This window comes from Numenius arquata, chromosome 10 (assembly GCF_964106895.1).
Source record: "Numenius arquata chromosome 10, bNumArq3.hap1.1, whole genome shotgun sequence".
In the NCBI taxonomy this organism is placed as follows: domain Eukaryota; kingdom Metazoa; phylum Chordata; class Aves; order Charadriiformes; family Scolopacidae; genus Numenius; species Numenius arquata.
This window is the reverse complement of record NC_133585.1, coordinates 1933108-2004729: the sequence shown is the minus strand read 5'-3', so window position 1 is coordinate 2004729 and position 71622 is coordinate 1933108. Positions and strand designations below refer to the sequence as shown.

The 71622-nt window shown below is 46.9% G+C and overlaps 1 protein-coding gene across 1 annotated transcript; it reads right to left on the bottom strand.

Moving 5' to 3' along the window:
• Nucleotides 1-32593: 32593 nt before the first annotated feature.
• Nucleotides 32594-50823, bottom strand: CXCL12 (C-X-C motif chemokine ligand 12). The gene is made up of 5 exons (XM_074155017.1): nt 50763-50823; nt 45525-45642; nt 42061-42147; nt 38263-38360; nt 32594-36455 (listed from the first exon to the last, which is right to left on the bottom strand). Exons 1-5 carry the CDS (start codon nt 50821-50823, stop codon nt 36424-36426), a joined length of 396 nt encoding a protein of 131 aa, XP_074011118.1. The 3' UTR covers nt 32594-36423.
• Between the last annotated feature and the right edge of the window lie 20799 nt (nt 50824-71622).

The following is a 71622-nucleotide window of genomic DNA, read 5'->3' as shown; positions in this document are numbered from 1 at the left end:
TTGGAATGGGCTGCCCAGGGCAGTGGTGGAGTCACCATCCCTGGAGGTATGTAAAAGCCGGGTTGACATAGTGCTTAGAGACATAGTGATGTTTTTTTATCAGAGTTAGGTTGATGGTTGGACTCAATGATCTTAAAGGTCCCTTCCAACCTGGACAATACTATGATTCTATGATTCTATGACACTGCAGTGATTTTGACATGACAACTCCATCACCACCACCACAGGTGCCACCACCATACTCCAGCCAGCTGTAGGTGGTCTGTCAACTGATCCCACAGTTGCTGCCATGACTTAAAGTCCAAGGTCCCCAAAATTACAGGATTCCACAAGGAACTCAGCTTGCAACTGGTTTTTTCTGAGAAATTTTATACATTGTAAAGGAAACGCTTAGAAATACGCATTTAAAAGGTATCAGAAGAGAAGATGCTGACAGACACTGTTGTTTGCGTTGCTGTTTTATAGGATGCTGTGAGATACTGAAGGTCTGTCGCAGTTTCTGAGTGCCCGCAGACAGCAGGACAACATGTGCCAGAGATCATTGTGCAGTGCCTAAGGGTGGAAAACAGCTAGAAATCTTTCCTTTACAAGCCTGGGCTGCAAAAATATGTTCTGTGATTTCTATCCTCTGCATTGCCTACAAATACTGATGAAAGGTATTGGCCCCCACAGCCAGACTCCTCCTCATTCCCAGGACTTCTCTGTAGAGTCATTAATAGAGGCAAGGAACGGGCTATTATTAATAACACACTTCATCAGTTTTCTGCAGTTTCCTTTATTACCTAGCTACCTGTAACTACAGATATGTCTCTTACATTACCTGCAAAAAAAAGTTATTAGGAAAATCATGACGTCAAACTGACAGAAGTGAGGAAGCGTCAAATCTCATCTGATGGGTGGACTTATTCATTAGGATAAAACCTTTCACTTCCAACTACTTCAACCACTGTTTCTCTGCCTCCCCTTCACACACATATATTCATTCTGATTTAAAATAGATCCCCTTTGAATCTCTGTGAGGTCTCACCTGCCTGAGGTGAGCTGATGGGTCCGTGGTTTTCTGCAGCATGGGGAGAGGTCCTCCTCCCCGCTCCCTGCAGCCCAGAGAGACTCAGCTATCCCTCTACGTTCCACATCCTTTTGAAAACGGTTTCTCCACCTGAATTTTTTCACTTTCCAGTTATTCAAATCCCTGACCCTGGAGGGGGGGAGGAAAATAAGATAGGGGAAGGCGGGCAAAGTTGGCCAGATTTCCACGGGGAAGAAAAACTCAACCTGGCTCAGATACCCAGCTGTGGGGAGAGGATCCCAGCTGTGCTGGTGATGATGCAGAGATCAAGCGAGTCTCCCTGTTTTTCTCCTGCAAATGTAGCTGGAAGCCTCCAGGAATGGGCTTGAAAAGCATTTCCACAGTCCAAATGCATCTCGGTATCTGGGCTGGGTTTAGTACCTTGATAAAGTCTTGCAAAGTCACTGACGTGCCCTTGGGAAACACTGTCTTTAGATGTATGGTTAAAGCACACCTGAATTTGCTGTTTGGAGCTTTGTAGAGCATGTGACGCCTTATTGTACAAATTCGAATCTGTCTGCTTTTCCAATAGACCCTTCTCATGGTTACACTCGTGCAAACCTGGAGTAGCTCCTCCAATGTCACTTAAATTACTCTCAGTTTATACAGTGGGATCAAAATCTATTCCACAAGGTTTTGCACTAGATCCAGTTACAAATGATGGAAACGCCGAATGAAAAAAAAATCCATTAAACATGAGGAGAATTTTACAAACAGAGGCCTTTTTAATGGGAAATAAGTGGAGTTCTAGATTATTTATTAGGAATGTTTTTAGATGTAGTCGAAGTTTTACTGCACTGGCAGTAAAGGGATTCCAACACAACATATAAAAGCCCTGTGAACTCAAGAAAAAACTGTAACATATTAACGATAAATTAGACTGTTTAATGTGAGAAAGCTTAATAATGTTGGAATCCTGCCCTGTATACCTTTAAAAAATCACACTGGATGACAAAGCTCTGCCTACCTGCTGTGTGCATGTGGACAAGGGGGAAGGAAGGGAAAACGTGCATGGGAACCACAGGGATACTCGACACGTGGGAATAACAAGGTTATACAGAGGTGAAGCCTAATTCAAGGAGGAGAGATCGATGGAAAGCTTTAAAAATCAGGGTTATTTTTCATGACCCACCACAGACCTGCGGACAGCATTACACTGCCCAAATGACACAGAAATCACATTCCCACCTTAAAAGCCAATGACTAAAAATCTTTATTTATTCCTCCCACCACCACGTGGCTCCACCTTTTCAGCCCCTTCTCATTCTCTAACAATAACCAACTTTTCCTTGCCAGTGTTGACGTCTAAATGCTCCCATGCTGCTTTCCCCCTGCAAAGATATTAAACCTAATATTGCAGAAATAAAGCCAGACAGGACCGTGGCTCTCTCCCTGGTTCGGTGCAGACAGCCCTTCAGCCATCAACGAAGAAAAGCGAGATGGCAGAAAAGGAGCCAAGTGTCTGCTGTCCCCAAGCTGTGTCAAAATCAAAGCTGATAAGAATTATGGTCAGTGCATGCTCTACATGAGATGTTAAAAATGTGCAGTTTCGGAAAGTTTAAGATTTACAAGTTTTCACAAAATAAAGCCAGAAATATCCAAAGACTTGTCATGAATCCAGGGAAAATTAAAAAAAATAAATAAATAAAATAAAAAAATCATGTTTAAATGCCTTTGAACACAGACAGAAGGATCCCTTAAAGCTTTCTTATTTTTTTCTTTAAGTATAATGAGTTTGGAGAGGAAATATTTTGTTTTCCTGCTAAGTTCCAGGAATCCCATTTTAATGACATTTTTCCATTCAGCCAAATATACGTCGTTGATAGTATGGCCCCTGTAATCTGCTCAAGCCATCTAGCTATCTGACATGATGGATGGGAAGCAGGAATATTGTATTTACTTTCCCATTGAAGGGTAAGGACCAAATCTTGCTCCCATCCACCGCACCCCAAATCCAGTCTACCCCCTTGTTATTTCCCTCTTGCTGGACTTGGGAGTGGAATTTGGCCCTTAGGGTTAACTCATGCCAGAGGCAAATCATTTGCTTTGCTAATAAACCAACGAGCTTCCCTTCTCCACAGCTACACAAACAGCAATGACTTCATTACACTTTCAGATAGCTGCTTTTTTCCAGAGAAAGAAAATATAATTAAGCGTTGTGATTGCAATCGTGCCCCGGAATAGCTCAGTGCTTTTCATAAAATTACCTGTATCTGAAACACTTTAAATCAGATTATTCCATTACTGGGTGCTGTGTAGATAAGAGGCCTCTGCCTCAGATCAGGGTTAAATCAGAAAGTTTCCTAACAAAGGCTACTTTATATCTGAAAGCCATATGTATACATATATATACATATGTGTGTATATATATATGGCTTCTGAGAGATATATATAAAACATATATATATATAAAAGACTGCTTTTGGGTATCATTCATCAAAACAATTTTGGCCGAAAGATTTTTTTCTGGAAACTTACATTTTTCTGTTCTTTCACCTTTGCTATATATATTACTTTTCCACCCAAAGAAAAGTATACATGCAAACAAAAAAAAAAAAAAGTGGAGCAGTTTCAAATCTCTTGATGCAATATATCTTTATTTTGTTGGGCAAGATATATCCCAGTATACTCAGCTAAATCCAAGGTAGAGCTGTTCTCAAATACGTTATTAAGACGTAGCATTTGGCAGTAAAAATCACTTTTAGATCCACAAGACAGTCTTTCTGAATTTCACTGAAGTCTAAGATTGCTTACCACGCATGGTATTAAAATCCGAATAATATTTATAGCTAACTATTACTGAGAGCTCCATGCTCCAAATCCCTTTTGGGAAGCATCTTAGTTTAAGTGTCTCATCGTTATGAATTCCTGAGCCATCGAAAACCTTCACACTGCCCTTGCCAGAGCCGACTGCTTTTCTGTGCTCTCTGAAATAAATCCGTCTTTCGTCAAGCCAGTTTTCAGAGGACGGGTCATATTCTTTAATGAGATAATTGTTACCTTAGAGAAGGCAGTTCCTTCTACACGGAAAAAATTTAGGTGCTGATTTTAACATCTTGTTTAGGTGAGAAACTCCGAAATGAGACACGTTTCAAAAGTCCTGAAACTTTCCTAATTTAATGATACTTGTTCAGAGAAAGATTAATTTTTCTTTTTGAAAATAAATTTTCAGAACACCTTTTTTCTTTTAAAACATATAAAAACATTTTAAGTCTTAAAAAATCAAAAGCAAAATGAAATGTTCTGAATCCTTTTCCACATAACACCTAAGCAATCCCCAATTTGTCTTGTTTCAATTTAGAATAGAAATGTTTCTGACATCTCAGGCTGAATTTCCCATAAGACACAAAAGCCAGATCCTAACTCATTCACAGACTTCGATCGAACAGTCTATGGCTTCTAATGAATGAAATCTGGCTTTTGGCACTGATTCACCACCAATACTCGAGTGACACAGTGTAATACTAGAAGTTACTTCCTTAACCTATTTTTTTCCTCCGCTAGCACTAGGTATTTTCCTCAAAGAAAACCTCTTTTAATGGAATGCACGTTTGTCTAATCTCATCTGTGTTTAAACGAGCAAAATGCATCTCATTTTCTTACTGACTGAAGACTGGTTTTCTGTGACTTGATCTGTTTTTTGGTAGAGCAATTAAAAAACCACCATAGATTCTTCATGAAAAAAACCTGTGGTTTGACTGCTTACCATGATTGTAGGGTGGGATCCATCCATTCAGACTGCTTAAAAAAAAAGATGCCCAGAAATGGGCTCACTATTTTGCCAGACTTTGCTGCTCTGGAGGGATCCTTGCCCAACACAACCCTGTGCCAACAGCACCCGGGTCCCTTCCCACAGCAAAGCTCCCCGGGGCACAGCTGGATGGGGATCTCTGGGAGCCCAGATGTACTCCACAGCTGGAGAGGAGGCTCTGGGAACCCAGATGTGCTCCGTGGCTCTGAACATGGCCTCTGTGTGGCAGTTGACCTCTAAGTACCTCCTTGTCTCAGAGGGCTGAAGGCTTGGGTTGTCATCTGAAGATGATACGCCAACCAACAAGAAGTGTTCAAGTTATGGAAGCCTTCCCTTGCTCTGGGCATTTAGCAGCGCTCAAGGCGTTGATTGTTATTTCTGGCAGTAGGGGAAAAAAACTCTAGTGCTGTTTTGAGTTACATTTTTTTGCTGCGATTTGCCCATTTGCAAAAAACAAGCCAAACTCCTTTGGCTGAACAAGGCAGGATGGAGTCTCTCCGCTCCAAGCAGCCCTGTGCATAGGTGGCCCTGCCTTTTTGGCTCTTCTCCAGGCCACGGCCCGAAGCTTAGGTATCAAGATATATCTTTACTTTGTTCACTCTCAACTTCTTTCATTCATTCGGTTCTCATGTATGTTGTACCCACACAATGAAAAGAGCCAGGAGTTCCTTGAAGGACAGGGAACTATTGGAAAGAGTCTGGTGGAGGCTAGGAAGATGATCAAGGGACTGGAGCACCTCTCTGATGAGGAAAGGCTGAGGGACCTGGGTCTGTTTAGCCTTGAGAAGAGAAGACTGAGAGGGGACCTCACCAATGCTTATAAATATCTAAAGGGTGGGTGTCAAGAGGATGGGGCCAGGCTCTTCTTAGTGGTGTCCAGTGACAGGACAAGAGGAAATGGGCACAAACTGGAACACAGGAAATTCCATCTCAACATGAGGAAAAACTTCTTTCCTTTGAGGGTGGCAGAGCCCTGGAAGAGGCTGCCCAGAGAGGTGGTGGAGTCTCCGTCTTTGGAGACATTCAAACCCTGCCTGGACACGTTCCTGTGCGACCTGCTCTGGGTGACCCTGCTCTGGCAGGGGGTTGGACTAGATGATCTCCAGAGGTCCCTTCCAACCCCATACCATTCTGTGATTCTGTGATCTAACTGGCTTGGTGTGAGCAACACACTTCAAGCAGCTCGGCGATACCGGGCAGACACACAAAATAATTTCTTTCCCCCTGATATTTACAGCATTTGCCCGTACAAGAAAGGTGGCAATCACTGGTATAGATGCAGGAATCCTGTCTCCAGAGCAGGACCATATGTTTCCTCAATACAGCTTCTGTTGCTTGATGTACCCTGCTCACGGGGCTGCTGGTGAAGTCACCAGGATGTGTAAGTTACGCTGATGGTGATACTGGTGTTCAGGTGGCATCGTGAAGCCAAACCTGGGCAGCAAATACGCCTCCACTTGATAAGGACTGCCCACAGAGCTCAGCCCATGGATCGGGGTGATGCCTTCACTCCACTTGTGTGTGGATTCAAGTCCTCCCTGCTGATTGCTCATCTGGTAGCATCGTACTGCACAAGCTGGCCTCCATCCAGCAAAGTACTTAACCACATGCCTAGCTTTAAGCAGACAAGTGACTATTGCTTGCATTACAATTTCAGGCTAAGCACATGCCTTAGTGTTTTGCTGAATTAAAGTCACGGGCAATACTTAGGAGACTCATATTTGCTCTCTGCTTTACCCACTGTCACCCCAGCCCCGGGTGCTGGCACATGTTCATCTTTTCTGGAGGCCTGAAGCTTACAGAAAGACCATGAAAGGGCTGTATTTGCCCAGTGGACTCATGAAGGATGGGGTTATTTATTCCCTGGAAATGATCTCTCAGAGGTGCAAACAGAAAGGTCAGGTATGGTTATGAATTTTTCAAGCGAGGTCTATTGCCCTTGCAATAGTTTATGTCTCCTGATTGGCCCCACTCTCAAGATGAGCAGCGTTTTCCAGGTTGGAATAATAAAACGATTCTTTGTAAAGAAATTCCTCTGCTTAATGACCTGCTTGCAGCTTCCACACCTACAGCAATAGGCATGTCCTGCTATCATCAACAGAAGGATCCTGGTGACCTTCTTTTTATGGTGGGGCTGAGAGAGCGGGACAGAATTGTAATTGCAATTCCATGTTCCTGACAGCTTCCAGATTTCACATTGCAAAATATTTTTTTTAGCCATAATTCGTTTTATCTTCACGTCATCCTTGGGAAAGCAGAGCTCTGTTTGGCTCTGTGCTTGGGTTAGTATCACTCTTCTCCGAGCAGACCCACCCACACAAAGTCCGCTGCAAATTGCACCCTCATGAGCAGGGCTTGGCTGAGAGAAACTAAATAGCAAAGTCTTCTGGACACCAGGAAGGGCCTGATGCAAGGCAGTAACAAAATTTGACTCTCCATCTACCTCCAGGCATACTCCGCTCCCACCAAGAGGCATTTCAAGACTCTCCCTGGGGATATGAGAGCAATTGAACACCCATTCGCTTCCTGGGAGCGTTTCCCAACAAAGACTGGCCAAGGTAAGGGAGCCCACCAGCCACGCTCCTTCCCTAGAAGGGCAGTGGAAAGGATCACGTCTTGACCGCGGCTGACTGAGAGCCAAGTCCCAAATGAAGCCGGCTAAGAGATGGAAACTGTTAGACCTACACAGCATGAGCTCTCACAGACCAAGTCCAGCTGCTGTAGCCCCCTTAGCATGTCACTATCAGCAGTGTAAATATCACCGGCCTCCTGAGCATTAGGGTTTTGCCTTCCTGCCTTTTCCCCAGCAGCCCAATAGCTCTGTTCTCAAGCTGCCTGGTGGACTCTCCATCACCTCTGTCTGCCCTGTAAATCCTCTTCTACCTGGAAAGGGTGAAGAGTCTTCTACAAAGGACATTTGGTGCTTGGGCCCTTCCTTTGCTGAGGAAGGCAGGAAAGCCAAAAGAGAAAATAATTGCACTCAGCTACCTCCCGATATGAAAGCATTCGCCAGACCATCAACTCCTTTCTCTCCAGCATCTAATATCCTTGACACAGACATCTCTTTCAGTGATGCTTCTTGGACTGCACCAAAATTCCAGCCTTTCACACGCCAAGCATTAGGAAAACTGGATTTATTTTAGGAGCCGTCATTCATCAGGTGGCTTCCTTAAAGGAAAGACTCTTTCTCCATAGACCAGCTTCCCAAGTATTTGTCCATATAGAGGGATGTTATGCGTACAGAGTGCACTATAAGGAAATCAGGACTATTTTCAGATGTGCCTAAACTGATTACAGCCCTAAGCGTGTAGCAGCTCTGCTGCCTCGAGGTTTGAGTGTGATACCTGCAGGGTTACTTGGGACCAGCAAGAAGAGGGGCTTGATGTTAGGGCAGGCACCACACACAGTCTTAAAGCCCAGGAGGCACAAACCTATCCTGGACTTTGTAGAAAAAACCCCAAATCCATTTCCACACTCCAGGTGCCACTGGAATGTAAATATACAGTAACCATCATACAGTGAAATGCGGGTCATGGAGATGTGAATGGGATCTCCTGAGAAAATCCCAGCTTCCCAAGGAAAGAAAAAGAGATTTGTCTAATCCATATGACCCCTTGGAATGAAAGCAGCTCTGCCTTAACTCAGGAAATGTCATTCTGGTTCGATTCCAGGACAATATGAGCAAAAGCATTATGGAGCTGCCTCTACATATCTATGCAGTGCAATGTGTGAGACAAGACATATAGAGATAGAGATAGAGATAGAGATAGAGATAGAGATAGAGATAGAGATAGAGATAGAGATAGAGATGATAGAGATAGAGAGCTGATGTATATGGGCATCTCTGCATGTCTGCTGCTACATATGTCTGTCTGTATGTAAATGGATGGAGAGATTTCACAGCAGGTCTGTCTGGAATAAATCTTTCTCTTCCAGGAACCGTTTGGATCTTATCCACTGTGTAAATGAAGACAAAAGCGATTTCTTCTCAGCATTCAGATAGAAGAGGTGTTCAGTCCTTAGGGGGAAAAACATCCCATGACTTTTAATAGAATTCAAAGGGTGACTTAGAGATGACAGTGGGCACGCAAAAATGAATGATATCGTCCCAGGCCAGGGTTGAGGAACAACGTCCGGGAGCCAGTGAGGATGCACACACAGCCTTGCAGGGCTGTTGTACCTCTCCTGGAGATGGAGAGGTCTCCAGAGCATCCACACCAGTGCCAGAGATGGCTGTGAAAAGTGTGATTTAAGTCCTGATGCTCGTTCCATTTGTTTACCATCAGCACAAAAATTAAATGAGGTGCAGCAGCAAGGCATCATAAAAAATACCAGTGCCGAGTCTTAATTTTCCTTCCAAGCAGGCATCTGGATTAGCGTGTGTCTCTGCAAAGCCATGCTGCTCGTGCGTGGGGACTGGGTAATCCCAGTACAACTGGCCACTGACCAGGAATGGTGAGGGAGTGAGTAGAAAACATCTGCTCCCCTGTCGTATCCTGCGCTATCTGCATTCCATCTGGCTTGGCTGGACATAACTTTTACTGTAAATGTCTTGTGAATTGGCCCCTTCGGGAGTCAGCTTGGTTTTAAAAGTATATGACAACTGATGGAGGGAAAATGGATTAATAAATCTGTTGTGGTGATTGCATTCCGTATTACTAGCACTTCTTGAACCCTTTGGAGGGAAAACATTTCTTTGCTGAGTTACCTTACTGAATGAAATCATTTCATCTGTTTGGGGATTTAAGATTTATTTATCTCAAATAATGTAAAAGGTCGTTCTTCATTGGGCCTATAAACTGGATCATTCTTTTGGCAGCAGCTGCTGCCGAGCTATTAATGTCACTGGTAACATGAGAAAAGAAAGAAATAGAAATGTCCTCAAAAAAAGATAGGAGAACTATGGACGTGGATGTAAATTAATGTGTGTGAGGATGTAATCTTATCTCCTGCAATGCAGGATTTATACTCCAGTGTTCTCAGTGACCAGGGGTAACAAATCTGACCTGAACCAGGCAGTTCTGCTGCCCAAGCCTCAGATGATGCCTGGTGCCACCACGCCAGCCTGAGCAGCACCTCGTTTTTTCTCTTTGGAATTAAGACCAAAAATACAGGGAGGCTCTAATAAGTACTTTTTTTCTAGATAGGTAAAAAGATAAAATAAAAGAGAATGCTAAATCCATCCTAAATATCATATTTAATCCAAACCAGCAATGCCTCATTTGACAAATTTCAAAACAAAACATTTTAAAGTAGAAGTTAAACCTTTTGGGGAAAGTGAACAAGGAATGTTGCACATTTTCAAATTTTCAAAATTTTCCATGCCATTTTTTAATTGGAAACTTTCCCTCATCTGAAGAAAACTCCTGAAATAATTTTGTTCCCTCAGTAATCTTAAATTTTATTGAATTTATTAGGCTCACCACCCATGAGACTCCAGCATCCATTCAGTCGTTTCTTCATCTGTCTCGCGAGTGTCACTGTCTCTCGCACACGCTTCACGGTGCAATTCAAGAGAGCTCCTTCAGTGGCTGACAAGAGGTGATTATCTCTGCTCTTCAGAAGTCACACTTCCTCGGCTCCCTATCTCGCCAGCTGGGCTAGAAGCCAGGCTGGCTCTCTGGCCAGCCCCTTGGGGCATCAACCCCCTGGTGCAAGGAACAGCCCCAGCTGCCCACGCTCTCACACATAAGAAGTTTTTTTCTGAATCAACTTTGCTTCTCTCCGCGTTATCAGGAAAGGGGAATGTTAGTGATTATGTCTGGCGAAAACTAGTGCTGGGGGAATAGCCAGGAGTCGGCAGCCTGGCTTTGCTGCAGATAAGCGCGAGGAGTTGTACTGATTCACCAGTGTTTACCCAAGTTATTCCAACTTCTACAGTGAGCAAAAAGGAGCTGCAAATCTCTTGAGCCCCCGACTTCCTCCAGAGGTTTGTGGTTGGTCTGGAAATGCCGCAAGAGAAACCCAGTCTTGGCTAAAACCAAAATTCCGTATAAAAATATTCTTCATTTTGCTACAAAACTCAGACTCCGCAGTTTCGTAGGAGCAGGGATGCTGGTTGGAGGACCCCGGCGTGCTAACATTGGCCTTGTTTGTATGAATAAGGAAAACAGCAATAGATACTGAGAAGATGCAGAAGAGGGAAGGCAGAAAACTTTGAAAACTGAGCATTTTGAACCTTAGCTGACTTATAGGAGAAAATTCAGAAGGGAAGAACCTCAGGCTTGCCAAATTGCCTGAGACATCTGGGCCAATATCGTGACTCCAGTTATATTCAAAACCAGGTGCTCCTAAGGAACAGAGAAACTGCCCGCTGGGGAAGTTGCTTACTAATTTACTTTATTAGCAGTTGTCTTCCAATATGTTTTATAACTTTCCCCAAACTCTTGTTTTTGAAACTGCATTAATATCATTGTGAATATTCCCATGGCTTTGAGGAATGTCCCATTTCACTCTGAACCTCTCTCATCTCCAGGCACCAAAAGCCTCGTATTTATTGGAACGTGTGGAGAAGCCGTTCCTCTAGTTACATTCATAAGATATGACTCAACTGCACGGAGTAGCTGTGCACATCCAGGGTGTTCCTGCGTTAGGAGACTCAGCAGCAGAAGCTCTGTGATGATCTGGTTTCTATACAGCCCTGATAGTCCTGTCTACTTCCATAATGTCTCTAGTTTTTTTATCACCACTGTAAAGCAAGTCCCAGTATCTTCTTCCCCAACATATTTTCCTGGGCTGTAATCTCTCTTCCTGCTGCTAATCACACTTCTGATTCCAGGGCTTCCTGTTGGGATAGGGTCCCCGCTGGATACAAGCAGCAGCTTTACGCTCTTGACTGGATTATTCTCCTATCAACGGCGCTGAAAGGAGCAATCCAACGGGCTGTGCAAGTCCAGCAGCCCTTTCTTGGCACTGCATTGGTACTATCTGCCTGACAGCTTCCCTTTCGCCATAAGAAATAATACACTTTGGCCCTAAAGCTTTCCTGCTGGAGCTATGGGAGAGTGGAGTGTGAAGCCAGCATAGCAAAACCCTCAGCACAGATAAAATTATAAACTAAAATTGTGCTTTCCCCTTTGGTAGCCTTGCTCCATTCATAAATGACTTGAAGGGCTTGGAGGAGACCTTAGAGATTACTACTTTTTTTGTAGCAAAGGTAACTCGTTTTAAGGCCAGCTCTGTGTCCCCCCAGCAGCTTGGGTCAGGAATATGGTTTTTCCCCCTGTGGATGAGACATGCAACCATCGATGTGAGTGAGATTAGATCAAAGTAAAGATGCCTTACTTTATCATAGAACCATAGAATTGCCCAGGTTGGAAGGGACCTTTCAGATCATCGAGTCCAACCATCAACCCAACACTGACAAAAACCGTCCCTAAACCGTATCTCCAGCCCAGCGTATTCCCCCCCACATCTGACTACTGGGACGAATGTCCCAGCAAGAAGGTGCACTTCAACAAGGAAAAGCATGTCCAGCAGTTGTGCGAGATGTGCACCGCTTCCATGTTCCCTTAAAGCAACCCAGTTGTGTGTAGACAAATCCTGTGCTAATAAAGGCTTGTTTCCGTCTTTGGGAAGGGAATGATGGGCAGAGGGACTGCTTGCATGATGCTTGCTCTTTAAACTAGATTTTGACTTCAGACAAAGATGAATGTGAGTTTCTTTCTCCCCTGAATCCTCCCTCTTCTGTATTTCTTTCTTTTTTATTTTACTGCTTTAGGGCATTTTATTTTTGAAAACTGAAATAAAAACCTGAAACTTTTTATTTAAAACACTTTTTAAAAAGCACATTTGTTTTTTCTTTCCCTTTTCATGAGTCTTCTTGAAAATCAGAAGAGGGGAAGAAGACTGCAAAATTTTTTTACAAAACTAACTGATATTTTTATGAAACATACTTTTTTCCCTCCAGATCCCACAGAATATTTCAAAGAGTACAGGCAGAGCAGAGATGGGGGAGCTCTGAAATCTTTTCTAATCATTCAGGAAAGGAATGAGCAGGTCCCAGATCGCATCCCTGCACGAGTTATCCCTGACCTGAACACTCACCCATCAAACACAGGGAGCACAGGGATGGGGAGCGCAGACCCTGCCAAACCTGAGTGGTCTCGCTTGCAAATCACCGCAAAACTTAACCCTGGCCTTCTGGGGTCACCTACCAGAAATACAGGAACAAGGAAAATAAAATCATTTGAAGGGGAAGAAGGAATAGACTTAAATCCAAACAGAGTTTTGCAGTAAGGAAGTCAACGGAGTCAAGGTGCCGGAGGAGAGAAGGGGGTGGCAGAAAATGTGTGTCACCCAGCCATTGTGTCTGGCTCTGCCGGCTGGAGGGGAAAGGCTGCCCTTGGGCACCGTGGGGACCGCGACTGCTTTAAAGTCCCGGTTAAAGGTAACCGTGTCACCACCTGCTTGATTTCCCTGGGGTGTAAAATGATACGCAACCACCGCAGATTATTTCCATCTGCTGGGGCTGTGGGGAGCGGGAGGCCTTTATGTTCTATTTACAAGCCTGTGAACTGGGGGGGAACCAAGAGGCCAGAGAAGTTCCCCATGAATGGAGACGTTGCGTTGAGTTACAGCTTGTTCCCAGACAGCTCCGTGTCCATTCTCACAAAGACTGAAGTGTTGTGTCTTTTTTTTTTTTTTGCCCAGAAAGCTTTTCCTATCAGAAAATGTGGTTTCAAGTGAAAGCAATATTTGTGGGGAGGCAAGAGGGACCTGGCCATCATGACAGATGTTTTTCAATATTCCAGGGAGGTGAAATGAAGCAAAAAGAAAACTTGCCTCTACTTAAGCTTTGGAGCAAAATAAAGTTATTTTGTTTCAAAACATTCATTCGAGATGGAAAAAGCTGCTCTCATCAACTTTGCTGTTGTTTTTTTAATCTTTGTGGAGAATGCCTCAAAAAATGCTGTTTGCATACTCCTAATTTAATTCTCCTGAAATTCTTTGCCTTTAAAATGGTTTAGCAATTTGGTCTTCTGGTTTTGTTCAAACAGGAAGCAAATTGTAAAGCAATTACATTTCCTGCAGCAGAGCCAGTCTTCCTCTCGGCCACTGCCGGCAGGAGGACGTGGAGGTGGGTGGCCCAGACCAAGCCAGTGGCTCAAAGAAGACCATCCAGGTCAAGCTCTGCTGAGCATCTCCTCTGCCCTGGTCTCCATTCTTAGCCCTCAGACAGACAAGCTAAGAAATTTATTCTTAGATTCTTAATTTATTCTTAGTTTCATTTAGAGGGTTCAAGACAGCCCACTTCCAAAGTCCTCATGGCCCGTAGCTCTGCCTCTTTTCCACAATAGGAACCAAACTCAACTTCAAGTCCATATCCAGTCCCGAGCTTCATTTCAGAGCTGTTTGGAATTGGAAGTTTGGGTTAGACCCTGAATCTAATTTGTAACGTCCGCCTGCTTCATCAGAAATGCCTGCACGTCCCTGCAGCCCCGAGGCAGTCCACTCCCTTCTGGTGCCAACTCGGAAATCAAACTCAGACCCAGCCCCTGTCAGGGCTTCGTGGATGATGAATGGGCTCGCTATGTGAAACGTGAAAAAGAGAAGGATCTGGGCTCATGGAGACTGACAGGCAGAGCGGAGCGAGCACCCGGAGGATGTGGGAAGGGCCCTTGGTAACAGGAAGAGCTCTGTCACCTTCATGGCCAGATGGAGAAAGAAAAACTGCTGGAGCAGGTGATGGAGAGGGGAGCAGCTAGTGGCCACCATGGGGAAGCTGGGGCTTCTTTGCAAGGGAGCCCAGCCCCTCTTCGGTGGGACAAGGACCCATTCCCCATGAGAGAGCCGCACCTGGGAGCAGAGGTGGAGCTCACCCAGCTGAGAGGGATTCACCCACAGGCACAAAGTAACTCCCACCTTTGCTTCTGCCCTTTTCCAAACATGTGATGAAGCCTCAGAGCTCATCACAGAGCTTAGCAGAGCAGGACCCCGGTCTTTTTCTGGGCTCTGTGGACTGGTGACATTAATGCCTGGCTATGCTGCCAGCTGTGATGCTGATGACAAGCGCCACCAGTGGCACTGGTGACACCCTGCCTTTTGCTAGCTATGCACCGGTCTGGATGGCCTGTGTCCCTTACAAATCCCCCTGCTTGGGAAACTCTGCCCTTGGGCTATGCACAGCCCATCCATCTGCATCCACACCTCCATCTGCATCTCCATTGCTTACCTGCCTCGGGGAGGAGTGTTGCTGCCTCTGGCCCTTCAATACAAAGACTTGGAAAGATGGAGCGAAGGAAAGGAGGAGAAAGCAGCTTCTGGAAAGGTATTTGTTTTGCTGGCTGGTTGGCTTGAGTGGTTTGGACGTCTGTCCTGTGCTGCAGGAGCATCTGTGGAGGCAGATGCGAGGATGCGGTGCTCTGAGGTCTTGCTTTGTGTGGTTGGTCAGGGGGGAACCACTCTCCTCCAAATCTGTGTTACCGCTGGGAGAAAAACCCAAACCATTTGTGTCTCCCAGCTTCCATGGCCCATCACCACCTGGATTATCCAGATGAGGTGTATCCTTAAACAGAGAATCCTTAAAATTGGTCTGCACCCTGTTGTATCTCCTTCTCTTACCACAAACCCTTTAAGCACCAGTGGGAAAGCCATTCCAGGAGCAGTTCCCAGCACGTTATTTTGCTGTGGCTCCAAGGGGTATCAGCCAAACACCAGAAACTGTAGCTTGTTTTCACCTGCTCCTTCTGCAAGTGGAATAAAAGGAGAAAAGGATTGCTCTGACAGAAGCAGGCAACGAAAACGGACGCGGAGCTGGAAGCGCTAACTCCTCTGTCAAGTTAATTGTCAGCCTCTCGCAGCTCAGTGCAGCCCGGTTTTGAAAGCTTTTATAGAAATCCAATTAGGTGTTGGCTGTGGAATTTTTATTGATAAATAACTTACCAGAGCAATGCAAACTGGGGAGAAGGGAAGGTGATGGAGGGGGGGTTATTCCTACAGAAAAGGCGGGGGGGGGGGGGGGGGGGGAGGCGGAGGGGAGGGGAAGCTTAAAGTCATGATTGATTTTTAGGCTTTCAGAACTACTCCCAGGTGAATTGCACTAGTAAACCCTGCCCTGGCAACAAGCCATGAGGAATAAAAGCAGACCCCAGAAAAAGAGAGATGCACAGATGCAAGCTTTACGCAGCGCTTTCAGAGGGAACCTGCTGGCTTGTGCAGTCGGTTATTCATTTAACGGGTCCCTGGATACAGGATTTCTTTCTGGAGCGCAGCAGAGCCTGGCATGTCTCAGCTGAGAGCCCTATGCCCCGTCCCTCAGTTTGTACACTCTTAAACGTCTTCCAAACAACAAAGCTGAAATCTGAACCTCATTTTAATTCTGAATTTTGCAGTTTAGTTTTGGTGAAGATGCTAAGGTCAGCTGTGGATGCTCTGGGAACACGGGGATCATACTCTCCTCTCCGGGCCAGCGACGGAAATCCCTGTGTGGGGAAGGAAAGAAATTATATTGGAAAGGCGAAGACAAGGGTTTCAACATAAAAAGTATTCAGGCTGCCTAAGAGGAGGAAAAGAAAGACATCAAATGAAATTAGCAACCAGAAGGAAAAAGCAAGTTTAACCCTCATAATTTTACTGGTAAAATTACATACTATATTGAACTATATTAAAATATTAAACTATTATTAAAATTACAGTCTATATTAGACTGTAATTACAGACTATGACTTTATAGTAAATCAAAGCTCACAGAAGATGCGTGGCCATTCTTTTCCTTTTCCTTTTCAAAAACTGGCATTTTTGAAAGTGAAACCTTTGGCCAAGACGAATCATCAGGAATGTTTATGTCTAGAAAAACTGCATCGGACCGTCTTTCCCTTTCATCTTTGCTTTGCAGTATTTCTTTTCTTCTGCTTGTTTATTTTTTTGCTTTTGCTCCATTTCAGAATGGAGGGAAAAAAAAAAAAAGAAAAAAAAAAAGGTGAATTATGTATAACCTGGAAAATCTGGCTTCTGCACACCTGTGCCATAAGAGAAGGTGCAGAGTGGCTGAAGGCTGTGGCCACTTTGAGTCCATTTCACAGGCAGTTTGTTGGGTAAAAACCCCTGTACACAGTTCCCTGAGAATATTTATTTCTATTCCTTATTGCTTCAGCCCTAGGAGACATCATTCAGACAAAAGATAGGGTGTTTTTTTACGTGAAGGAGTAGACCTTGCTGAGATCAATTTGCATGAAAGACTTAGCAGATTGGATGATCGCTGGGAATTGATCCAGATTTGGGGAGTCTGCAGATGAATGCTGGAAAACTTTCAAACACATCTAGACTTTTTTAGCCACTTCCCCTTCTGGTCTGACTGGTGGGAGCTGAAGAATGACCTCCTTTGCAGTATTTCTGCATTTCTTCTTTCATATATGGCATACAGACAGAAACTAAGTAGTGCATGAAAATTAAAAGTAAAAAAAAAAAAATAACAAAGTTGTCTCAGGTTCAAGGTCTGGCTTTAGTCTGAACCAGAACTGGGTCATGCCCTGGGCTATTCGCATCCAAGATTTAGCCTTGAATTCATTTGGCGTGCGGGCAAAGGTCTGGGCTGGTTCTGAGCACTGCATTTGCATTTAGTCTAATGACATTCTCCCAGCCTCACTGGCCTCGTTAATTCTGAATGTGACATTGTGTCACCCGTTAACTGACATAAAACAGGGAAACCCTTTTCAATGGGCAGTAATCACAGAGAAAAGAGGGCTTGGATTTCGTGTGCTGATAGGAAAATGCAGGTCTCGGTATCTGAACCCCTCTCAAGTCACTCGCAAGTGCCTTTTTCTTCTCTTTCACCCCTCAAAGTGGTGTGTAGTGAGAAGGCTGGAGCCCCTCTGCTGTGAGGACAGGCTGAGAGAGTTGGGGGGGTTCAGCCTGGAGAAGAGAAGGCTCCGGGGAGACCTTAGAGCCCCTTCCAGTCCCTAAAGGGGCTCCAGGAGAGATGGGGAGGGACTCTGGATCAGGGAGGGGAGCCATAGGAGGAGGGGTAAGAGTTTTAAACTGAAAGAGGGGTGACTGAGATGAGATATTAGCAAGAAATTCTTTGCTGTGAGGGTGGTGAGAGCCTGGCCCAGGTTGCCCAGAGAAGCTGTGGCTGCCCCATCCCTGAAGGGGTTCAAGCCCAGGCTGGACGGGGCTTTGACAACCTGGTGTGGTGGGAGGTGTCCCTGCCCAGGGCAGGGGGTGGCACTGGGGGGGCTTTAAGGTCCCTTCCAACTCTAACTATTCTATGATTCTATGAAGAAGGGGATACTGAGGACTAACCAAGCAGGATATATTCTGTCTCCTCTCACTGCTATTTACCCTTTTCCACCTCCTTCTTTTATCAGAAGAAAAAAATTGTTGAGATGGATTTTACCCATCAAAATGAGCAGGGAAAAGAAAAAAGCAAAAATTTTAAAAACTGGTTTTGTGCATAAAAGGCACCCACAGAATTTTCGTGCCTTGCTTAAGTGGGTCTCTTCTGCTTAAAATATTCATATGGGCTTTAACATTCTCACATTAAGACATTTATACTCCTATCCTTTTGTGAGGTACTCCCTGACTGGGGGTACCATTCACATGGTTATCCCTCTGTTGGGGTGCTTTGGGTTGCAGAGCCGGTGGAGCACCTCCGTGATGGGAGGCTCAGGGCTTTATTGCTCTCCCCTCCCTGAGTGCAGATGTGTTTAGACTTCTGTTTAGAATTCTTATTCTGAGACAATAAGCATCCTCCTTCCCAGGGAGGAGCTGCGTTTCTGAGCACAGGGGAAAGCAGAGAACCTAACACAGCTCATACATCATCTCTGGTCCTGGAGGCAAGTTGAAGGCATTTGTATGAGGGTATTGGTTCCTCAGGTTTGTAATGATTCCTGACAGCCCAGCAGTGAAATATTTTCCAGAGTGGGAGTACAGATGTGGGGTGATGTGGATCTTATTTCTCACACAGCCCCAATCATGTAAATATGTGGATTGAAATACACCAGGTGATGAAGAGCAGATTTACCCAAATAGGAGGCTTCCAAGAGGTTTGCCAATAAGGAAAGCAAGTCTAATAAAAGTGATAGACATAACAGAACAAAGCTGGCTACACATCAGCCACAGGCAAAGTGACCCTTCACTCTCCCTCTGTAAAGTATCTTGTGGTCTTTCTGGATGAACCATCTCTGCTGAGGAGCATAAAACCCCTCAGACCCATGTGAAGGTATTGGGGCTGTTCCAGTTCACAGCAGTTGAGGACCTGGCTGTTATCATCCTCACAAGTAAAGGACCTTCTGTGAATGAGCAGCCCTGAAGACACACTCTGCCCTAGCGTGAGCAGTTACACATGCCTGATGTCCAAATTAGAGAGGGATATTAAAACGACTTGAGCCTCAGAAACAATCATTTGAGGAAAGGAAGGAGGTTGGTGGTGAAGGACACATTCATCAAAGGAGGAACCAAAGCCCTCCAGTCATTCAGCCTTGACGAACAGTATATGGTAAGATCAGGAAGATCTGAGAGTGCAGATGAAAAGGAGCTGGAAAGAGACTGACTTTTTGGTAGGTGAGTTAGGAAACCTAGGGGAGGAATGAAATAATTGATTTGGACTGAGCTGAACTTTAATGGAATAGTAAAAAAAAAAGAGGACGAAAAATGGATTATCAACACAGAACCATTTGTTTTGTCTCAAATTATCTTACTGATTCAATTAACTTTTAGACTTTCCTTTAAAAGGAAAAATCAAAGCATTTTAAGTTTAAAAAGGCAGACTGAAATGCTGAAGCACTTTCGAAGCTTGCTTGTTGTTTTTTTTTTTCAGCTGAAACTGCTGACTGGATCCAGCCGAGCATGTGCCTCATTTCAACCCCCCTGTGCTTTGGTAGGGTTCATTCAGAAAAGAAACGACAACTGTCACCCTGCAGCACCGAGGGACAGATGTGGAGTGGCTGTTGCCAACACATAGTGACCCCAGAGGAGAAGAAATCACAGGCAGCGACTGGGGGGTGACACAGAGGAGCCCTGGCTGTTAGACATCACATCCCAGCCCACTTGGCAGCATCTCTGCGACAGCAGGTTTGTAAGTACGTGTTACATGCTATAACTCTCTCTCTCCAGCTCCTTCTCTCCTCCTTTCTCTGCAGAACAGCCTGCAGTCCAAAATGGAAGGAGAATGTCAGGGAGATAAAGGGCTTTCAGAGCAATTGGGGTGACCCCGTAATGGAGGAAGGAATAAGGAATAAGGAAGGAGGTGGGAAGCTATGCTATTTAGCACGAGTGGAGCAGAGCAGAGCTGGAAGTAGAATAAAGTCTGCTGACCATCCATTTAGTCTGGCTGAACTGAGATTGTACCTGAATCTGGTTCTGCTGGTGTGAACTTAATCACAGCTCAGCCAAAATATTGCAATAACTAACTCAGTAGTTCTCTGCTCACACAGAGTCCTGCTCAGTAAATGGTGCTTGCACCTTATACGCAAACTATCTCAGAGCCTAATTAGTCAGTTTGCTAGCAATTCAGTGCATATGGGTTTGTAAAAGAATGGCCTCCTGTAACATCTGATTACTCTAAACTAGCTGAGCCTTTCCCCAAAAACATCCTTGCATGGATAACACAATTCTTCAAATGCCTTATCAGCTAGAGCCTGACTGAGAAATGCAATCTCCCTTGGGTAATTCTGATATTTTCTACGCCGTTTCATCCACAACTGCTAGGAAAAGCAATGATGGAGAATGAGAGGTCAACTGAAGAGCCCTTTCCAGCAATGGGGAGCTGTTTGCTGTTGGCTGACATGATGCTCTCCCCTGGTTCTGCAGCAAGACCTGGGGGTGATTTCCAGGTCCCCAGCCCCGCTCAAAAACTGTGTGAGGCACTGACCGACGGGCATGGGTGAGATATGGCTGCCGATTCCAAGTGAGCCATTTCACTTCGCTTTTCCCAAAGGTGAGGCGCTGCCAAAATCAATCTGTTTCCTCAAAAGGCTTCGATCCGCACACAGCTCCATTTCCCAATGAGAAGAAGTGTTGATTTCCAGCAGATCCCTAGGACAGCCCTGCCTGGGCGGTCACAGCCTCCTCTGGGCTCCCACTCCAAGGACTCAACACTCTCAAATTTCTCTGCAGTGCCATTTCTTGATTAATACCGTGGCTAGCACTAAGTGAGGGTCGATTTACATGCCAAGCTCAATGACAGATTTAATAAAATTCTCTGCTTTCTCACTGGAGCACCCATATCGGCCAGGGAGGTTGCTGGCTGCCTTTTATACACATATACAATGGGTTATATGTATGACTATATACACGTGCAAATATAGGTGCACATGCATTTATGGATGGATGGATACACGTATGGCTCTCACACACACACATTTTACTTCGGAAAAATGTTTGGCGTGATTATGTCTTCCTGTTTCTTTCCAACTGAGTGGGCAGCAAGTGTTGAAGCACGCGGTGGCCTTGCTTAAATTTACATACATACGTGCCAATTCCAGAGCAATAAACTCAGACATGCTTCTTGATCGGGTTTGTTTTCTTAACATTCCCGGCATGCCAGCTGGCCGGATCAAGACCAAACCAAACTGAAGCTACAGGGTGACCTGAAAACCAAAGAGCCAAAGAGTTCAGTTCACGTGCCATCTGCAACCTGCTCAGCTCTTTGCTCTCCCACTTCTTCCTCATCATCTCCCACTCATGGTGTAGCACCGCTACATTTTCTAGACCCTTCACACTCTCACTGTTGGGTGGGTTGTGTCTATGCAAGGGAGGAGATGGATGGGGACTTTTGGGTGGCTCCTCATCCCAGGTCAGGTCTTGGAGGGAGATGCCTGTTGCAAGAAACTGAGGCACCTGTGCTGAAATCTGCACAGGAACATGGATCCAACCAGGAACAACCAGCAGCACCTGGAAAACAGATGTAAATCTTGCAATTGGTGTAAATCTTGCAATCGGTGCTCCCTGTGGACAGTACAGTGGAAGAGGAACTCCAGAGTCCCCAGGCCTCCACCTATTGCAGCAGGAGACCTCCATTTTCACTGCTCATTGTTCTTCTCATGAAAGTCTGACCTCTGGGAATTCCTCACCTTTTGGATTTTTATTTTTTATATATATTTTTTTTGCATATCTAAGATGCTGCTCTCCTTGGGCTGCTGTGTCCTCTGCTCTGCAGTGCTTAGTCCAGGCTCCCTGAAGGGGTGAAAGCAAAGAGAAGGGCCGGTCTCCACTTTTGTTCCCAGGACCCAATCCTGAGCCTTTCATTTGCCTACTGATTTGATTCTGGGCCCCTTCTGGTGTGGCAGCACTTGTGAGCAGGTGACACTCCAAATAAATTTTAGCAGAAGAGCAGCCCAGCAAAATGTTGTAAAGTTGTTTGTTTTTTTTTTTAATGCTTGGGAAAAAAAAAAAAAGAAAATTGTAAATATTCCCTGGCTTTCAGCGAGCAGGAAATGGACTGTCCCCAGCTGATGGCTTGTGCTGAGTGGGTCAGTTCCTGATTCATTTCAAACTCAGCAGCCACTTCATAACATAAGCATTTGGGTAGCTCTTTAAAGGGAAAGAGAGGTGTTGTTCCAGCCTGCTGGAAATAAGGAAAGGAGACTTTAAGAGCTTAATAACTGTGTGCTGACTCAGCAAAGGAAGGAGTCTGATCAGCTCACCTTGACCTGACAGCCGCCTGAACCGATTGCCACTCCTGCAGCACCACAGATTTCCCAGCATCACCTCCCGGTGACAGGGACCAGTCCAGAAGGAGCTGATGGGCAAACCTGCTGTGGGAGACATGGCTTGGATCATAGCTCCAAGCTGGCCCCTCTGAAGCAGAGCGGCTTGGACTCTACCAAAGGCAGATTTGGTGTTTTATTCCCACAGAGCTGTGAGGGATCAGCAAAAACCTTGCCAAAAAGGCCCTGGCTGCTCCTACCTGGTTCTGGGCCAGCTTCCAGGAGAAGACCTCTCGGAGGGGAGCACAGGCTTCCGCTGCCCTGCAGCACTGGGGAACGCTGGTCACTGAAGGGGTCACACAACACTTCATTTCTAGAGGAATTTTCCTAAATGGCTTCCTTAAACAATTATTTAAAGTGATTTCCTCATGCAAGTTTGGACAACACATTAGAAAAACAGATCCCATCTTCTCTAGAAACTCTCATGAGCAGAGCGAGCAAGGGTAATTAGAAGTGATGAGGCAACACAGAGACACATTTAGCAACTAACACACCATTTTGCTGAAGACGCAGCCTCTGAGAGAAACGGGGTGAGAGCAAAGTGCTCTTGTCCATCCTGGATGGTTTGTGCTTGTCCACCTGAGCAAATATCCCTTCCCCTCAGAAGTGAATCTTCTCTAACTGCAATCCAGCAGCACCTGCCTAGAAATTCCTCCTTTCTATATCAAAATGCTTCCTTATTAAAAAAAAAAACCCAAACAACAACAAAACAAAAATAAGAGCCACCACAAAAAGCCACAATGTCACTCCTCAAAATCTTCCATGCACTGGGATATTTTGCTGCACAATCTACCAAGGAAGTTTCAGGACTGAGCACTGCTCTGAATCATAGACTCATAGAATGGTTCCGTGTTGGAAGGTACCTTAAAGACCATCCAGTCCCACCCCCTGCCCTGGGCAGGGACACCTCCCACCAGACCAGGTTGGTCAAAGCCCCATCCAGCCTGGCCTTGAACCCCTCACAGAATCACAGAATATTTTTGGTTGGATGTGACCTTTGAGATCATTGAGTCCAACCAATAAAAAAAAAAAAAAAAAAAAAAAAATCCCAGAACACCAAACACCAAAACCAAACCAAAACAAACACCCACAACCACACACCACACCACCCACAAACAGACAGAAACCAACAATCTCGGGCACTAGAGCATGCCCTGAAGTGCCATGTCTACACATTTCTTAAATACTTCCAGGGATGGCAACTCCACCACCTCCCTGGGCAGGCTGTTCCAGTGCCTGACCACTCTCTCAGTAAAGTAATTCTTCCTGATATCTAATCTAAACCTCCCCTGCCGCAACTTCAGACCATTTCCTCTGGTCCTGCCATTATTCCCTTGGGAGAAGAGGCCAACACCCACCTCTCTACACCCTTGTTTCAGGTAGTTGTAGAGGGCAATGAGGTCCCCCCTCAGCCTCCTCTTCTTCAAACTAAACATGCCCTCCAGGGATGGGGCAGCCACAGCTTCTCTGGGCAACCTGGGCCAGGCTCTCACCACCCTCACAGCAAAGAATTTCTTCCCCAGATCTCATCTCAATCTCCCCTCTTTCAGTGTAAAACTGTTACCCATCCTCCTATGGCTCCCTCCCTGATCAAGAGTCCCTCCCCATCTCTCCTGGAGCCCCTTTAGGGACTGGAAGGGGCTCCAAGGTCTCCCCGGAGCCTTCTCTTCTCCAGGCTGAACACCCCCAACTCTCTCAGCCTGTCCTCACAGCAGAGGGGCTCCAGCCCTCGCAGCATCTCCATGGCCTCCTCTGGCCCTGTCCCAACAGGTCCATGTCCTCACTGTGCCGAGGACTCCAGAGCTGGACACAGTGCTCCAGGTGGGGTCTCACCAGAGGGGAGCCGAGGGGTAGAATCACCACCCTCATGCTGCTGGCCACTGCTGCAAAGGAGCATGGCAACATGTATCTGACCCACAGATAACAGGGACATCTCTCTGTTTGGGAAACAGAGATTCCATCTCTAATGGCTTGGTTTGTTACTCATTATGGTGTATTAGAACAGGTTTTGTCTCAGCCTTCTCTTTTTGTTTCGCTCTGCGGGTCCCAAAGGTTGCTCCTCTGTAGGACATTTGCCAAAGTCTGAGCAACTGGGGCTGCAGGACGAAAGCTACCAGTAATCTAATTTAATTCCTCTGAAGGCAAACATTCAAAGAGTTAGGATCTGCAGGTCCTGAGTAACCAGTAAAATGAAGCGATGAAAAGTCCAAGGGGAGGATACTTGGCCAAGTTCTAGTATTGGTTATACAGTATAAATCCAAAATAAGTCAACAGACTTTGTTCCCCATGTCATTAAATCCACATACCTGAAACTATTTAGTCCCGCCCCCTTTTTTAAGCTTATTTCTAGATGGATAAAATGACTTGCAGTCATTTGGACCTGATTCTGTTTTTACAGAGTCTGGTGTATAAGACGGTGTGTAGATGCTCTTCCTTATTTCTAACATGGACAAGACTTGGAATCTGAGATTTTGCCTTTTTCCTCTGATTAACATCTCTCCACTCTTTCAGTTCACCCCAAATATTGTGCTGGCAGGAGAACGTCGCACCTTTCCCCTCCTCCCCTGACTCTCCTACCTTTTTCTCTGATGATGCTGAGACAGTACTCTGCACCCTGCACAGCTGCTGAAGTGAAAAAAAAAAAAAAAAAAGAGAAAGAAACAAGCTGCAGAGGTTTAATATGAAACAGGCAGCATGACCAAAAATACCACATTTATAGATTCATATCTTGAGCCTAATTCAAATCCATTGCAGAACAGCCCCCAAAGGGAAATGTATGTAAAAGACTCGTCCAGGTTGGCTGCTCCACATGCTGCTTTCCATGGTTTTCAGGCACTGATGCTCCCAAAGCATCGTTTTTGGGCATCCTCACACCTTCATCTTCTGACCACCGAGGCTCCCTGCTGCCAGGGAGGGAGCTCAACAGCACTGCAGGGACTCACCCTCAGTCTTTCAGTATGGAAAAATTCTTCTTCTATTCCTCTTAAGCTCCTTTCTCCCAAACCATGGTCTTGAGAGCCTGTTAGAAGTGGTTAAAATAAAAAGTAAAAATCTCTTTTTCCTGAGAACTGCTGATGTTTTTCCATTTGTTTCCATTACTAATTGGCTCAGGGGAAGTCAGAATATCATAACTTCTTGCAGCAAGACCATTTCCACAAAAATTATTTGATTTGGGAATATATATTTAATTTCAAAAAGATAAACACATCTACCTTTGATGTCGCTCTGCTGCATTATATTATTAGATCATGTTTGAAATAATGAAGTCAAAACAAGCCATTTTACCTTATCAGGGCTACAGGTTTCAATATTATGAAAATGAAACAATTGAGCACCATTGAGAAAGAATGAAAAAATCACCTCAGAGCCTTTGGACTTTCCCACTGAAGTCTAACCAGCCTGGCCACGTTCCCACTGAATGTTTGGATTCCAAGAAAATCAGATCTGTTTGTTAGAGAAAAGGCAAGAATAATCCTCCCTCCCTGCTTTCTGCTACCTGCCCTCACACAGATGGTGGGTTTGGGGTGAGCCTGTGCAGACCCCCAGAATAAGGACATGTAGGTACCATGGGGCAGAGGTGGAGGAGTGGGGTGGGCCCCAGGAGTGATTTCTTCATGAGGAGCCTGTGCTTCATACGAAGGTTGGGAAGTCCTCCAAGAGGGAGGAGGTTCTTGAGAGCAGCAGAGGAAGAAATAATGCTGGCAGGATTTAGGGTTGTTTATCTGCCCATCAATACCCGAGGGTGATTCTCCGGTGAAGTCGAGTAAGCTGGAGAGTGGCAAAAAAAATAATGAATAGCAGCTAAGTGATAACTCATCAGAAAATTTAAAGGTGATCGAGAATTTTCTGCCTGAGTATTTGTGCAGTTAAAAATAGTTTTCATGAAACTGAATTTTTTTCAGGGGGAGTTTGCAGAAACTTTTTGTACTATCTGCCAGGGGTAAAAATCATAATGGAAAGATTTCAGATTAAATCGACCTGCTCAGTGCCTGTCCAAGCTCCCAGCCTTGCCTTTGTGCTCTCAGTATCTTTTATGAGTTAGGTGCTGTGGAGAAACTATAAACCTCATGAAACACCTTTGGCTGGTATGTTCCGATAAGTCATAGATGGCCACAAGAGCAATGTGGCACAGGAGATGCAGACCAGCCTGGAAAACCCAGGATGGGGTGGACTGCTGGAACTACAACTCCTAAGAGCCAGTCTGACATACAGGCGGATCCAACCCTCCACCGATTTGAGCAGAACAACTGATTTTGTTATTTCCTGATTGAATCCTTTCCAAAGTGTCCATTCCATTAGAAAACACGATATTCAGACTTTTTGCTGTCCTGCTTTGGAATAATAATAAAAAAATCAGAGTATTGGGAATCTTTCCCTCTTTCTCCTGGATAAAAGTTTAATTTTCAGGAGCTCTGGGTGCCAGGCAGAGGAGTGTCTGAGCACAGCATGTGAGCCACACGCTTCCAGCCTGACACCCTGCTCCATCCTCTGTCTGTCCCTGTCACCGAGCGATGGTCCCTTTGTGGCTCTCAAAGAGAGGCAGAAAAGGAGTGGAAATGTTTGTGCCATTTGCTTCTGCGCTCTGCAAGGGTTTTCTGAAGAGCATCCAGGTCGCTTGTCACAGTCAACTTCCCTTTATTCCTTGACGTTAAGGGAAACCAGGCATTTGAGAGATTCAGGTCACGAGCATCCATGTGGCTTTTATGCCAAGGCTGAAGGCCAGATGGCACCCTGAAATACACTGCTGTAAATCACGAGCATTTCACCAGCCCCGCAGCACAGAGCGAGCAGAATCAGGTTCCCTCCCACCCGAGGCACAGTATTGCTGGGGATTTAGCTGGGGACTTCCATTTGTTTGCAATTAGGAGCTGGCACTGGGAAAGCCCTGAAGTCACCGTGGTCTCTGGGCGACAGATAAAGCTCTTGTCTTTGCACAGGGAAAAAGGCAGAGCCAAACCAACACACAGTGTGTGAGCACTGGGGAGCCTGATGAAAGGCAATAAAGAATGTCCAAAGTCAGCAACAAATAATATGGCAGCAGGGAAGAGGAATCTTAAAGCAGTTGGAAGTGAGGAAGGAGGGAGGGGAAGTGGAGGGGAGGGAGAGGAGGAGCCAGGATGGCTGGGTGCCCAAAGCAGTGATGCACGGGGTGAGCGCTGCTAAGACTCACATGGGAGAAGGCCACAGACCCACAGAGCATCCCTCTCCGGGCGTTATCTCTTCTAACTGAATGGCTGGGAAGCCTCACTTCTCCTTGTCACCTCTCCATTATCTTTTTACATTGCTCCACCCTTCCAAGGAACTGAAATACTTTCTGTTAACCGAATCTTGCATATGGTGAGGGTGAAATTAGATGATCTGCACTTCTTTACTTGCTTGACAAAGCCATCCTGCAGCTGGTGTGATGCTTCTCCGACACCCAACGAAGAGATAGAGACTTGCATTCCTTGCAACATGTATATACCATTAAAAGCCCAGCGGAGCAGATCTTCGACCACGAAATCTGCCAGGTAGGGACTTGTTTTTATCATTCTGTGTTTGTGCAACTCCTGCACGGTGGGGCCTTGTCCCAGTGATAGTAATGATGGACAGAGAGAAAAATCAGCCTGGGAGATGGGATGCAAGCGTAGGGAAGCGCAGGTTTGTACAAGAGACACATTCTGGAAACATCCCTGGAATCTCCCCCCTTTCTTGGCATGACCAGATGTCTGCTCTGGAGATCCCAAGGGGAAAGGGAGGGTATCAGCCCCTTAGTAACAGGGCTGGGGTGGTCTCCTTAGCAGGCAATAAGGCAGATAAAAGAAACAGTGGGACAACCAGGCTAAGGAAAGCACTGAAAGTTGCTATGAGGACCTACATTTTGAATGTGGGCACGATGATAGTCCTCCAGATGCTTTTGTGGCTGTAGATCTGGCGTTACAGGGTTTGATTCCTGTTTGCATTCAGCGTATTTATATTTTGAAAGAAAGAAGTATTTCCTCTCCTTTTTCCTCTTCCTTTTCCAAATATTTTGTGCAGAACTGTTTTACTCGTGCTCTGCCCTGTGGGAAGGCTCTAATTTAGAAAACATGGGCCAGGCTACGCAACGGGGCTTGGCATTTGCTCATGTAAGTAGTCTTCCCTTGGCTTAGGAATTGTACAGTGCAGCCTGAAGTATTTTAAGTGTCTCTCTGGTGCCCAGAGGCAATCAGATAGCGTGTGCTCAACACTAAACTTATATATTGATTTTATGTATTGTTGCAGTGCTGTGTATGGAAGGACTTGGTTACTTGGGTTTTGTTACACGCTCTGAACCGCATCCAGAGAGTCCTTCCTTCAGATTTGCTGTTTTTACAGGCAACGTACAAACACATTTCACCACAGCCAAAATCTTCTTCCAGGCACTGCAATAAATCACGCGGCATGCTGGGCAGCTGGAAGTGATTGCAGATCTTTGGGGTGGAAGAATCACACATATTTCAGAGGTTTCAGTCAGCTACAGCAGCATTTTAAACCTCTCCTTCTGCTCTTAGGTTGTGTTCTTCCACCTCTCAACAGGCTGTGCTGGACTTTGCCTTCCCTTCAAGCCGTGACCACAGAATTGCAGGGGTTGGAAGGGACCTCTGGAGATCATCTAGTCCAACCCCCTGCCAGAGCAGGGTCACCCAGAGCAGGTCGCACAGGAACGTGTCCGGGGGGGGTTGAATGTCTCCAAAGACAGAGACTCCACCACCTCTCTGGGCAGCCTCTTCCAGGGCTCTGCCACCCTCACAGGAAAGAAGGTTTCTCCTCATGTTGAGATGGAACTTCCTGTGTTTCAGTTTGTGCCCATTGCCTCTTGTCCTGTCACTGGACACCACTAAGAAGAGCCTGGCCCCATCCTTTCGACACCTGCCCTTTAGATATTGATGAGCATTAATGAGGTCCCTTCTCACTCTTCTCTTCTCCAGGATGAACAGACCCAGGTCCCTCAGCCTTTCCTCATCAGAGAGCTGCTCCAGTCCCTTGATCATCTTCGTAGCCTCCGCTGGACTTTATCCAGCAGTTCCCTGTCCTTCTTGAACTGGGGTGCCCAGAACTGGACACAGCACAGAAAGCCTAAAGCACGTTCTTGGTTCTGCCAGCTCACAATGCCCATGGGCCAGGGTTCAGGTCTCTGCTGGCAGTAGGGAGGAAGCAATGACAGGTCATCGATTTTCCTCGGAAGATATTCTGGAGAATGGCTGGCTGTAGAGGAAAGCACTGGAAGGCATGAGAGCTGAGGACACACTGATGTGCTGAAGGATGGTGGTATGGCAGGCAGAAGGCAGATCAGACTTCACAGATGGCAATGAGCCCAAGAGCATGGACAAAGCAGCTCTGCAGCAGTGTTCATGAGACTCCTCTCTTCCCTGGATCCTGCTCTGGTACAGTGGCTGCAAGGGACAGAGAAGAAATGTCCTACCACCTCTTTCAGAGCCTGGAAATGGACCCCTGGACCTAACCAGAGTGCACCAGCAAGGGTGAGGAAGCAGGAAGGTGCTGATGACTGTCAGGGAGTGACAGACAGCTTTATATCATGAGGACTTGTCACTTGAGCTTTGGCAACTGGGGTTGAGAAGAAAGAGGTCCTCAAAGAGCCAAAGGAGAGAATGAAGGACAAATAAGGGTCGGGGCAAAAAGGGACAAGGGAAGCAACTCGGGAAGTTCCTATGAGAAAAGATCACCAGTGTGAACACTCCTGCCAGAGGGGACCTACATGAGCAGACCCGCCTCCCAGAGTCAGGGGGTGCATGGACCAGGGACAGGGCTGGAGCCTTCTCTTGCTGCCATGCCTCTGCCCTTCCAGCTGGAGGGCAACCTTCGTGACAAGAAATAGAGGTCTTTTACCCCAAATCTGTCTCCTGTGTAACAGCAGGAGCCACCCTCAGCCTCGGTCCAAGTGGTGCTGGGGTGGCTGATGATGTACTGGTGTGATTAATTACAGACCAGCTGAGGAATGCTCCCTTGGAACTGGGGCTTTCTGCATCTGGATTTCTGAAGCCAGAGGGATCATTAGCTCATCTCATCTGACCCTATGGGTAACAGAGGCAAGAGAACTTCACCCCGTGTCCCCTGAGAGCCCAGCGAGCTCTATGTGGCTAACACCATGACATCCAGCCCCTATCTGAAAATATAAGAAGGATTGGGGCTTCCCCCCCCTGCTCTTGGGGAACGTGTTCCAAAGGCTAATCAGTTCCACACTCAGAAATCTGGTTTTAGTTTGAATTTCTCTGGCTTGAGCTTCTAGAACTTGTTTTTTTGCATTGTTGGGGCTTTTTTGTTTGTTTGTTTCATTTTGCCTTTGCTAATCTTGAAGCTACATATTTGTTTTGTCTGAGGGACTCTTGGGATGACTTGAGAGCAAGTAGCTTTATGAAATGGAGAGATGCTCACCAGAAGCTGGGACTGACCCTCGTCGTGTGGCATCACAGCAGCTCCTTAGGTAACATCCTCAGTGGTAACACCCTCTGCGGCAACATCCCCAGCTGGTCCCAAGAAGCAGGAGCACTTCCCATGCTGTCTTCTGACCTCTACCACACCAGGGCCTAATAAATCCAGCCCATAATCAGCATCAGGATGGCTGAGGCCATGGATGCAGCTGATTCCCTTTAGCTCGCTAATATTGGAAAGCTGCCTGTGAAGAGAGCCAGATGGGCTAATGAGATGGGTTCACCTCTAATTCCTAGGTAGTTCATGGATACATTGCCAGGATGCTTGGAAGTAAAAACCTGTGGAAGAACCAAAGAACCAAAACTTTCACGTTCAAGAGAAAAAAAACTGATGAAAGGCACAGCAAAATGCTCTGAAGAACACGGGGCCTTACCTTAATATTAATGTGTAATTTTGTAGCTAATTACTCCCAGTGCATTTCCTGGTGGCCTAGGACCTCTCACTGACCTTCTGCACTCACAATTACCTGCTCAGTTTTTCATAATCTCTTAATAAATCATTCCTGGATTTGCAAAGGGCTCATCAGTCACTGAGTTTCCTTTTTTTGGCATGTCTTTTTCTTTGCATCAATTTGGCCAAGCAATATTTATTGAATAAGAAGCTCTGTAAGGCTCAAGCACTGTTTCATTGTTATATTAAATTATCCCCTAACACAAGTTAGTTAAACTGAAAAAGGGGAGATTTAGACTAGATATTAGGAAGAAATTCTTTGCTGTGAGGGTGGTGAGAGCCTGGCCCAGGTTGCCCAGAGAAGCTGTGGCTGCCCCATCCCTGGAGGGGTCCAAGGCCAGGCTGGAGGGGGCTTTGAGCAACCTGGTCTGGTGGGAGGTGTCCCTGCCCAGGGCAGAGGGTGGCACTGGATGATCTCTAAGGTCTCTTCCAACCCAAACCATTCTATGGTTCTAAGTGGGATTCACTTGTGTTGTGGCAGTGGATGCGCAGAGGAGGACTGGCATGTTGGAGCAGGGCAGCTGTGGAGGGAGCAGGGTGACCTGAGGAAACACATTCCCCCTCCCATGGGGACTCGGAGACAGGGGAAGGCACTAACAGAAGCCAGTTTCCAGCTCATGGTTTTGAAACTCATGGCAAATTCTCTACAACATCATCCAAGTTAGGATTATACCTTCAGGATCTCTGGCCAGTCCCACAAGCCTCTCAAACTGTTCCCCACCTTCAAACTGAGGGTTGACCCTGCTGTGCCCTGGGAAAACCAGCCCCAGGGTGGGTGATGTTCACAACATCTGCTCTTAGGTCAAGCGCATCCCTCAAGGTTCTTCAGAGAAACCCTTATCCCTTCCCCAGCACAGATGATGAGGGCATCCCTGTTGCTGGAGCAAAACCATCTCTCAGTTTTCAGTTCCACTGAAGCCAACCTGATGCAGGAGGTTGACTGTTGGGGGAAAAAAAAATAAATTAAAAAGAAGTCTTGGCTTCTGTTTAGGGAGCAAACGGTTAATCTTCTCCTTTGAAGATGACACATTTCAATCCATGAGGCTGCCATAACCCATGGGCACTTTGCCTTGGGCTCCCTGCAGAGTCTCGGCTACATGGAAGCACCCTTGAAACTGGACATTTAAACTACCTCTGAATGGGGTTTTTTTCTGATGTGGAGCTTTTAGCTGTTTGTATGTGAGGAAAACAGATGAGAAGCAAGGAATCATTTCATTTAGATAGAAATTTTTATTAAGAAAATTTTAAGTGCATACACATTTATGGGAGAACTTACAATGATATAAAAGTGTTTCTTTTCAAAATATTCTATGAAAGGAGTAATTTCAAAAGCATAATATAACTCCTCCATAAAAGCTGCCTTACAGGAACACAAATACAAAAATCCCTTTCACATTATTTGGGAAGATATTTCTTTTTACTCAATAAAAATATAAAGTACAGTATTTACCACATTCTGACAATATTGAGTTCTTAAGGAGTGGAAGATGGGAGGTTCATGCAGCCCTTTCACAATGATACATTTTTCTTCTCTGTGGCCACCAGAGTTTCATGTTTGCAGACAAGCCTTGTCTTGGTGGGATGTTGGTAAACAAAAAAAAAAATCAGATTTTAGGTGGTGAGTTCTCAGAAACCTCTGGTTACTAGAAATCACATCACTCAAAACAAGAAAAGAAGGACCCTCTAGGTGCTAAGAAAGGGAAAATAGCAACAAAAACTTCTATAGGAACTGCATTTTCGGTGAAATGTGTATATTTAACTTTGAATAGAGCCTTCATTGCAAAATGAGCAGTCACCTTTGCTCAAACACCTTAGTTAAAAACACATCAGAAAGTCACCCTTCATCCTTCCTCAGGCAGAATTCAGATAGGATGTTCATACATACAAGTATAAAGATAGCATAAATAAAAAATTGGCACAGCAATAAATACCATCTATTCTTTAAAAAAAAAATAAAAAATCCAACCTTAGGCTTCAACAGCTGCACTTTGAAAATACCACACGTGACCATTTCACATTTATGGAAGCTGCTTTTTCAGCACCAGTTCAGTGTTATCTCTTTTCCCTCCTTCTCTGCACGTGTGGTCCCTACATCACTCCCATCTCTCCGGGCTTCCTGTCCCTGATTTGGTCTTTGGTCAACAGTTAAAAGGCAGAAAGGAAAAATCAAACGCTCTCCCGGAGAGGGTTTCGGCTCGGTGTGCACCGGAGGAGCGGCGGGCGATGCACGGGACACCGCAGTGATTGATTTCTCTAACGCAAGGGGCACGGATGCTCTCCCTGATGCATCACGCAAATAACGCCAGGCAAAGAGCAATTCTTCCCACTCAAGGTTGACATTTTTGTCTCAAGCAAGAGAAAGCTTTTATCAGGTTCTCACTCTAGCCTTCGGTTACTCACAACCAGGTCTGTTCCACCATGTTCACGCTGCACTCAGCCTTGCCCAGACAAGGGAGGGACACGGTGCTGGCCTCCCCAGAGCAGCCCGTGCCCTAAGTGGTCTCAGCTACTTGAGTGGTGAATTGTCACCAGCTCAGCGGTGTCAGGGCCTGAGTCTCAAGAAATGCCAGAGACAGATGGCCCACAAGGCATCCGGAGAACCACCACCAGGCTGTAGGTGTTCCCCCAGCCTTGCAGGGAGGCCCTTTCCTTCCTGCTGCAATTCGTGGATTTCTCCCAGAAGAAAATGTCCTTGCTTTAGCACGCTCTACCCCTGCAACACTCACTAGTTTGCCCTTGTGCTGTGGTTTCACTGGAAAGCCTATGTTTTCCCTAGAAAAAAAAAATCTTTTTGGCCCCTATCATCAATAGCAAGATATGCTCTTAAATCAAAACTAGAGGATTATTTAACTCTCTGTTTACTCCAACAGGAACAGACCAGACAAGCTGTCCTTGGAAGGGGAGCATGTGTGAAGGATGCACCTTCCCTGGGGAGAAGGACAAGCTCCATATCTGTGTCAAAATCAAGATTCTTCCACGCTTTCCCCCAAGTCATTCTTGGCTTTGACACTGACATGTTTGCTTCTGGCAAACCACTCTGGATGTGTGGGGACAGGAGCTGGATCCTAGGATATAAAGTACTGTCCAGGGATGGATCCTAGGATATAAAGTACTGTCCAGGGAAGACACAAGAAACTCTAGTTTTCTTATAAAAGTTCTTTCTGTCTTTACTGTTACCACCAGAGGATCTGATCCTGCTCACGTCTGAACTCAACACTCCAACTCTCACCAAGTACAGTGGTACCAGACCTTTCAAGAATGGAGATACAATATATTTAAAGCACCAGGTTGGTAATAACAACAATAGAAGGAATGTCAAAATGACACACACACATACATTTTAGGCACAGCAGTTGGTTTCCACTTTAAAGCAGATGAGGTGATGTGGTCCCAGCTGAAGCACTCTCTGTAATAACATTGTTTTGCAGAGAGGAAAATACTTATAAGCTTTTTACCTGAATCCACACGGAAATATGGTAATCCCTGGCTAGTCAAAGCTCCTCTTTGGCACTAAAAGATGCCAGCCACAAAAAGGAGCGCTTAGTGAAACACCCCTCTGGATGTCCCCGACACAGGCTGCAGGGAAGAGGGCAGATGCCTTTTGAAGCAACCCGCTCAAAAAAACAAAATACAATCTTACAACATATTTTGGTTAACAATAGACACACAGATACATACAAACACAAGCGTTGTGCTGCACAAATGTGCTTCTCTCCCCCCGACCACAGCATAATGTGATTATCTCAGTGTCTTTCTATACACTTTATAGCAAAGATACTGCATCTACTGGTGGAAATCGGGAGAAAGAAATCTGTGGCTGAAAGAGGGGATTGGTGCAAGAATTGGTACCCCTTTCTGGGTGGAAGGAAATTCCAGAGGCTTTCCTGTTCACCAGCAAACAGGGCCATGGCCACTGGTGAACAGTGAGTGTTGGCCTTCACTTCCACACCCCAGAAACACCACTCCTTCCACAAACTGGGCAGACCCTCTCTTGCCCCAGACATCTCTTTTCTCCAAAGATGTGGCCAGGCATCCTCTTCTAGGTAGCTCCAGAGCCATCAAGGTTGTTACGGCCCTCAGGTAGGTGTAACTGTTCAGTAGATGAGGCTACGGCATCGTTGGTGAAGGGTCCCGTGAATGTATCTCCACCTACTTCAGTGCAAAGACAGCCAGGGGAACTGAAGCCACCGTCCTGTGGAAGGGTGGGAAGAGACACCCGGTGCGTGGAAGCGTATCTGACTCCTCCAGCAACTTGGAAGACCATTGCCTGGTTAGACCCTTAACAACCCATTGCTTTTTGTGCTAAAATTTGTCATCAGAAACACAGGAACATAGGAAATGCCAGGTGACATCAGATCAATGTTGTGGCTCCTAAACACACACAACGACTCCAAACCAAGGACCAGCACCTTGCAATACCAGCTGTGCATTGACCCAGCTGCTCAGAGCTGTCAGCAAGGTCTCTGATCTTCAGAGAAGGGCTTTAGTCCCGTGGCCCTGAGTTTAATCCCTCACCCAAAACACCTATAAATGACACCCGTGGCAATACACTTTCATCAATGTCTGATGCTTTTTAGCCTTCCTATGTTCTTGGCCTCAACGACTTCTGGAGGCAAGGAGGTCCTCCACTACCTACACAACATCATTGCACTGTACAGTCCATGTCCTTCTAGGTTTAAAACTCCAGGAGACTTGCATGAACCAAAAGAAAGTTAAATAAAGCAAGACCTCTACATAGCAAAGGAAATAAAATATTATATAATAACATAGGGTTAGTTTAACTTCATATCTGCCCTCAGTGCTAGGTAATAAACCAACCTGTATAAAAACATATTTTTCTCAAATAGTTACATCTTACTATATAAAAATAGCACTGTGAAAGCAAGCCAACCTATCTGTGCAAAAAAAAAAAAAAAAGAAAGCCCACCAAAAAACCACCTTTGGAAATGCATGAAGCGTTGCTTTTGTGCTGCATGATAACAGTGAAATGTATTCCTTCCCTAATACTGGTTATCTGCTCTCTGGGTCCTACAGTAAGAAATCCTGTAGACGGCTTACAATGCTTGCCTCTTACATCTTGAACCTCCTGTTGATGAAGAACAGAGTGAAACACTATTAAGGTTTGTTTCAGTCGCAAAAAGCTTTGATATCAGGCCTAGTCAAACAGCAAATCTGTGTCTGGGCTAACCCAAAGGCATTTCTTTCGCAGCCCCTCCAACCAGTCTTTGCCAAACATTTTTGGGGGGGAAGTTCTCCACAAGGAGCTACTGGGACCCAGCAGGGCAAACCCAGCAATGGGAGTTATTTTGGGCAGGTTGTGCTCGTCACAGTTAGTAAGGTGTTTGGAGCTAACATAGGAGGAAGGCTGGCTAGGAAGCTAATTCTGGGCTTGAAAGCCAGAAGAAAGAATTATCGGTGGGCAAGGAGACTTGGGGAAAAAAAAAACAGCAGGGAAAATAGGGATTAATCATTGGTGAGCAGCCCCAGTGGAGGAGCAAGTGCCACTGGGAATGTCTCCTCTATCTGCCCCTATCCCACAGCTCTGCTGGAGAGCAGGGACTGCAGATCCCTGTGAGGGATCCACAGAGACATCCACAGGTCTCTGTGAGGATGGAGCAACACAAGAGGGCAGCCCACGCTCTGCTCTGTTGGTGTTCAGCTCCCACCATGGGGTGGCTGGAGAGCAGAGGTCCCCAAGTCTGCTGCCCAGCCAGGAACCATCCCCGTGGCCTCCCTGCTCTGGGAGCAGGTCACAGCTCATGGTGACCAGTTGCCCAGTGAAGGTGGGTGACGGGGAGGGTGACGCAGTAAAGGCAGGGGTGGGGAGCTCAGGGCAGGAGACGAGTCTCCCATGCTCAGGGTGAGCATGGTACCCAGGAGGAGCGGTGGGTTAGACATCACAGCAAAGTGCAAGGGTTTTGTGTGCAGGGTTCACTCACAACAGAGAGTAAGTCTGGGCTGGTGGTCTCCAGGTTTTGTCTGGTGGCCCCCTACTCCTGCTCCAGGCTGATCGGCCTTTTGCAAATCCAGACAAGGTCACTAAGGCTGAGTTACAGGTGTCAGAGGGTAAACACCAGGTATTCAAAAGCCCTGATGTCCCAGCATGTCTTGTCTAGCCTACAGGATCAGAACAAACAATCCTGCCGGATCACTGACTGTGTGACCACAGCTGGAGACAGTGGTGACTACTCCCAGTGAAAGCAGCCTTGGCAAACCCATCCAGGCATAAAGAGGATGACTAAGCCATGAGCAAAATTCTTCTCTTTGAAGATAGTTTTTCCAACATCCCACACCGGTAACCCTACTTCTTTTGGTGCAGAAAGGCAGGACACACCACTCTGGTGGGAAAAAAACTAACTGGGACATCCAGAGCATTGGCATATGGAACACCATTCTCTGGGACTTGCCTAGCATCTCCCATAGGAGAGGTGTCAACCAGTCACCAATGCACCAAATCATGTTGTCACCCTCCAAGTGCTGCATTTGTCATTAAAAAACACCAGTGACAAATTCACAACTGTTATTTGCAGTTAAACTCTATCAGTTTGATACTAGAGGAATATCGCTACCTAAGAAAATAGGGTTCCCAAACCTTTACCCTGCTTTTGACTTTGGCTTTGTTTCAGGGGGTTATTTTGGTCTCTTTGGGTGTCCATTTTCCATCTGTAAAATGGGAACATTTTCCCACCTGTTGTGGCCAAACTTTCCCCCCGTTTTAAGAGTTTTATCTACATAAATCCCTTCTTCAGGAACGGTATGGATGTTATGCTCCACAAATACGGGGGAAAAATGGAGATCTGTATGAGCTAATGTATTTGCCCAAGGTCATATAGGATGGTCAGTGGAAGAGCAGGGACCTGAGGTACCCCAGCTCAGAAACTAATGCCTCCTACCATTCTTTCTCCCTGGAGACTTTAGTGGTGTTGCACGGGAAGGGCAGAGTGGGCCCCGTTTCTTCTGTTGCTTTTTTTTATGAGTGCGATGACGTGGTCTAAATTAAAAGAAAGATACAAAAAAGACTGCCATGAATTATCCATATACAAAGGCCTGTTTTCACATTCATTCTATGGTCCCTTCACAACTTGCTGGCGGGGTGCAAATGATGAGAACATCCCATTTCCTATACACTCTGCCTCAGAGGAATTCTTGGCAAGTGAAAGTGCCCTGGTGACAGGACATTTGCAAATTCTGAGGCCATAACAACTCTTTTCCCCAAAACACTGAAGCCTCCCCCAAAAACTTGCCAGATCTTGTCAGCCAGGAGCCTCACCAGCCACACAGTACCCCCTGAGGTATGATGAAAGCAGAGGTGGGGATGGATTTCTGGCTTCCCACCCAGCGTTCCCACTGCCATCAGCAAGAACCAGTGGCTGTCCCATGGGATCTGTGGGCATTCAGTACCTTAAAATGAGGCAGTGAAGACGTTGGCTTACATTGTCCCCCACCATGTGGGGTTTTCACCCAGCACACACTTGGTGGAGTACCAGGAGGTAGTAATTTTGGCATCTTCTACTTCAGCCCTTATTTATTATTTAGATGAGGTCAGAAATTAGGAGTTAGGGTTTACAAGGACTCTGGAGGAAGGCAGCAGCAGGGCTTGGCTCCCATCACAGCCAACCCCTACAAATCGGGAGTTTCCTTTTCTTTCTCCCAGTGGGCTCAGGGGAATGGTTTTTCATATTTGACTTTGTTATCTTCTCCAGATCCACCATCTCTCTCCCAGCAGCCACTGAGCTTAATGCTCTCCAGCACCTCAGGCTGAGGGGAAGTTCTAAAGCGGGACTATATTTTAGTGACAACAGAACAAGCAAGGATCATTCTCTGGGATCATATTCTGCAAGGGATTGATTTTGCATATCCTCGTGTGAAGGGAGAAGGGAAAGGCAGTCAACGTGCTGTAAATGATGCCTGGGATTGCCTGGAAGTGATAAAGGATTTGTTAGCTATTTTGAGAAAGGACTGATTTGCCCATTGTCTATAAAAATGGATGAATGTTAAGTGATGTTGGCCGCAGCAGCTGCGCAATGATTTTTTTTTAAAGCCAGTTAAGGAATTTGGTTTCCTGACAGCCTGAATGTATTTCACTGATGTCTCATGAGTGTGTACATTACATGGAGATGTGATGAATATAAAGCGATAATAAAGGCTAAGCAGAATTAGTGAGCAAAATAATTCCCTACTGAAAACCATCCCTGGTTTCACAATCAACTGCTTTGGACCACTATGTTCTATGATCTTTTCCTTGCTCTCAACTGCAGATTATAACACAGAAGATATCTTAATCTATACCAGCGCTTCAATATGAGTGTCTTGACACTTTGGATATTACTTAAGCAATTACAAGAGCCCTTTCTACAAAACGTATTGATTTTATTCCAGAAAAATAAATTCCCATGTACAATTGGGTTTTCATAACATGAAACAATTAGCCATTTTATTGCTAGTGCATATAGGGTAATGTCACATTTCATACAATTTCAGTACAAGTGAAAAAATATAATATATGGCTGATTGAAATTGATAGCTACATTAACATTTATAGATCTATATAGATTTATTTTACAAGCTGTTAGTAGTTTAAGGGGGATATCGGTGTTTTAAACTACCAACATTCATATGGCTCCAATTCAAATATATGAATTGTTTGATGCGCTATAAATATATTCCAAAGTACATTTCATTGAAGAAGTCAAAGCTGTGCACTAAAATATATGAAAAACATGCCTTGTGAAAAATGCTACAGACAGAGCCCTGACTGTCTGTGGAGCATGAAAATGCCACTGGTGCTAGCATTACTAGTTGGAAAATGAAAATAATGCCATGATTACAGGATTAGGTGATGGAGATATATGCTTTCTGTCATCTTAGGTCATAGAGCTGGGACCAAACTCTCTTCTGTTACTCAATGCAAACCAAGATGAAACCCACCAAATTATCAGAATTTATTCTGGATTAGCATTAGGGTAAACAAAACCCCAGGATATGGCTGGAAATTAGGCATGAGTTTACTGGTTTCAGTAGAGCTGGCCCCGGATCTTCACCAGGGGAGGTGAGAGCAGAACGTGTTCCAGCTGAGCTGTTCCCCTAAGTCAGGCAGGATCTGAGCACATCATCACATTTGCCCAACCCTACCAATTTCTTAAGTGCCTCCTAAATTTCAGGTCTTATGAAGAGCACCAAGGGCTTCACTGGGGATGACAGCGAACAGAAACCCAGGCAGGGGCTTGAGAATTTTCCCAAATTGGAAAACAAATCAGCCCAAGCCCCTGGGATAGTCAGCATGGGCCACATCCTACTCTTAGGGTGAGTTGGGCCTAAATCCAAAGCCATCCTGACAGCATTAACCTGGATTATCTCTGCAGAGAATTCGCCCAAAGGACAAGAGGGCTGAGTGATGGCAGCAAAGAAGGCACTGAGCATTGGATGAGATGGGAAGAGCTGTCAGGGCTGGAATCACAGTCAGTTTGTTAGCTAGCCTTCCTTCCCTCCTCCTCCTCACTCTGGGCACAGTGGGGTCCCAAAAGGACCATATGGAGGAATCTCTCTACCTCCGGCAGCATTTCTCCCCTTGCTTATTGTAAAAATACAGGGGAACAAAGGCTTTTTTTCTTTAACTCTACCCCTTGTTTGGCAGACGCAATTGTGAAGCAAATAGTGGAGGGCCTTCAGCTACCTGTACTGCCTCACATCTGCCCTGGGGTCATACCCGTCCCCACATTCCTCCAAGAATGCACTGCTTTTGCAAATGACTGGATTCCAGCCCTGCCTTTACCCTATAGATGCAGGGGAGGGGGCAAGGTTACAGTGGTTACTGAGGGGTGGGAACGTGGTGGTGAGGGTGGGGGGGCGATACTGAGTGCACAGGTAGACTTGTTGGCCAAAATGCCACCACTGGATCAATCTGGATCAATCGCAGGGGCCTGGGCAAGCAAGGAAATGCTTTGTACCATCATTTGTCTCATCTTCCACCCCAGGAAGGCTGGAGCCTTTCCTTGCAACTCAGTACAGATATATTCTCTGTGCTGCTCACCAAAAAATCGAACCGAGATAGTGTGTCTCCAACCTCAGGTTAGCCATGATCACCCAGCTTTCAAGGGGTGACGGATTTAGAAATAGATTTAAATAGTCTGAATTTGCCAAGTATGGCTGGTTTTCCCCTGGCCTGGTTTTGGGAGAGCCTTATTCATGGCAGCACATCTCACCTTGGCCGATATTAATAGCTCTCCACACTGGCCAGCAGAGAAATAATTTTTTAGCCCCAAGACCTCCTGGGCCTCAGCTGCCTGTGCAAACAGACCCCAGTGTAACATGGAAAAGGGGCTCCAAAGGAACTGGAACTATATAGGTTTTGAAGTAATTGTAGTTTGGCTTGGGGAAGGGGGGACATAAAGGAAGCATTTTCCTTGGGAGAACGGCTTTTTTTTTTTTTTAAAAAAAAAAAAGATGAGTTGGGGACCCCAAAACAGATTCATTAGGATTTTGCCTCAAACCCCGGCAAAACTCTTAGTTTAACATTTGGATATACTAGAAGCTGTTGTTTTAATACAGACTAGGTCAACACCAAACCCATCTTCAAAACAAGATCTGATTCCACGAGTACTTTGTCCGCATGGTAAAAGCCAGCCCTTAACGTTCTACCCTTTAATAACTCAGGATGTTTAGCTGTTAAGTCCATTTTTCTCTTGCCTTACTTGTTTAAAGCTTTCTCCAGATATTCCTGGATCCACTTTAACTTGGGATCGATGCACACTTGCTTGCTGTTGCTCTTGAGCCTTGCACTGCCAAAGGAGAAAAGTCAAAGTGAGTTTGGTGTCTGATGCTCCTCAGCCCATCCCCAGATGCCTTATTTTGCACAGAGGTTTGAGATTCCACTGTGGACAATACCTCGGGGGTCAGTGTTTCTCTCGGTTAACCCATGAAGCTGTTATAAACATCCCAGAGTTCAAAGCACTGGTCCAATTTGTCCCCTCTGATGCCGATTCTTGAGGTCTGTCCTGGTACGTGTGTGGGGGGCAGGACAGATGCAGAATTTAAATCTAAGTTTTTCCAACTCCTATCTGGGCTGTTATGAGTTTAGTGCTGGGAACAGGTAAATTTCCTTTGGAAACAATGGTGTGGTAAATATAGGTCATTTTTTGCAAGGAAGTAATTAAGAACAGCTTTCAGATTCAACACAAAACTGAAGTTTCATATGTTTTGAGGAGAGACACCAAACCATAATTCTTGGAGGTTCTGAAAGGGTCTGGTCACTTGTTTGCTTTTTGTTTTTACATAAGACTGAACGAACAGGGCGCAGGCAGGAGACAACTGGAAGCACCATAGTGCCAGAGGCAAGTTTTTCCCTCCTCTATTCCCTCAGCACTGGAAACAAAAGCGGAAGCCTCCTGAGGGGTTCCTCCTGGAGGTCCAAACTGCACTTTTCAAACCAGGCTTTTCAGATAATCTGAATTCCTGTGAATTTGGCATTTGGGCTCTCTGCATCTTACATATTTGTATGAAAGTACAAATAACTTTTCCCCCGCATCGGCAGGTCTCACCCCCCAGGGATCATGGAGCCTCTTGAGGGTGCCGTGATCTCCCAGGTCCCCCAAAATACCCTGTCTCTGCCCCAGCTGCTCAGAAATCTCCCCTTAAAACAGCCTGCCTGCCACCCAAAAGCGCCAAGAACAGCAATTTCACGGGAACGCCTGTAGGAATAAGTTCAGGACTTGTTTTAAGGCATGTTGCTGGATGGAAGCCAAAACGTCCCCTCGCTTTATACAACGAAACGTGCAGGACATAAAACTGTGGCGTAAGAAATAACAGGTCAGAAAGGCCCCTTGGCCTGCAGTTATGCAACAACGTAGTTGTAACATAAACACATGGAAGATCCAGCCTCGCGAGCCCTTGTGCCAATAGAGAGATGAATGGGCCTAATTCATATTTCCCTGATAGCGGTGCCAAGCTGGAGAGTTTCCAGAGAAGCGATACCAGCAGAGGGCAAGAATGGATTTGCTGATGTTAGCAATGCCTGGGAACTCTGGGGCTGGCCTCGCAGGGGACAGAACCAAAAGCACACGTAACCAGCCTCCAGGCATGTGCAATGTAATTCCTCTCACCTAATATTAAAGATATTGATTTATTTTTTTTTTTAGACATTTGTTTCTGAGCCCATCAGCCCCTGCTCCTCACACAGTCATGGCAGGGACCTAGGAAATGGTATGGAGTGTTAATCTGCACTGGTTTAGGTGTCTACTTTAGGATGCAATTATTTGCATGCTAAAAATGCCTATTTTCCTATGCTGAAAAGCAGGGAATTTAGGATGGACTTTGTAGAAGAAGACATGGACAGAGGAGATTTCTGGATTTGGAGAGGTGTCTTCCCAGAGAACCAAAGAAAAAAGCCTGCCCTTAGACTTTTTGTTCAGGTACAATTCCCCTCAACCGTAAAGGGAAATGTACTTGTGCAAAAAAATACAAGATCTTTCCTTGAAATGACATGATTTCACCGAGATTCTCTACTGCTGAAAATGGTAGCTTTTAAGTTCCTCGCACCTTCACCGCATAATGCGTATCCACTAAATTCAGAGTGTGGTTAAAACCACCAAGATGAAAAATTTATGTGTTAGTTTTGATTCTGTTTCAGTTTCTGTTTTGATAAAGACCTAATTTGACCTCATGATGTTTCAGGGGTATTTGGAGGTAAGTTGTTAAGTACCTTACTTGTTCAAGTGATGAAAAAGTTGGTGAACTATAGGTTCATGTGTTCTGTGTGCCACTAAATCACATTGCAAACACACACATTTGGGTGAAGAATGGACAAGAACATGAGTCCTTTGTGTTTCTGCGTTTTGTGCTCTTATCTCTCTCTAATGACTATGATCCCACGTTAATTAAGAGATAAATGTATACTCTATCCTGTCTTAAATGCCTGTCATTTTCTTGAAACTACTCCAGAAAATTCCAAATCCCCAGCGCTGGGACCCTTATGACATGCACTGACAGTCCCAGAGCACAAATCCATACACTACGTCGTTTTGGATGCTTGCCTCCAAACTTGTTTATAGGTAGAGATCAGGCTTAGTCACAGCTGGTTTTGCCATTTTTGTGAAAGGAAACTATTTCTCAGCCGAGGCTTACATTTTTCTCACTGTCCCCCACCAAATCCTACGGCAGAAGCACACGTGAGAAAATATGCACGGTCTACCCAGAGTGGTTTAAAAAAGAAAAGAACCACATAAATAAAATACGTGCTCTTCAGTATTTCTGTAGGTTCCTGAGAAATCTCATGAAACCACATCAATTTTCTGAGTGTAGAAATGTTTTGGATGACAACGAATGGACTTCTACAGCATTTCAGTTGCAACTGGAAGAGCTCGACACGGATCAAAGACAGAAACTAGTGATGGGGAACTCTGTCTAGTCACTGAGAGCTTCTTACAGAGGTCACCAGATGGTGGTGGCAGCAGGGCTCCCTTGCAATGAAAAGATGAATGGTAATTTCCTTCTTTTGAAGATTTTGAATTTTAGGAGAGGAGGGAGGGGGGTGACCCATGAGCAAACGAACAAAGAAGACCTTTCTAAAAACACACACAGACACACACAAATCTACAACCCCATTTTTCCTGAAAATCAGTGTTTCGTTTTCAGCAAAAAATGAAGAGGTTATTTTCCACTGGGAGCCCATCATCTCTGCCCTGCTCTGATCTGTGATTTATCAGTCGGTCACTGCCTGGTGTGCCCATGTGTTTTGGGTCTGTACCTCCTGTGGAGGCTACATGAAATCCAGGAATTCTTTTTGCTTGCTTCTCTCTATGGAGAAGCGGAGCATTAGAAGACTCAGAACACTGTAAAGCCTTTTCCCCTAGGTGTGAAGCTCCACATCCAAGGCAACGGATGGCCTGTCTCATATTCCTGCTTGCATACCCCTGGGATCACACACTCACAGGGAGATCAGAGGTAAAACACAGCTGGGAAACATCCAGCCGTACCCTTTGTGGGGGGCAAAGCGGGCTCCAGCTGTACCTGCCCCATGGGGTGAAGAGATGAATTGGAAATCACGGCATGAAACACAGACCAAATTGCAGCCACCAAAGCATGAACCAGCTCCGTCCGCCGCTCTCCTTTTTGACACACCTGAGATTTGCACCCGGCTGAAAAGAGCAGAGAGACTTACACAATCTGAAGCGAGCAGTTGGGGGTGGAGAGGATTTTGAGGTGCTTAATGTTGGCTCTTGCCACGTTGCTCTCGTAGAATCGACAGGGGCATCGGTACGTCAGGCTGACGGGTTTCTCTGCCGGACACGGAGGGGGGAAGAGAGAAAGGACACGTTACTCCCTCTTGCTCCCGGTCAGAAGCACAGACACACAGAGCAGAAACTCCCTCCGAATATGCAGGTGAAAAAGGCGATAGAAAAGCTGAAGCTTTGGGAGAGCATTTGCCCACAGCTCAGAGCACAATCCTTTTACCCCAGTACCCAGCCTTTCAGTCCCGGTGCGTGGGATTTCGGAAGACAAAAGAAGAGGGAGAGAAAAACGGAGATAAGTAAAGAAGAAGAGATTAGAATAAGGAGCCGCTCCATTGTGCGGGGATGCTCCTGGTAATTAGACAAGATAAAGGCCAAAAGAGGGGGCACTTGTCCTCGGTGTTGTTCTTGCCAAATGATTTTGACCTGGGGCCAAATTAGAAGGTAGCCAGAAGAAAGCGATGAATTCCAAAGGGTTCGGATCAAAACGGCTCTCGGCTCAGGTGCAGGCTTTTCAGGGGGGACTTACTGGCTAGAGAAAAAAAAAGAAAACCGGGTTTTTCAGGCTTTCCCAGGGCCCAGCAGCTGACCTTTCCCCACTGCAGCCAACCTTTACTCCCAGCCGAGATATTCGCATGAGGTGGTGCGAGATCACAGCGGTTTTAGAGAGAGATTTGGAGTCTTTTCAACTCCCAGCCTGTGGCGAAGCAAGGGCAATCCAGGAGATATTTATCAGGCAGCGTGTTCCCCATACGCTAATCAGGGACCACCGGACTGCATGAGAGTTTTGTCACCGGCATCGCTAGGGACAGAATTAAGGTTAGCCCCCCAGGCTAAAACTCAGCAATGAATATGCCTGGAGAACTGAGAAACGCAGCCTCTGATGCCGATTTCTCCACGGAAAAACTTAATTACTGGCAACCAAGCGCACCATAAATAAGGTTCTCACTCCCTGTGTGAGCTTCAAAGCTCCACGCAGGCTAAAATGCAAACACGGAAGCCTTGCCTGGAAGTCTAAAAGGCGCTGCCTAGTATTTTAAACCATTTCCTTCTATCGGAGCAGTTTTCAGCCTCTGGGAGGAATTAAATTCATACCCTTAACCCATAAGGTCTGGCTCATGCTGTAGATGGTCAGATCTGCATCCGACAGGGCTTTAGATGCCACATGGCAATCTTCAGCCCTGTTTATTTAGTCACATAGGAGCACTCCCAGCGTACAAACCCAGCTCCCTTAAAAGCAGATGGAGAGCTAAAGAGCGGAGAAAGGCTTGGAACCTCGTCTAGGAAGATGAGAAAAGAGACAGCTTTTCCAAGTGCAGCTGATCTGCACATACTGCCTACTTACCAGTGACTGTCTCTAGCACATATAACCACAGACAAGATACTGAAATTACCCTGTCCTCGGGAGGGAAATCCCTTTTTCCCCCCCGAAGTGCCTCCACCAAGAGATGAGCCAGAATCAGATCCCACAGGGAAACAGAGAGGAATTCATCAGTGGGAGCAGAGCTCGTCCAGATTCCCACCAGGACCTGGACTGTAAGTTAATAGAATTGGGGGACACTTTCTACCAATTTTATGCCAGACCAAGCGGTGATATCATCTCTGAGTTAATAAATGGGAGGAGAAGCTCCCATCCGCAGGGGGAGGAGGAAGGAGGGCTGCAGGGTGAACCTCCCGAACATGCACTAGACCGGCCAGTGCCAACGTGGAAGGGAGGGAGAAAGGCGCTGGGATTTCCCACTGCAAATCTTTATCTGCTGATAGCTACACATCAGTGAGCTCGGACTGGAAAAGGAGGCTGAAACCGAATGCAGTCGTACAACAACACTGAGCACAAGTGGAAGTGTCTCTACAAGCTTGTATGAACCAACTTTAAGCAAGCTTTCCCCCAAGCAACATGCAAGAGAGGAACTGTTAAGATCTAAGGTTTGAGAGCGCAATCCTGTCCTCTCTGGGACTGGGAGAGGGACTTTCAATCCCATCCCGCTTGAAATCAGGAGCAGAGAAAGTTTAACCGCCTCCACGAGTCCCAAAAGTTTTTTCCTGCTGAAGAAAGTGCAGTCAGCACAGCAAGGAAGAGGGGAAGCCCCAGCATTCGGTGTTCTTCTGTCACCCCAGCGCAAGGTGGAATCACAGCTCCCCTCCCAGCACAAGAATCCCTTTGGTGCTTCTGTGTCCCTCGCTTGGGGACCTGCAACAGGCACTGAGCACCAGGGAGAGACAGGACAGACACCAGGTCAGCTCTGAGCATCACTAACAAGGAACCAGCACCTCCTGCCACTGCCCTCCAGCTCCGAGAGCTTGGCTGTGGCCCCCTCTGCTCTCAGCAAGGCTGAAAACCAGGGAAAACCAGTGCACGTGGCATTTCCCAACACATGAACCCCTGTCATCCTAAAGGAGGAGAGGGAAGGGGCCACAACCGGGGGGATGGAAAATCTCCGGTCTCACCCCGCGGCTGACAAACACATCTTCCTTATCTCATTTCAAAATTCAAAACAAATTGTTCTGTGCACAGTACAGCTGATTTAGCCCATTATTCTGCAGGTTTTCACTGCAGAAGTGAATGCTCCGTGGGTTCTCTGATGTCTAATAAACAGTGAGCACAAGCTGAAGCCATTCTCTTGGTAGGACAAATCAGTACAGTCCATTAATTGCACTGTTACATGGAAACAGCAATTTTCATGCAACAGATCGTACACAAAGCTTTTGAGACCTTTATCTGGCACATTTGCTTAAAATGGTTGAATACAATCAAAAGTCACAGAAAAGCCAGGCACAGCTCAGACATCTCAATGTCATTCCTTCTGCCTTATTTCCTTAGACAAAAAGAAAAAAAACCCACCTCTTTTGGTCTCAACTAAAAGTGTTCTTGGTTTTGTTGGTGAGGGTTTTTTTAAATAATAGTTATACTGGTTTCTGCCTCAAAGCTGATTTTTGCTGGCCCTGAACACCCGCTTCTGCTGACATATTCTCTCTAGAGACAAGGCACCCACAAATATCCCCGTCGCAGAGGGACTTATCGAGGTTGGACAGTGCCTATTTCACCCCACAGGAATCTGCCTTCTTTCATCTGCACTGGAACTGGCCAGTAAGGGAACAAGCCGGTTGCCAGTAACTTGCTATGTGGGCTGGGGAAGCGCTGGGCACTCGAACAGAGAAGGAGGCTGTACCCGGGCAAGCAGGCTGGTCACAAACAGACAAAATATTTGATAGAAGCATCATTTTAGTCCTGTTCATCCAAAGGTGCATTTGCCAATATCAGGAGAAGGGTGGCAACTTTTTAAGACTAGAAGAGCTCCGTTTCCCTGGGGAGTGAGGCTGTGACAGGCAGATACGGCTTTACCAGGGTGGCTGGGAAGAATTCAGAACTCCCCTGCCCTCCAGGACAAGGTAACCCTGCAAGCCCTCATCCGGATCAGGGTTGAGAGCACTACATGACATGCAAAGAAGTAGGCAAAAACCCCTTCATTCTTATCACTACAAGCCGGTGGGGTCTTTCTCCTTATGCTAGTTTTACTCCAACCCTTTCAAGCCATTTCCTTATGCAAGTAGCCAGGTCCCGGACAGGCTTACCCTGCCTTAAAGATGCCCACTCCCGTCTGCTGCCGGCTAAGGAGCTCTGCCAGGCAGGGAGCAAAGCGAGGGGAGCTCTGCCAAACCCCGACCCTGTGCTAAGCGGGAAGGCGAGGAGATGGGGACCCCCTGAACCCCCGGTGGTCCCCGGTCCCCCGCTCTCCGCGCCTCCCCTCCGGGTTGCGGCCCCGGTACGGGCCGGCAGCGCTCCCCCAGCTGGCTCCAGACCCGCACTGGAGGGCGAGGGGAGCCCCCTCTGGGTAGCCGGGCACCGGCCCCGCTGTCCCCGGGGTTTGCCTTCGCCACCTGCGCCTCCCAGCCCGCAGCCGCGGCGGGTCCCGGCGGGGGCCAGAGCCCAGCCGGCCGGGTCCGCTTGCTCCGTGGTGGCTTTTTAAAGTGTCCTTCACCGGGATTTGCTGCTGGGACAGTACTGTGGAAAGGCATCGGGCGAAATTACCGGGAGCAATTATCTCTCTCAAGTTAAACAAAGAGGGCACCGGAGGGCATCCTCCGCCGCCCTGGGTGGAGAACACACAAGTTTCGGTCACTAGGATGGGAGAATGAGATAGAAGCGAAGGATTGAAAAGGGCACTCGTTACCTCTCCAGCAAACTTTCGATGAGGGGACAAAAGGTGACAAATCTCAGCCGCAGGAGGAGCGCCCGGGAGATGCCCGGAGGCTGCGGGCAGGACCCCCCCCGCCCCGCCACGCGTGGGGAAGGCGGCTGCCCCCCTCGGTCCCCGCTGCCCCGGGCTCCCCGCGGGATGCGGGGCAGGTTGCCGCGGTCTCCGGGGCTTGTCCGCACCAGGCGGCTCCCACGGCGAGCAGTTGGCGAGCAAACCGGCCAGTTGCCGCCGGGCTCCGGGGGCGACAGGCGGGACCCGGCGTGGGGCGGTGAGACGGCGCTGCGGGCAGGACAACCGCCGTGTCGCTTGCCTTGGCGACAAATGCTCGCCGGCTGCCAGCCCGCATTGCCCCAGACTTCTCGCCAGCGCAACCCCCGCACCCTCCCCCCGACACCTCGCCGTGCACCCCGGCCCGGGGTGCGGTGAATTCCTGCCCAGTGACCGTTTTGGCTCAGTTCTGCCCCGATCGAGGGGAGATAGACCACGACAGAGGACAGACAAGCAACCGAACAACCGTCTGTTTCTCATTTCTTCTAACTTTTAGGGGTTTGGGGGTTTTTTTGGGTTGGTGTTTTTTTTTTTTTTTTTTAAAGGGGAAACCGATATGCATATTTTTGCAACCAAACCACCTCCCCGCAGCCCGAGCGCTGTTGCAAGGCTTCCCCCAGCCGATTTCAATCTGGGAAAAGCTTGGCAAAGAGGACCGCTTTGACCAGCCTTCTTTTGAAAAAAGCCAGCGAGGGAGGGAAGGAAGGAGGGAGAGCCTGCCCTGCTCCCAGCTCACGACAGCTGTCGCCCGGGGCTCGCCAGACGCGCACATCTGAGCCACGGCAGTAGCCACAGCCGGGAGAGCGGGCGAGCTGCGGGGAGAAGGGGGGGAAGTCGGCGGGACCGTAACTCCCGGGCTCCCCGGAGCCGGCAGCAGGAGCGGGGCGAGCGGGCAAAGGGAGAGCGGCGGCGAGCACTTACCCTCCGAGAGGGAGATGACGGCCAAGGCGAAGGCGAGCAGAGCCAGGGCTCGGAGGTCCATGCTGGGGCGACTGGTGGGGCGCGGGGCAAGCGCTGGAGTGCTCGTCCCGGCGGCTGCGGCTCTCTGCTGGAGTCCCCTCCTCCCCTCCCTCTATAGAGGGGCCGGGACCGCCGGGGCTGGGGGAGGGGAGGCAGGGGGAGTAGCTAGCCTATGATTTATTGCCCGTGGCATGTTATTACATCCTTCCTCGGCTAAAAATGCTTGGAAAGGAACCAAAAAAGAGCGAAGGCTCTTCTCTTCGCACTGTCAGCCCGGCAGTCTTCCCCCAGGCAAAGCGACTGCCCCCGCAGCCCCGCCACCCGAGCCCCCCCCCTCCCCTCCCCGCCGTGGGGCGGCAGCGGCGGTGCGCTCCCCCCCGGCACCACCACCAGCCCCGGGGGTCCCACCCGCAACGCGGCCCGGAGCCGGGGTCGTGGTCACCCCATCCAGCCGGGATCGGGGGGCAGCTGGGATCCCGGTCACCCCATCCAGCCGGGAGCAGGGGGGCAGCTGGGATCCCGGTCACCCCATCCAGCCGGGACCAGGGGGGAAGCCGGGATCACGGTCACCTCATCCAGCCCGGGCCGGGGGAGAAAGTTTTGTCGCCAAAGTATGCCAATCCCCGGTCCCTTCTGGGCACGCCGGCCCCACTGCTCTGGAAGCAGAGCTGGGACAGCTGTGGGGGACAAAGCATCCCGTAACGCCTCAGCATTCCCACCGGGAAGAGGAGAAAAATCCCCCCTTCGCTCCCATGGGGGCAAATACTAATTGACACCGGCGCTCCTGGGCATCGGATCCAGCGCCTCGTACGAAGCGTCTTCCCATAAATTTATCTGGAGGATTTTAAGGGAGGAAAAAGCGAGAGAGGGGCAGGCTTTTCTGTTTCGCCTCCGCAGGCTTGGCTCGAAAGGCCACCTTTTCCCCGTGTTAGCTGAGCCCAGCTGTACATTTTGCTGCCACATTTCGCCTCCTTTGTATTGCAGATGCCGCCGGGCTCCCTGGCACCTCGGCTGAAAGCCCCAGTAGCCCTGCAGAGCCGGGAGGTCTAAGGGGTGCCGCTTACCCTCGGCTATTACAGCATTGTCAAGTATAATTGACTTAAGCATGTCCTCGCTGTCTGCAATCCAAGCCCACGGGGCCCTGTTTGTTGCCATTCAATACTTTAAATAAACATCGAGGCTTTGATTGAATTTGGACCCCTCGGCTGCATTTAAAACAGGCGCGCTCGGTGAGCTTGGGACGGAAAGGGCGGGGGGGGGCCGACGGGTGAAGCTAATCCTGGTCTGGAGGCGTTTAAAGGACAGGTCCACGATGCCACCAAAGGCAACAGCACGGTCCCGTCTCTTTATACCCTGGGTGACTTCAAATTCTCCCAGCCACGGCTCGTGAGGTTGGAAACAGGGGCCCAAATCCTGCACCTGCGGCTGTTTCACCCAGGGGAGCTTGTTTCTAATGATGGGGGGAAGGACTTACACCGACACCGGGCCACGAATTGGCCCCCTCCCTGACACACACAGGTGAAGCTGGTTCTCACATCCAGCTCCCCTAAATTTAGTTATTTGTCTTTCTTTTGCCCGTTTACCAATTTGTGGAGGCTGATCCTGCTCTGCCCCCTTTCTTTTAGGTCAGCTAGCGCAGTAGCGCGGGAATTTGATGCACTGAAAGGGCCAATAATTGTAATTAGTGCTGTAAACCTGGCTACAACTTGGGTGACAGTCGTGACATCCTGCAGGGGATGGGAGAAGCAAATCCTCGTCCCACTGCCAACGCTGCCAGGAGTGCTGCGGCTGGCACATGGGGACATCCACACTGCCCTTCGCATAAAAGAGTAATAGTGTGTCCTTCTGTTGCTACGGGCACCGAGAAAAACAGTCCGAGGGTCTAATCAAAGAGAGTGGATGGATGCGGAGTGAGATCAGAGTTAAATCCGAGTAGCAGTCCCCTCCTCGGCATCCTCAGACGGGGTTGTAAATGAAGGGGAAAACTGGCCGGATCCCATGAAATGTCTGGACAGACCTTCAGAGCTGACTCGAGGAGATGCAGGATGCAGATAGGAGGGCTCTCCCTACACCTCTGGATGAGGGAGAACAGCCAGCTCCAAAGAGGGCTCTCACCCTCCTCCTCCTCCTCACGGCAGGAGGATGCCCCTCCTCGGCTGCCTTTCCCCTAGGCCACAGCCGCCCCTGCGTGGGAGACCGAGCCTCCCCAGGAGAAGGGAGTAGGAGGACGGGGGACACCGCACCCGGCAGCATCCCTCTGTCGCCTCCCCGACCCTCCCCAGCAGCGAGCGCCGGGGCCGGCTCCGCTGTGTCCCGGCAGCGGCGCGATGCGGCGGCGGGGAGCTGCCTCCCGGCCCGGGAAAGGGGGGAGCCCGACGGGGCGATGGGGGTCCCGGGGCTCGGCTGGCGGCGGGGTGTCACCTAAGGGCCCGGAAAGAGGGGGGGGGGGGCGGCGGGGAGTGGGGGGTCCCGGGGCTGGGCAAAGTCCCCGGGGAGCTTCGCACCGGAGGAAAGGCGACCCCGCGGTGCTGGACACCCCCCCCCCCCCACCTTCGAGGGCTGCCGGATGAACCCCTTGTATTTTGCGTTATTTCCCTCCTCCCCACGCACGCACACCCCCATAGGAATGTTCTCTACTATCTAGAAACCAGTGGGTTGTTTTGCCGGGGCACTTCTACCGGGCCACCCCAGCCCAGCCCGCTCCGTGCCCAGAATTTCCCCCGGTGGCCATCGAGAGGGGCTGCGGGGCGAGCGAGGGACGGGAGACCGGACCCACAAACTGCCCTGCACCGTGGGGCCGCCTTCATCTCCCCTCTGTGGGATGAAGAATTATTTACACAATAACCCAGCTCATCTGAACCCCGAGCAATTTCTACGAGCTGCGATTATTTATTATTATTATTATTATTATTATTATTATTATTATTATTATTATTATTATTATTTTCTGTCAAGAACAAATTGCTGCCTGCGGTCCAACGGTCCTGAGCTTAAGACTTAAAGAGCAACAATACAACAAAGCAAATCAAAACAAGAAGAAAACCCTCAACCCGGGGGGGGGGTCCTATGGTTTGGCCCCCCGAATCCAGAATTACAAACTCATGGAAATCTGAACTAATTGTACGTTTAAAGGAAAGTGGAATGACTGGGCAAGTGTTAAACTCCATGAAAAGTTCGTTTCAGCTTAATGTTAACTCCCAGAGAATTGTCCAGTGTTTATCTGAATGCTCAAAAAAATCCAGCCTGCACCCCCTCGATGAGCTGGGTGGCTGATCCCCCCCCCCCCGCCCCCAGCAACCAGCTGCAGCCAGAACGCCTTAATAGCCAGTACATTTAATCTTTTATCTGAATGCTAACAAAGAAAGGATGAATTCAGAAACCTTAAACAGACCTACTGTTGATTTCAACACAGCTTGAGACAGCCTTTTTTAATAACACAATATTCCAAATTTTTAGTGTGTTTGTATCAAATTACATTTCCTCTTAAACGGGGAGATGGCAACTTTTTTGTTCCTAAGAGCTTTAGACTGGCGTAACCCAGCAATGAAATCATAATTGTCTGAAGTTGTTTTAAATCTCCACAGATTACGACTGAAGCAAGCCATTTCGGGCCAGTACAACACAACTCCTTATTATTAAGAAACTTTTTTTGTGAGTTAAGAATTAAACTAAATGTCCTCAGTTTGGGAAAATAGTATCCCTGTTTAATCTTGTTCTCACTAATACGATTTGACTGTGATCTTCCTTAATATTTCCTGGACTACTTATCTGTAACAAATCGCATCATTTTTTGGATGGCCATAATGTTCACGCAGAATCTATGCTTAAGTGGAATTAAGATTCACGGTGCACCTCAGCATTCTGGAGTAAAATACATTGCAAAGCAAGCATGTTAATACCAGGAAATTCAGTGATCTAGAGTTAAGGATAATTAGATTTCAAAATCTGTACGTATTAGGCTGTGGGACTGCACAACTAAGATACCAAATCGACCTTATTTCTGCCTTGTTGCAACATCATCCATTAGCCCACATGACAACGACTACAGCAGCTTAATAACTCTGTCTCTAGATGCAGCTCTTTTTTTTTTTTTTCAAGATATGTTTTTTTTAAGCTTGCTTAAACTGCTTATTTCCACATAGTATGATGTTGCGGTGGGAAGAAAACGAAAGTAGCAAAAATGTTAATATCAACATTAAATGTTGCAGGGTATTTTTAGGGTGAAGAGTTAACTCTTTTTTTAATGAGAGATTTTAATGAGATTTTGAGTGTTCCAATATTTTTATGTATTTATATTCTTTTGTAATTTAACTCTGAAAATCTCTGATGTTATCAGAGAATTTCATTTATTTAAAAAAAAAAACAAAACACCACCAAAAATAAGGTATCCATATAAAGTTCTTATTTCTTCCATTACTGACTATATGCCCTTATATTTACCTCCATCTTACTGCCATTCTTGTTTTGCTAAATAAATCTTTTTTTAATATTGTCTTATTCTTGTGACACTCCTACATATTTTTTCTTTCCCAAGACTCTTCCTCAGGTGAAAGCTTGAAGGCTTTGCAGTCTTGCTGCGCACCCAAGCAGCAGCTAGAAGAGGACAACCCTAAAGGGGTTTGAAGGTCATTCTTGACTCCTGTCTTTGACCTTCTTGTTTCAAGTGTTGAGACTGTTTTCCCTCCTTATTGCCAAGTCAGGGTTCCAAGCTTGTCCTTTTCATGTGTAGAGAACAGGACTTTTAGTCCTGTAAGTCCTGTAATACACTATTAAGTATTTGCAACAAAGCAGTATAAACTAAGAGAAGCAACTTGTTGGATTTGTCTGCTCTGCCGAAGGAAAAAAAAATAATCTCCCCAAATAAGCAGGTTCCAGACAGAATTGCAAGAGGTCTGTTCTCGTTACAGTAAAATAGCCTCAAACCTTCGTGTACATGGAGATATCCATAATGTGTGTTGGCCCCAAAATATTCCTTGGGGGGCAGAGGGAGAGATCAAATAGAGGTCAAGTGAGTAACTGTTTATAGATGGTTAACTAGAGTGACAGAGAACTGTGGTAGCTGCTTCTCTAGCAGCCTTTAAAGGTTTTTAGCTCGCTTCCCTGGGAGTTTTGCATGTGGTTTCCATGGACGTGAAATTGGCCCTTAAGGGCAGAATCCATCTCTCCTCTGATCCCAGCAGAGCACATCCCGAGTTGGTCTAACCTTTCGTGAAGAAACACAAAACGTGATCAGTTTTGCTTGGGTTTCAGTTTTGTTAGGAACGTAACTCTTGGTCTCACCGGGAGGAGTTTCCTGAAAGCTTGGGGGGAAGCAGAGCCAAGTTTGGCGTGTTCTGCCTCTCTCCCCCCGAGCACTGACGCCGTGGAGGGGATTTTTATTCCAAGAACATTTTATAACTGTGTGGCTTTGCTTGGGTTTCGCTTGGAGCGTTCAGGTTCATTGAGCTTCCAGGCCACTTGGAGGAACCTAGACCTCAACGATAAAGGTTGGCTATTCCCAGCAAGAAGAGGCACCTGGGACGTTTGGCCAGGGCCAAGCTCAGCTCTGCCTTTGGACTCTCTCCATGGGAAACCCATGCACGGGATACCAGAGCCTCAGAACTGAACAGATTTGGGTCTACAGGGAAGAGATCCAACCCGACGGCCAGGTCAAAATGGTCAGAGGTCCTTACAGCACCTATCTCATTTCTTTCAGGCTTTCCTTTGGCTAATTGAATATGAGTCACACATCTCTTGGGATTTTTTTTTAAATATTATTATTTGCTTTTAATTTAAGATAGGCATGAATGAAACACCATAACCCAAATATCTATACACTTTGGGGATTTCTAGGCTCTGAAACATGCTTTCCAGCTGCCTTCTCCCTCAGCAAAATCTGGGGGCCTCATGGTTTTGTCCACATTAGCAAGTTGCGTGGGGTGCAGTAAGAACAGATCTACACAGCAAAGCAGTTATTCCACTCCGTTTCAGGGGTTTCCTTTAGTCTGGCTGTAGCCTTGTCCTAAGGACCAAATCCTTATTTCGAATTCCCTCCTGGAGTTCATTTTCCGACTTTCTTTCCTCCCAAAGAAAAATGTTAATTCGCACATTCACTCTGTGATGCGAAGTGATTAGGGACGGGGCTTCAAGAAGCCCACTCTAAAAGCACATCCCTGATCCCAGTTAAAACCCAGCCTCAGAGACACAGAAGGCAGGCCCGTAACCCACCCCCCCCCGCAAAGCCGGGGTACCCGCCCGCGGCGCCCCCGGGCTGAAGGCGAGGGGGAGGCAGCGGCCGGTTCGGTGTCTTGGGGGGCCCTCTAGTGACAGGACATTGGGCACAGTCCGAAAGTCAAATCCCGTGAAAAAACCTTTCCTCAAACTTCCTTTGTATTTCCCTTTTGGTTTTGAAAAGCCTTTTTTATTTTTATTTTTTAAACTTTCTGTGGATATTCTGGAAGTTTCTGAAAATTCGATATTTTTTTTTTTAACGCATTTTCATAATTGAAGTGTTGCTTTGAAAAAGTCCTAATGCCAGTTAAAACCATTAGTATACCCATTTCAGAAAAGAGTAACCACAGAGTTTTACATCACATAACAGCCCAGAGTAACAGGTAAGATAAAAATGAGCAAAAAATCCCCAAAACAATCAGGTGGAAGGCTTTGTCTGGGAGAAGAGAATGACAGGATGCTGTGTGCCCAGAGCAGGCGTTATTGCTGGGCAGCATGTACACAGAATACACGAAGGGCTGCGGAGGCAGATAATGTGAATTAAATCTAATTTGTATTTATAGATTTGTTCTCTGGGTGACAGGTATTAACCTCACACTGAGGTGAGATCCAGCAAACAGCTTGTTTATGGTGATGGAAACATTTCATTTGCTGGAACTGTTCTGACATCCGTCATCTAAAGTTGCCAGATGGTAAAAATGTTTAGTTTGCCATAAACAATCATTAACATCACTTAACATACGTGTCACTCACACGGCAAGGACATGTGTCTTACAGGACCAGACCTAACCAGGATACAGGAGATTGGGACATGCCAAATCCGATCATTTGCGTATTTTCTGGAGTTTTATTTTACTCAGAGCCTTATTGGATCTTATAACCAATAGCTGCTTGCGTAAACCAAGGTTTCCAAAGCCAGCTCCTAAGACTTTGCTCACTTTGAGGGAAATGTTCAGCCATAAATGAGTCCCTGAAGTTCACACCCATGAGCTGCCGCTCCCCCAGGATGTCAGCAGAAACACCGGTTCCTCATTTCTCCTCTTTTGAGCAGGTCTAGCCTTGTGGCTGTAGCTGCTCTTCCTAACTTCTGCCTCAGAATTGGGCCGTGAGTGTATATTTCTGGAGATTATCACCGTTCCTACTGAAACACAGAGAGCATGAGACCAGTTGATGCTCCCCCAGTACCCTTCAACCTGATGGATCCCCAGCTGCTCATAAAACTTCACCCATCCACAAAGAAAGTCAAAGAGTCATTCAGAGCTGGAGAAGTACAGTAAAGCCATCTAGCCCCCCCCCTTTTTTTTTTCTCACAGTGCAGGGCAATTTCTGACTGAAGATTTATTGCCATTGTGCTCAATCTGTGCTTCAAAGTTCTTAGAGATTCAGCTTCTATTTCTTCCCTCAAGAGGCCCTTCTAGAGTCCAATACGTCTTACCATCAGAAATCTTTTTTTCTTAATGTCCCTATTTTTAACTCCTCCCTTCTGGAGTGTAAAAATTCTACTTATATTCATTTGCTACTTTATGATATTCGTCTCTGGAGATGGTTTCTATTTCCTCTTTGACCCACACAACCAAATGATAAATGCCCGTGTTATTTCATTGCCCTATATCATGAGTCTCCCAAATGCTGCTCTTCTTACATCTCAGTTCACAAATAGGGACTGACATTTGCTGATGTGCAGGTGGGTTTATATTTTTAAGCATTTGTGGCTTTGCTAGCTCACCAAAGGCAGTCTGGCATGCAATTTTCAACCTGGCAAAGAGCATACAGGTAAGGAACTCATCCAGACTGAATTTCATACCAAGAAGTTCGGCCATGATTTTAATTGACCAGACTGGGACACAGTTGTGCAAATAGCAAACAATTTGACAAGACCACGAGAGAAGGGCTTGTAACTTCAATTTTAGGGGTTGCTCAAAATTACTGACCTCAGAAAAATCGGTACTATATGTCTGCAGAAACTGGTTCCTCCAGACTTGCTTCATTCAGTAAAAAACACCGAGATCTAAACAACAGGGAAATTTAGAAGAAGATTTGTTAGGCAGTTTTGCATTTCTCCTCATTTACAGTGATTGCTCACATTTTTTGGAAGAAGACTTAGCTGTGTGTATGTAAACGCCTGCACCTTCTCTCTCACGAGAAATGCGAGAGTTGTCTCGTTCAGTGACAGATACATTAAGCTGAGTTCTAACAACATCGGCCTCCCACAAAGGAATAAAATAAGTGTTTAAATTTGGCATAGTCGCCCCCTCCACACATGCATACGATCAATTCCCCGACATCTGCAGCATAGTTAACTCACAGCTTTATTTTGGTGTGAGACAATTTAGCGTGTACACGAAGCACCAACGGCGTATTCCAGGCTGAGGGCCCAATCCTTGGCCCCTCTCCCGCTCCGTAGAGTGAACGCAGCACAGAGGTGTCAACATTTGTTGGAGCTTCACAGCTGGAAATCCCCCCTGTGTGCGATGAAGTGCCCGACACGAGTCCACCCAGATCTCATCCTGCCCTGGTGCAGCTCCCTCGGTGGCATTTGGGGACAGGACCAGTGTTGGACCTGAGCTTGGTGTTCTACAGAGAGGGAGGACTTCACCGAGCGGGCACAACCAGCTAAAAGGCACTATGATATTTACAGATGCAAAGAATCCAGAGGAAGATGCATGAGAGCAATACAAAGGCCGCACTATTTCAGATCAAAGGTCTACATAACCCAGAACACTCTCTCCAGCCATGGCCAGGAGCAGATGCTCAAGGGTGGAGGGCAAGCATAGCTGAGGCTTCCTGCAGCATGTCCTCTCGGCACGTGGCCAAGGGTCTGGGCTCAGCTCCAACAAGGATGTGGAGCTCCCAACTTCCCACTGATTCCAGCAGCTCCAAGCACATCCCACACCATTTGATTTTAGCAGGGAACCAAAAACTTCAGTAGAAATAAAGAACTGAAGGGTACAGACTCTAATTTTTAAAAATATTGCACCAGTCTCCCTGAAAAACAAAACACAGCTCCATTCCTCCCCCCACCCCTCATTATAAAAAGTTTTTTTCCAGCTCCCGTAATATCTGAAAAACTGCAGATGGAATTTATGGAACAGTAAATGTCTGCCCTGAAGATAAAGTCAAGAATACCTGGAAATAAGAGTAATATTGACCCTTCCTCTTCCAGCAGGAGCTGACTGCTGTGTCCCTGTGCAATAAAATACCTATCGATCACCTCATGGGAAAAGCCCAAAGGGTAGAGTTGCCAGGACAGCATGATCCAAAAAGCCAGGGCATTCAGAGTAAAAAGAGGCTTTAGGCTTGAAGGATTGGTCCTAGAATGCTAAATCCAGGAGGTTAAAATGCGATTTCTTCCTATGTCCAGCTGGCAGATTAGAGTTGACTAGTTTTTATTCTGAGGAAGAACAAAATTAATTAATTTCTTAGTGTGTATCTAAGGACATAAACATTGTTTTCTCTCCATCCCCTTTCCCAGGACAACACCCCAGGAAGCGTCCCCTGCTCCTGTAACTGGGAAGGAGGGGAAGGAACGCGCCTGGACCAAGCCGCTCTGCACGAGAGGCCAGTATCTGATGTGCTGGCTCATAAATGACACAGGAAGATTTTTCTCTGGATTTACAGCCTCGGCGGTTCCGCAGGGGCTGGAGTTTTCCCTTTCACATTTCATGGAGGTGTTGCGTGCGCCCTCTCAAATGGGAGACCTGACATGGAAACAAAAGCCCTTCAGATCTCCCCCAGAAGGTAGCTTTTTCCTCCCAGCAAACCCCCTGACCAGGTGGACCGCCTGCAGCTGGGATGCAGGAGCAAGAGCAAGTTGTTTTAAAGGTTGTAAAAACCCTTGGGCTTAGCTTTTATTTGTGGGAGAAAAAGCCCAGGTGGCAGATGCTTCCCTGCACTCCTCCCAACATGTGCCCATGAGAGAGAACCTGCCTGGGAGCTGTCTACAATACAGGTGAAGAAGAAATCAGCTGGGCTGGCTGGATAAAATATATCTTTACGGAGATATTGCTAGGGAATTCTTTATGGGGATGCCTTAGCACCTCGTAGACCTTAAGAAAGAGGGGGGTCAGTTCCCCGAATGTAGACATCTGATCATTGTAGGTCTGTGGGGTACCTGCCTGGCCTTTTATTCCTATTCCGGGCTTTTTATTCCTATTTTAAGGATGGCGGAACCAAGGTGGAGCGTTATTCTGGACAACGGCTGCAAGAGCATCCTCTCCTTCGGGATGTAGCAGCGTCTGGGAGGCCAAACCTTGCTGGAGAAGATGCTGAATGCTGCCAGCTCCAGCTGACCTCGGTGCCTGGTGTGAATGTCCTGGCCTTTGGAAAACAGCTGCTGAAGGAGTGCTACGGCACTGAGAGCTATTTATGGAATTTGGGATTACACAGAAAGTCTGTATTAGAGACAAGGCTAAGCCTGGGCTCTCAAGCGGCGCGATTTTCTGCCGTAGCTGCAGTGATCCCCAGCTACAATGGCTCCTTGTGAAAGCAGAAGGACGTGGAGACATTGCCAGAGATAATTAATACTCTCTGTCTTCCATTTACCTACTCCAAGTCATGGAACTGGCCTCAAGCCCCCCCATGGGACACAGCAGGAACATCCATACAGCCCCTACCTGCTCTTGCACGCCCTGGACGTGTCTGTGCTGCCCCCATGAACACATAAAACACACATAAAGCACCACAAGCACCATTTATCTGCTCCGTACTTTCAGCTCTGCCTAAGCCCAGCTTTATTTTAGGAAGAAATTCTTTGCTGTGAGGGTGGTAAGGCACTGGCCCAGGTTGCCCAGGGAAGCTGTGGCTGCCCCATCCCTGCAGGGGTTCAAGACCAGGCTGGATGGGGCTTGGAGCAACCTGGTCTGGTGGGAGGTGTCCCTGCCCAGGGCAGGGGGTGGGACTGGGTGGTCTTTAAGGTTCTTTCGAACCCAAACCATCCTAGGATTCTATGATTTTAGTTCCATGCTTGGGGCAGGTGGATGAGGGATGCTGCAATGATCTACACAGCCAATGGCACTGGGAAAATATCTATGGGGAAGCCTAGAATTTCTGGCATGCACATACGCAAGGCAGCAACAACATGAACAACAGCAGCTGAAGCACGTGGCATGGCATCTCGTGTCTCGATTGACACAGTGACAGTTGCACCGGGAGCATTGATGGAGAAAATAAGGAATGATTTGGCTGATCTGTATCGCCCCTGCTTTGCCGCCTGGGGCCTCATGAGGAAATTGCTGGGAAGAGATCAGCGCTAAAAGGCAGCAAGCACGGTTCCAGGCATGGGGAGTTCAAGGCTATCAGATCCTTGGTGGCCTGGGACTGCTGCCTCTAGAAGGGTCAATACAGAAAGGATTAACTCACTGGCAAAGGGCCCAGCGAATGTGGGGCTTCCTTCCAAAACCTCCCAGCCTGAAGGGCTTTATTCAGCCCTCACTCCAGATGCTACAAAACAAGAGGAACAGGAATTTCCCAAACATTTACTCTACCAGGGTTGGGAAGCTGGAAGAGAGAGGGGGAGGGCCTTTCCCCATCAGAGAAAACAGTCCAGAGCAGGAAGGTAGGACAAGAGCTACCTGGTACTTTGCACCGGGACCTGACTCAGAGATGTCACCTTCCTTAATTTCCACTGCCTGCAAGACCAGAGGTTGCTCAGGGCACAGTCATCAGCTGGCCTTTGCATCCAGTCCCCCCATTTCTTATTTCTGTCACCTTCTATCCCCTTTCGCACCCCTCAGCCTGCCTCACTCATTTATAGTCTTGATTTCTGTATCATTTATACTCTTGATTTCTGTATATGTATATTTTTTTAATTTTGCTCCTCCAGCTCTCCGCTTCTTCCTGCCTTTCCCCCGCTTTTTTCTCTTTTTTGTCCCCTGTTCTACCTTTCCATTTCTCCATCCCTAGCCTGCCCTTCCCAATTCCTCCACTCCATTGGAAGCACCTACCAGAACAGTGGGCCCCACGTGGCCCGTTAGAGGTGTATGAGCACTGCCATTGCTCTTGGTCACACAGAACCTTCATCCTTACAAGAAGCAGCCCAGGATGTCCCATGAGGTCCTTCCTGAGCTATGGCCCTGCATTCTGAAAGGAGGGCTCAGGAATATCCCACCAGACAGTTCTTTTAGCATCCCTGCATGGCCTTCAAACAATTCTAGCTCCTCTCTAACATTCTCTTAGAAAACATGTCACTTATAAGAGCTATAAAGCTGTGGAGGTGACAAAGTACATCAAGGTTTGTGGGCTCTGAGGTTACACAGTGCAGAGAAGGATCTTTTGGGCTGAGCCCAGATTCTGTTATCACACAAATAACCCTATGATTTTGCACCTCTTCCATCCAGTCTGTTGGCAGACTCTTCTGAAGCCTGGCTGCTTAAATATTTAAGGACTTTCACCTAATTGATGCCTCAATTTATCCAGTTTATCTATTTATCCCTAATTTGTTCTTGCGTGGTACAGTCTACGGCATAATGAATCTCATCTGCCTCATCTGCAGGGTGGTGGTTGGACTAGATGATCTTAAAGGCCCCTTCCAACCTAGACAATTCTATGATTCTATGATTAACAGACACAATTTTTTACTCATCTTTTGGGGAGTTTTTGCAGATTTAGTGCTGACAAACTTTTTGGTGCTTGTATGTCCAGTGCAGTCAGTACAGAAGTCACAAGCAGGACTATCAGCTATGGCCCCATTGTGCAACCTTGAGTGTCATCCTTCATCTCTTTCCACTCCGATGGGGTTATCTGGCTGGTGCCATCTCACTCTGGAAGGTTACACTTCACTTAGACTCATGGAGTAAATTCTCAGCTCTGCTGATACTCCATCTTCCAACGGCAGGGCTAAAAGGGCACAGGGCTGTTTATGTTGGTTTGAGGCTCAATCATAATGTAGGGTTTTGTGTGACTGGAAGCACAGAATCAGAGCAGCTGGCAGAATTCAGGAAAAAAACTATAGGATTCCCTTCAGATCAAAGGCAGACACTTTCTTCTTCATTCCCACAATTGATGTTAAGGAACTCTGTTGTGTGCTTCAAGAAAAAAGAAGTCATGTTTTCACGGTTTCCTCCCCCAACTCTTCTCTTTTTTTCATTGGATCTGATTGAAAATTTCTCATCAAAGCTTTTTCAGTGGACATTTGAGCTCTTGATGAAGAGAAAAAAGGTCTCAGGGCCCTTGGAAACATTCAATTTTTCACTGAGTAAGCAAACCAAATTATTTTTAGATAAGAATGGCAGAGTTGGGGGGAAGAGCAGGAGGATACTGGGGCTCGGTGGAAAGGCAGCATGTTTTGTGTCAAAACAGAATATTTTTCAACAAGCTGTACAAGCTCATCAAATGTTCCTTAATTTCAGCTTTTGAAAATCTCCAATGTCAACCCAAAAAAGTGCTGAAAAAGAACGACTGGTGTCTGCTTGCCAGCCTGTTGACTCCATTGTTCCTAGTTGTGAGTGGGGACTTGTGCCTGTGTCTGAAGTTGAGATACATGCTTTCACCTGTGTTCCAGAGTTAAAGTTTTGTTTCCAGGAATCCCAGTTTGGTCCCACTTCTTGCCATCATATGGGGTGTTGTTAGATGGCCATTTGCCCATTACCTACCAGAGCGGGCACATGCCATATCAGGAGAAGTCTCCCTTCCCTTCAAAAAACTCCCAATCTAAGGAGAAACTTCCTTTTTCTCACAGATGTCCAACAGTAGAATATCGCACCCAAAAGCTGAGAGCCCATGCAGTGCCTAAACATGCCTCTTCCTCAAGCACCTGGGAATTATCTGGTGTGTGGATAATCTGTTTTCAGAAATAAGGGGTCCTGAGCCCTTGTAAACAGACAGAATTGTCACAAGAGTGATCTGCAGCTGAGCAGACCCAGCAGTGAGAAGATGCTTGAACCTACCTGAGCAACCCTGGTATCCATCAGCTGGGAGAACTCATGATTGGTCTCCCAGATACTGGAGATACTGATACATTCATGCTGGAGGAGCACAGTTACATCAAAAGTTGGGTATTTTTTATAAAAGCCACCCAGAGGATATGAGGGCCACCAAATACAAGTGACCTGAATAAGAACTGTGGTTCAGCTTTCCCACTCTGGATTCAGTCTGATTCAGGTTGTGAAGAGAGGAATAACCTGGAGAACAAAGCCAGGTGAAGACTATATGTCATCCTCCCCCTCTACTCTGCCTGGTGAGGCCACATCTGGAGCACTGTGTCCAGTTCTGCCCCCCCCCCCCGAGTTCAAGAAGGACAGGGAACTTCTGGAGAGAGTCCAGTGGAGGCTACGAAGATGATCAAGGGAATGGAGCACCTCTCTGATGGGGAAAGGCTGAGCGACCTGGGTCTGTTTAGCCTGGAGAAGAGAAGACTGAGAGGGGATCTCATCGATGCTAAGCAATATCTAAAGGGCGGGTGGCAAGAGGATGGGCCCAGGCTCTTCTCAGTGATGCCTGGTGACAGGACAAGGGGCAACGGGCACAAACTGAAACATGGGAAATTCCATCTCAACATGAGGAAAAACTTCTTTCCTGTGAGAGTGTCAGAGTCCTGGAACAGGCTGCCCAGAGAGGTGGTGGAATATCTCCTTCTCAGGAGATATTCCAAATCCACCTGGATGGGTTTGTGTCCAACCTGCTCTGGGTGACCCTGCTCTGGCAGGGGGTTGGACTAGATGATCTCCAGAGGTCCCTTCCAACCCCTACAATTCTGTGGTTCTGTGAAATGCAATGCAGGGCTGGTGCTAGGGCTTTGAGGCACCAAAGGGATTCTTGGAGGAGGTTCATTTTGATGTCAGGCTGCTCTCCTCGGCAAGAACCGGTGATGAATTTTGCACCGCTGAGTTATGCCGTCCTATGTGACTGTAGCTCTGTTTATTTTGAAATCTTGCTGTGGTGGAGGGAGTTTACGAGCCAGCAATATTTCTACTTTATGGCACTTCCTTCGTCCACATTCCTCCGTCTGGTCATTTACAGGGGCCGGGCCCACGAGGAGAGGTCAGGGGGGCACCCGAGTGGTATCTAGAGGCTCAGAATGGAAACATGTTTTCTCACGCAAAAATAAATAAGGGAGAAATGTTTCCATTGCAGAAGAGAAACAAAGGCTGGGATTGAAGCAGAAGCCAACCAGGCAGCCCAGCCAAGGCAATTAACAGCACTTAACAACAGGCACACACTGTACATAACGTGTCTATTCCAGTGACACCCCCTTTGGCTTTGGCGCATTTATGTTTGGTTGCTTTAAACAGTCAGCAGCTGAAATGCAAAATACAAACAAAGCTGTATCTGAATCTGAATGAACAACCAAGGAACTACCTGACCGGGCAGGGACGTGTCTCCCCTGCAGATGCAGATGAGCTGCATCTGACCATAAAACAGCAACTCCCCTTGGATCACAGCTGAGGATTTTACATTGGAAGGGACAACAGCCAAAAAAAAAAAAAAAAGTTCTCCAAACTGATTCCCCATCCCTGCCCTTCTCAGGACTTGAAGGAGCATCCCAGCTGGGAATAATGTTCATCCAGAGCTGCCCAAAATCTGTATCTCGCCTAATTTCCTCATTTAAGCATCCACAGCAAAATGAGAAGGAGCTCTGCACATTTTAAACATATAAACCCCCAGCCAATTCCACCAAAAGATCAAACAACCACTGAAAGCCAAAGAGATCTACAAGATCAGCACAGTCTTACTAACATGCCAGGTCACCCAAACGAGCATGCGATCAGCATCACAGAATCATAGAATGGTTTGGGTTGGAAGGACACCAAAAGATCGTCGAGTTCCAACCCCCTGCCCTGGGCAGGGACACCTCCCACCACACCAGGTTGCTCAAAGCCCCGTCCAGCCTGGCCTCGAACACCTCCAGAGATGGGGCAGCCACAGCTTCTCTGGGCAACCTGGGCCAGGGTCTCACCACCCTCACAGCAAAGAATTTCTTTACCAGATCTCATCTCAATCTCCCCTCTTTCAGTTTAAAACTGTTACCCCTCCTCCTATGGCTCCCTCCCTGATCCAGAGTCCCTCCCCATCTCTCCTGGAGCCCCTTTAGGGACTGGAAGGGGCTCTAAGGTCTCCCTGGAGCCTTCTCTTCTCCAGGCTGAACACCCCCAACTCTCTCACCCTGTCCTCACAACAGAGGGGCTCCAGCCCTCTGAGCATCTTTGTGGCCTCCTCTGGACCCGTTCCAACAGGTCCATGTCCTTCTGATGTTGAGGACTCCAGAGCTGGACGCTGTGCTCCAGGTGGGGTCTCACCAGAGCGGAGCAGAGGGGCAGAATGCTCTCCCATGACTAGGGTAGTTCTGACTGGGCTCTGGTTGCCAGGTGGGCCAGCAAGGTGCCACAGAGGGGGGTAAACCAAGGAGAAGCTCTGTCCCCATCCGTCTCATCCAGCAGAGAGGACTGAGCTCTGCTGCTGTTATTTGGCTGGATGTATCCCCGCTACATATCTGACCCTCCACGCAGAGGACTTCCCTCCTCCACACACATGCAGAACACCACCTGCAGTGAAGGGTCTCAGCCACCTCAGTACCTTCCACATATTTGTTACGAGTCCAGTTGGTTTTGCTTCTGCCTTCCCACCCTGAGGTGGTTTTATTTCTGCTTTAGATTAAACAAGCAATTCCCACACAGGCAGTTTGTTAAGTGTCCTGCAACGACAGACAATACCTTAGAAAGGCACAAAGCGCTGATTTATCTGAGGTTACTGGCTACAGCACGTGGTTTAAATCAGGTCCTGGCCCGTGACAGTGATTTAAGGGAGAACCCCGCTTAATGGTAGTGAAGGGAGCACATCTCCCTTCCTTAATCACACACAGATTTCCAATTGGGTAGAGACTGGACTGCCTATTTGTTCTTCATTATACAAACTGTAAACACACACTCGGATACACACAGCTCGTCCACTCTAATCATCTGTCAGGAATTCCAGATTCCTTCTCTGCAACCAAAAGACCTCCTTTATTATCGCATCCTTTCCTAAAAATGTATACAAACTAACTTCTGTTCTCATCCTATTCTCAGCTTTTTCCCAGCTGAACTGCAAAGATGGGGTTCCCCATGAAGCTGGTTTGGAGGCTGTGTGTAGTCGTCCTCACCTGGACAAGTGCAGCAGAGTCACTTGCAGAGATTTTAACATTCAGTGGGCCAAATTCTGTGAAATCCTCTTCTACTCCGCTGTTAAAATAGCCCCTGTGAACGCTCCTCATCAGCTCCAGTGCAATGCCAGCCAGATTAGCTTGTGCCACCTCCGAGCAGCAGCTTGGTATTGCACTGAAAGGCACGAGAAGCACTCATCTAAACCTGGTTCACAGCTGAATTATCTCACAGTTGTGAGATAATCTCTTCTTACTGCAAGAGGCTCAATGACAAATGTTTGGACAACAGCGTTATCTTACATTTTAACCATGCCATTTTAACAGCTAGGTCAAAACCTAAATCAGATGGGACATTTCTAAAGGCATAAAGAGAATTAAGCGCCTGTTTTTCAGTGCCTCTCAGGAGGGGTTGGACACCTCATAGATATTTGTGGCTTTGAAGAGAGAATCCAAATGCCGGTCATTTGGGTCTGGCCTGAAATATCCTTGCTAAGTTTTTTTTGGCAAAGCCAATTCTGCCAGAGAAAGCTTTTGAAATTCCATTTACCATCGGATGTAACTCAGACACGACATTTGTAATGTCACCAGAGAAGGGCTGCTGACGTGAACCAAGAGCGTTGGCAGCGACTTCCATGGGACCAGGATTGGGTCCAGCTTTCACATTTCCTAGGCATTCTTTGCTAAACTTTATTTTACATAAAGAAGCATTTGTTTGGACTCCAGATGTTCGAGTAACCCCCTGTCACATTCTGCTTGCATCCCAGCTCTCCCATCTGCGATCTGAAGTGTTACAAGGGAAAAAGTGGAAGGATTTATTTTGATCTCCCTCCCATCTGTTCTACACTCCACCGACTCCCCTCTTGGTCTGTGCCGGTGTTTGAGAACAGGGCTAAAGCAGAGCGGGTGCAATTCCACACTGCTCGTACCCCTGCAAATCCAGAAGACAAGAACATTCCCTCTGAACTGACCACAGGCAATTATTTGCAGAGTTATTTGGGATAAACAGTTGTGATGCAGGAAATCAGCAAACCCCGTGCGGGCACTTGTTCGGGGAGGAGAACATCTGCTATGAAACACTTCAGTTGTTACCAGCGCTGAACAGATGGGCACTGCCGAGGCTAATGATTGTGAAATATGAACTTTACGACGTTTCTGAGCAACCCACAGTAAAGTTACTGCAGCACGTCCAGTGCTGACATCTCTTTATTTACTCACAGAGGGCTCCGAAGGCAGCCCTGACCCAGAAGCCTTGGTTTACAGGATAGGAAACTTATGAACACTTCCTTTAATGACTGTGGTTATAATCCAATTTATAAGATAATCTGATTTGGACCAGAATGGCCACTGGACATCAATGGCAAAGGCTCTTTTTTTTTTACTGTTTTTTTACTGTTTTTACGAGTGTCAAAACAGAGGTGTATGCTGTGGGGAGGAAACTTCCCCCTCTAGTTCCTAAGAAATGCTCCTCTGCTCCAGGGCTCGCCTGCACCAGGATTCTCTGTGGCTGATGCAGGCAGAGAACAATTCTCACCAGCTTGAAACCAGTCCAAAATGAGTGTCAGGAAAGTCTGTGTGGCACCTAAGATGAATCCAGAGTTTGCACCAGCTTCCACAGTTCAGGTATTTATCCGATGCTGCTGTGTGGGTGAAGATGCTCCTGAAGGCAGCTAAAGGCTCCTAATTCCAACATTTATTTCTGGAAGTGCTTTGTGTTGTAGAATCCCAGCTGGAGGGAGTGGGATCACCAGCAAATGAAACAGGGAGGCTTGAATTCCAAATGGGTAAAAGGTATCCAAAAACCATACGGAGGAAAGCAAAAGAAAACAAAAAAAAACCTCTCACTGTCCAAGAAATTCAGAATGACAAAAACCTTCTGCTTCCATCTTCACTCTGGCTCAGCAGAAATGGGAAGCAGATCCAAGGCTGGGGGTGTGTGGGTTTTTATCCCTTTCTACTGCAAGAAAAAATTCTCAGAGCACTTTGTCGGAAAGAAATCATTAACACAGGAAACAAGAATTAGCAGAGACTGCAATAATTCCTGCTACAAATGAGATGGACCCATTTTGCTTCCCAGCTGCATCACTGGAAAACCACCAAGGGAAGATTTTTGGATACAAAGATTCTCCAGGGCCTGGTGCACAAACCCTGTCACAAAGATTGCAGGAAGTTGTCTGCAATGTAGCATTAACTTTGGTTTGGTTTTGTTTTTTTGTTTTTTTTTTTTTTTTATAAGGGACCTGAAAATTTCCACTCCTGATCCACAACAGAATCCCCTGATGCTCGGCTCTCCTGTTCCTCCCCAGGCCTGGCTGCTGGACCAGCAGCCCAAGGTGATATCACCCTCTAAGTATGAAGTTTGGCATTGAAATGCCTTGTTCTTTCTCCTTTTGCTTGCCAGCACTATCCCTCAGCTCTAGCCAGGGCCTCTTATTTGCCTGAGAACTAAATTTAACTGAAATAGTAATAAAGATACTTTGCATGCTCATCTGACACTAAGAGAGAAGAATTAGTGGACAGATTATTGGCATGTGGAATGATGTCTTTTCAGACTTTCCGTAATACCGTGGCTATTAAAGTAAAAGATCATTAATAATACACCATTTAGCTTGTTTTAGAAGGGTGGAGGAAGGACTGAGAATATACGGATGAGGAGAGTGAGGGGAAGAAGCTGGAAGCTTTAAGTCCTCCTGGCAGCAGGCGGGGAGACAAACCCCAGCTGTGCCTGGAGCACACTTTGATGTATTTTCAAGGCGTTGCAATAGCACACTCGTTTCCAAGCGTATTTACTCACGGTGGTAGCCCCGGCCAGCTGGTGTGTCTGTGTGCTGGTCAGATATCCAGCCTGGGAAAGATCCCCGGTCAGCAAAAAAGAAGACGATGCTGGAACTGGGGCTGTGACGAAGCCTGGCTGTTCCCTTCAAAGGGTATCTCCTGGTGAAAGTGCGAGGGTTTGCTTTTAAATTTCGCTTTTATGACAGCAAAATCCGGCATGGGTTTGAGGGATGTAACATGCTGCTGCTGCTTTTTCTTGCACTAGGAGAGAGAAGCATGAGAGCTGAGACACTGTGGGCTCTCTTAAGCACAAAGTGACAATCTTCAGGTTTCTCTCTCCCACTCTCTCCTTGTGCTATTTTTTATTATCGTAAGAAAGACACTCTCTCGTCTCTGAAAATGAAACTGCTTACCAAAGAGAAGAGGTGTATAATAATCGCAAGCAGGAGACACAATTCAAGCTTCCTCCTTCCCACCGAATGAGGAATTAATTTTGGGAAAAGACCTCACAGAACCTTCCAAATTTTCCAAACCCCTCTAAATCCCTGATACTGGACTTAGAAAGGCAGAATGAGTGAGGGCTGTGCAGAGCCTGGATTCTCAATACCATCACCGTATCACAACCAATTTATCTCACCCTGTTTCTCTGTTGCACGATAATTAGTGCAAATTAGCTGCAGTGGGCCTGGCAGTGATGCCCAGCTGTCTTCAGTAATGAAGGGGAGCCTTTGGTCTAACTGGACACCCAGGAAGGCACCTATGAAG

What these genes read in the sequence shown, in the direction of transcription:
- CXCL12 (XM_074155017.1), bottom strand. Translation starts at nt 50,823, where the DNA reads ATGGACCTCCGAGCCCTGGCTCTGCTCGCCTTCGCCTTGGCCGTCATC. An exon ending in CTGGAGAAAGCTTTAAACAA is followed by an intron (nt 38,361 to 42,060) that starts GTAAGGCAAGAG and finishes CTTTTAATTTAG; the next exon opens with ACCACGTCATCGCACTCATA. An exon ending in GTCTCCAGGGAGAAAGAATG is followed by an intron (nt 36,456 to 38,262) that starts GTAGGAGGCATT and finishes CTTCATCAACAG; the next exon opens with GAGGTTCAAGATGTAAGAGG.